This window comes from Phragmites australis, chromosome 1 (assembly GCF_958298935.1).
Source record: "Phragmites australis chromosome 1, lpPhrAust1.1, whole genome shotgun sequence".
NCBI classification, from domain to species: Eukaryota; Viridiplantae; Streptophyta; class Magnoliopsida; order Poales; family Poaceae; genus Phragmites; species Phragmites australis.
The window spans coordinates 53,362,551-53,431,709 of NC_084921.1; the positions used below are offsets into that span (position 1 = coordinate 53,362,551).

At 44.3% G+C, this 69,159-nt stretch overlaps 6 protein-coding genes and 1 long non-coding RNA gene across 8 annotated transcripts; 5 read left to right on the forward strand and 2 right to left on the reverse strand.

Annotated features, from left to right (window-relative positions):
• The first annotated feature begins 7,918 nt into the window (after nt 1–7,918).
• On the forward strand, nt 7,919–11,762 carry LOC133890910 (uncharacterized protein At4g15970-like). The gene is made up of 3 exons (XM_062331539.1): nt 7,919–8,124; nt 10,813–11,154; nt 11,242–11,762. The coding sequence occupies exons 1-3, from the start codon at nt 8,002–8,004 to the stop codon at nt 11,746–11,748; spliced, it is 972 nt and encodes a 323-aa protein (XP_062187523.1). The 5' UTR covers nt 7,919–8,001; the 3' UTR covers nt 11,749–11,762.
• Nucleotides 11,763–16,469: 4,707 nt separating this feature from the next.
• On the forward strand, nt 16,470–25,504 carry LOC133927452 (alpha-glucosidase 2-like). The gene is made up of 22 exons (XM_062373930.1): nt 16,470–16,945; nt 17,703–17,776; nt 18,142–18,393; nt 18,632–18,806; nt 18,944–19,030; nt 19,138–19,206; nt 19,875–19,971; nt 20,230–20,312; nt 20,708–20,815; nt 21,028–21,149; nt 21,280–21,387; nt 21,481–21,554; nt 22,014–22,139; nt 23,130–23,197; nt 23,358–23,507; nt 23,614–23,664; nt 24,007–24,063; nt 24,147–24,293; nt 24,388–24,479; nt 24,788–24,897; nt 24,974–25,037; nt 25,137–25,504. The coding sequence occupies exons 1-22, from the start codon at nt 16,580–16,582 to the stop codon at nt 25,288–25,290; spliced, it is 2,634 nt and encodes an 877-aa protein (XP_062229914.1). The 5' UTR covers nt 16,470–16,579; the 3' UTR covers nt 25,291–25,504.
• Nucleotides 25,505–36,428: 10,924 nt separating this feature from the next.
• Nucleotides 36,429–40,294, forward strand: LOC133927457 (probable arabinosyltransferase ARAD1). The gene is made up of 4 exons (XM_062373943.1): nt 36,429–37,034; nt 38,699–38,995; nt 39,170–39,265; nt 39,469–40,294. Exons 1-4 carry the CDS (start codon nt 36,543–36,545, stop codon nt 39,883–39,885), a joined length of 1,302 nt encoding a protein of 433 aa, XP_062229927.1. The 5' UTR covers nt 36,429–36,542; the 3' UTR covers nt 39,886–40,294.
• Nucleotides 40,295–43,202: 2,908 nt separating this feature from the next.
• Nucleotides 43,203–46,842, forward strand: LOC133927463 (exocyst complex component EXO70B1-like). Of its 2 annotated transcripts, XR_009911343.1 has the most exons (3): nt 43,203–45,324; nt 46,204–46,255; nt 46,331–46,842. XR_009911343.1 is itself a non-coding variant. In XM_062373957.1 (2 exons), the coding sequence occupies exon 1, from the start codon at nt 43,361–43,363 to the stop codon at nt 45,314–45,316; it is 1,956 nt and encodes a 651-aa protein (XP_062229941.1). In that variant the 5' UTR covers nt 43,203–43,360; the 3' UTR covers nt 45,317–45,324; nt 46,204–46,842. The 2 variants fall into 2 exon arrangements, 1 of the variants encoding a protein (XP_062229941.1); XM_062373957.1 differs by having other exon boundaries at nt 46,204–46,842.
• Nucleotides 46,843–47,385: 543 nt separating this feature from the next.
• LOC133927494 (uncharacterized) lies at nt 47,386–49,850 on the reverse strand. Its single transcript, XR_009911346.1, has 2 exons — nt 49,439–49,850; nt 47,386–48,271 (listed from the first exon to the last, which is right to left on the reverse strand). It is a non-coding gene; the product is annotated as an uncharacterized LOC133927494 (long non-coding RNA).
• A 258-nt stretch (nt 49,851–50,108) lies between these two features.
• LOC133927476 (SNF1-related protein kinase regulatory subunit gamma-1-like) lies at nt 50,109–52,488 on the reverse strand. The gene is made up of 5 exons (XM_062373972.1): nt 51,723–52,488; nt 51,470–51,634; nt 51,080–51,355; nt 50,838–50,998; nt 50,109–50,598 (listed from the first exon to the last, which is right to left on the reverse strand). Exons 1-5 carry the CDS (start codon nt 52,110–52,112, stop codon nt 50,319–50,321), a joined length of 1,272 nt encoding a protein of 423 aa, XP_062229956.1. The 5' UTR covers nt 52,113–52,488; the 3' UTR covers nt 50,109–50,318.
• A 729-nt stretch (nt 52,489–53,217) lies between these two features.
• Nucleotides 53,218–57,081, forward strand: LOC133927483 (probable mitochondrial import receptor subunit TOM20). The gene is made up of 6 exons (XM_062373978.1): nt 53,218–53,471; nt 53,589–53,667; nt 54,638–54,807; nt 55,055–55,102; nt 55,427–55,504; nt 56,713–57,081. The coding sequence occupies exons 1-6, from the start codon at nt 53,370–53,372 to the stop codon at nt 56,842–56,844; spliced, it is 609 nt and encodes a 202-aa protein (XP_062229962.1). The 5' UTR covers nt 53,218–53,369; the 3' UTR covers nt 56,845–57,081.
• Nucleotides 57,082–69,159: the final 12,078 nt, after the last annotated feature.

A 69,159-nucleotide genomic window follows, 5' to 3' on the forward strand; every position in this document is an offset into this window, starting at 1 on the left:
CTGTTCGGCAGGCAGGACGGAAGGCCGTGCGAGTCTTTCTTCAAAGACTCCGGCAGGGACGCGCGCACGTGATGAGGCCAGGCGAGAGAGCTCGTCGACCGGAGCATTGTCGCGGCGAGAGATATGCCGCAACTCGAGGCCGTCGAAGCGTCGCTCGAGCTTTCTGACTGCAGCCACGTACGCCGCCATTTGAGGATCCGTGCACTGGTACTCCTTGGACACCTGGTTGACGACCAGTTGGGAGTCCCCTTTGACCAGGAGGCGACGAATCCCGAGCCCCACCGCAGCTCGGAGGTCGGCGATGAGACCTTCATACTCCGCCATGTTGTTGGATGCGCGGAATTGCAACTGTACGACGTACCGGAGCTCTTCACCCGTTGGGGAGGTGAGAACCACTCCGGCCCCTGCGCCTTTCAGCGAGAGGGAGCCGTCGAAGTGCATGACCCAGTACCCGGGCGCGTCGTGCCCGGGATAGGCAGAAACCTCTTCTGGGACGACGCAGGGGACGGGCGTCCACTCCGCCAAGAAGTCGGAGAGTGCCTGGCTTTTAATTGCCTGGCGACTGACGAAGTGTAGGTCGAACTCCGCCAGCTCTACTGCCCATTTGACAACGCGCCCAGTGCCTTCCCGGTTCCGGAGAATGGGTCCCAGTGGATAAGTGGTAACCACCGAGACTTTGTGCGCGTGGAAGTAGTGGCGCAGCTTCCGGGAGGCGATGAGCACGGCATAGAGCAGCTTCTGAGCTTGGGGATACCTTGTCTTGGCCTCCCGGAGGACCTCGCTGACGAAGTACACCGGTCGCTGTACCCGGCGGGCCCGGATGGTGGCTCCACCCGGGGGGCTGCCACAGCCCCCAGGGTCGGCGGTATGGTCGGGGTTGGCCGAGCATTCGAGCTCGATTCCTTGGCTGGGAAGAGCAGTGTGCTCGGGCTCGACCCCTCGCTCCGGGGGAGCCACGAGGACAGGTGAGTGGTCGGGGGCCTCTGGGAGCTGGGACCCAGCACCCGGCCCCGAACACTCGTCTCGCTCCACCACCAATACTACGCTCACAACCTGAGGAGTGGCTGAAACGTAAAGCAGCAGGGGCTCACCTTGAGGAGGAGCCACCAACACGGGTGGCGAAGTAAGGTACTTCTTTAAGTCGCGGAAGGCCTGCTCGGCCTCCGGCGTCCAGTTAAAATGACCGGATTTTTTCAGAAGCTTGAAGAGGGGGAGCCCTCGTTCCCCGAGCTTGGAGATGAAGCGCCCGAGGGCGGCCATGCAGCCGGCGAGGCGCTGGACTTCCTTGAGTCGAACCGGGGGTCGCATCTGCTCGATGGCCCGGATCTTCTCCGGATTGACCTCGATTCCTCGGCCAGAGACCAAGAAACCAAGGAGCTTGCCCGCCGGGACCCCGAAGACACATTTCTCCGGGTTGAGCTTGAGGCGGGTAGAGCGGAGACTGTTGAAAGTCTCGGCAAGGTCCTCGAGCAGGGTGGCGCGATCTCGGGTTTTGACCACAAGATCGTCGATGTAGGCTTCGACGTTGCGGCCAACCTGCGAGTTAAGAGTGATACGAATGGCGCGCTGGAAGGATGATCCAGCGTTGCGCAGGCCGAAAGGCATTGACATGTAGCAATAAGTCCCCACTGGGGTAGTAAAAGCAGTTTTTTCCTCGTCCCCTACGGCCATGCGAATCTGGTGATACCCAGAGTTTGCATCTAGGAAGCACAAAAGATCACATCCCGCAGTTGAATCTACGATTTGATCAATGCGAGGTAAGGGGAAGGGATCTTTAGGACAAGCCTTGTTAAGGTCGGTGTAGTCCACGCACATGCGAAGCTTGCCGTTGGCCTTCGGGACGATGACTGGATTTGCGAGCCAGTCGGGGTGGAGGACTTCTCGGATGAATCCGGCGTCGAGGAGCTTGCGGACCTGCTCGCGGATAAACTCCTGGCGCTCTGGCGCCTGCCGCCGGACCTTCTGCTTCACCGGGCGGGCGTCCGGACGCACGGCCAAGTGATGCTCGATCACCTCCCTAGGGATCCCGGGCATGTCGGACGGTTGCCAGGCAAACACGTCCACGTTAGCACGGAGGAAGGCGACGAGCGCGCTTTCCTATTTGCTGCCCAGGTCGCTGCCGATTCGGACAACCTGGGTAGCGCCTTCGCCCACCTCGACCTCCTTCGTTGGAACAGAGGTGTCGGCGGCGAGTCGGGGTCTGGATGAAGGGGGTCCCGGGCCCCCTGAAGAGCCATCAACCTCGGCCTGTGCTGAGACCAGAGCCATGTATGATTGTTCGGCGCAGGAGACGGCGCCGCGGGAGTCGGCGACCACGGAGATAGAGCCTGCGGGGCCGGGCATCTTAACCGTAAGGTATGCGTAATGCACGGCCATCATGAACTTGGCAAGCGCCGGACGCCCGAGGATGGCGTTGTAGGGGAGAGGGAGCTTCGCAACATCGAAGAGGACGCACTCCGTGCGAAAGTTGTCCCGGCTCCCAAATGTGACAGACAACTCAACCTGCCCGAGGGGCAGGGAGTGCCCAGGAGTTACTCCACAGAAAGGGAGTGACGGCTTTAGGCGTCGGGAAGATACTTGCAGCTTCTCAAAAGCCTCCTTGGAAAGGAGGTTGAGGCCGGCACCACCGTCGATCAGCACTCTGCCGACCTTAACATTGCAGATAGTGGGAGACACAACCAGAGGTAGCCGTCCCACGGCTGCAGTGCTGACGGGGTGATCTGCCATGCTGAACGTGATCGGAGCATCCGACCACCTCAGGGGTCTTGTGGCCTCCTCGCTCGGGGTTGCCGAGCACACTTCGCGCCGCATGACCTTGATGCCACGGCGCGAGCAGGGTGTGTAAGCGCCCCCGTCGATGAAGGCAACCGCATGCTCGGGCTCCTGGAAGCCGAGCTCGGTGTTGTTGGGGACGACCTCGGCGTTGCCTCCTCCGTGGGACTCGTCGCGCTCCCTCTGGCGCTGCTCCACGAGTCCTTTGACCGTACGACACTCCGTGAGGTCGTGCCATCTGGTCAGGTGTATGGGACACCATTTACCTGGCTCGGGCCCCGCAGGAGCGGGGACCCTCGCTGGAATAGGAGCTCGGCCAGGGGCCGGGGCTCTTGCTGGAGCTGACGCCCTAGCCGGTGCCGGGGCCCTCGCGGGCACAGAGGCCCGAGGAGGAGCCCGAGCAGGGGCCCTGACGGGGCGCCGATCGGCACCCGGCTGACGCTCTTGCCGGCGATCGGGCTCTTGCGGCTCCCTGTGAGCGGAGACTTGGGCTGGCTCAACGGGAGCGGCCTCGCGCTTCCTTCTCTTTTTCTTTTCCCGCTTATCAGAGCGAGAAGAACTTGGCTGGTCGGAAACGGGGCGAGGAGCATGCCATGCCCTGGCCTCCGCAGCCTTGGCGCACTTATCGGCCAGTGCGAAAACCTCCGCAGGGGTCTCGATCTCGTGCGTACCTAGCTTCTCGAGCATTCGCTCATCACGGACGCCCTGCCGAAAAGCAACAATAACAGCATGGGGGGCCACTCACGGAATAGTGTTGCGAACCTGGCTGAAACACTGTATAAATCGCCGTAGCGTCTCCCCTTCCTGCTGTTGGACGGCGTGGAGGTCGCACTCCAGACCGGGACGTGCGAACGTGCCCTGAAAGTTGGCCACGAATTGGTGGCACAGGTCATCCCAGGAGCTGATAGATCCTGGGGGTAAGTTCATAAGCCAAGAGCGGGCGGAACCCCTCAAGGCAACATGAAAATAGTTTACCATCACCTTTTCGCTGCCTCCGGCCGCTTGGACGGCCGTCGTGTAGATCTGGAGGAACTCGACGGGGTCGATGGACCCGTCGTACTTCTCCGGCAGCTCGGGGCGGAACTTGGAAGGCCACCTCACCCGGCGGAGCTCGGTGGTGAAGGCACGGCAACCGGTGCCGTACCCCGCAGCACGAGCGGGGGTTCTTGGTGGCGAGAAGCGGCGAGCCGGGGATCCCCGGTGGTCATGGGCCGGGAGAGAGGAAGCCTGGTCCTCTGCCCCAACCCCCTGCCGGGTCTCCCGCTGACGTTCGAGAGTGACTCGAGCATCTTCGTGGCCCCTCCGCTCGTCAAGGTGCAAACGAAGGTCCCGGGCTCCGGACATGGCCAGGGGGACGGCACTCCGCCTGGAGACCCCTCGGCCCGTGCGGGTGTCGCCCGCTGAGGAGCCGGCTCTGGCGGCACCGTGCTGAGAAGTGGTGCGAGGACTTCCGGCCTGCACCTGGCGACGAGCAGTGCCGACCAAAGCGACGACGTCTTGCATCCACCGGCCTTCCGGAGTGTTTGGCGTGGCCTGAATGGGCGGGTGTCTGAGGAGAGCTTGTGCTGCAAGCAACGCGCTCCCTGGGCTGGCCTCACTGAAAGCGAGCCTGCACCGAGGCGGCACCCGACGTGGTCCAGAGGCAGACCTGGCGGCCGGGGTCCCGACCACCTGCTGGGGGTCGGAAAGTACGTTGGCAGCGGCGGCGGCGCTGATGGGCCCAGCGCCTTGATCCCCTTGGGCGGGAAAAGCCGCACGCGTGGATGGCGGCTGCCGCGGGTACGCAGCAGCGACGGGGCTTTCTTCGTGGGGCAGCGTTCCGTTACTGGAAGTGGAGCCGGAACGCTGGAGACGGTGCCCACCTACCATCTTTTCCTGTGGAGAAAAAAGTGAAACAAACAATCCAGGGATATTCCCCCCTACCTGGCGCGCCAGCTGTCGGAGAGTGAACTCCTGTCGCAGGGATCCCGAGAGACCCCTTTTTAGAGATTCGGCCGGGGGGATGATCCTGAAAAAACTTGTTTGGGAAATAAGCGGGAACGGAAATAAATGCGATGGCTGGCGGGAGACGATCACCCTAATGCAAGAAAAAGTGGGTACGCCGGGTTTTAGACAGGTTCGGGCCGCACGGAGGCGTAACACCCTACTCCTGTATGAACACTATATTTATCCTTGAAGAGAATTCTTCAAGGAGGTATCTGGTTCTAAGGGGAGAGCTGTTTACAAAGAGCTTGAGGCTCTTATGTTCTAGCTTAACTCGAGCTGGTTCGAGTGTCTGTCGATCTATCTTTGGCCTGGTTCGTCGGAGATTGTTGGTCGTCTGGTGGTCGAAGGCTTTTTCCTTTTTTTCTTTAGTGTTCTCCATCCTTTCCTTTTATAGGCGCGCCGACCTCAACATATCCTGAATGGGAAAGAGGGGACACGAATGCCAAGGTGCCACGGAGAAAGGCGTAATCATTTCATTTTGGCGAAGTGACAGGGGCGGTGGAGAAATGCGGCGCGCATTCGACCACCAGCCGCTGCGGAAGCCTCGGGGCGCCCTAAAAGGGGCCCACCGGTCAGCCTCAGAGGTGCCCAGTGCGCCCACCCTGTCTTGTTCTTCTGCCAGGGCAGGGTGGCAGGCGGAGTGCTTCGATTCTGGCAACGTTATCCCGAGGCACCTGGATAAAAACGGGACGGGACCCGTGCATTTAATGGACCCACGGCCCCCTGCTAGTGCATGGCAGGGTCTGACACTGGGGCGTGGGCAGCTGAGAATGTCAGGATGTCAGGATGTCAGACCGCGCGTGCCTATTAAATGCGGCATTGGGCCTTTGACTGGATGACACCCTGACGACGGGACCCTTCGGGTCGTTGAATGATCTTGCGCGAACCTTCGGGGCACCGAGTCCTCGGGGGCTGCCACGTGCAGCCCCGAACACTCTCTCCCGAGTACTGCGGTGGGACCTTCGGGGCACCGAGTCCTCGGGGGCTGCCACGTGCAGCCCCGAGCACTCTCTCCCGAGCACTTTGGTGGGGCCTTCGGGGCACTGGGTCCTCGGGGGCTGCCATGCGCAGCCCCGAGCACTCTCTCCCGAGCACTTCGGTGGGACCTTCGGGGCACCGAGTCCTCGGGGGCTGCCACGTGCAGCCCCGAGCACTCTCTCCCGAGCACTTTGGTGGGGCCTTCGGGGCACTGGGTCCTCGGGGGCTGCCACGTGCAGCCCCGAGCACTCTCTCCCGAGCACTTTGGTGGGACCTTCGGGGCACCGAGTCCTCGGGGGCTGCCACGTGCAGCCCCGAGCACTCTCTCCCGAGCACTTTGGTGGGACCTTCGGGGCACCGAGTCCTCGGGGGCTGCCACGTGCAGCCCCGAGCACTCTCTCCCGAGCACTTTGGTCTTAGTACTTGGACCCTGCAGATCATCGGGGAACTAGGGTGCTCGGGAACCAGAGGCGGCGGCCCCGAGCACCTTCTCCCGGGACTTAGCTTTTTCTTACCTCGCAGGGTGGTGACATGTGGTGGATAGCCGGCCTGGCCTCGGGACTTAGGGACCCCTGGTTCTGAATACACCGACACTCCCTCCACGACAAACTGGGTATCAATAGGTCATTGATCGAATACAAGTGAATAGAGATTTCTACAGTATGTTTCGTATGAATCGTCTTGTTTTTTATAACTTGCATTAAATATTAATTGGAAATTACAAACTAAAATCCACAAGAATGATGAGTTATGTTGAAGCTTTAAAAATGTTCTTGTGGATATGTGGTGGTCCTCGATCATTTATCCAAGTTGAGAACATATTTAAGCGATTAACTAAAATAATTAGTCAAAAATTTAATGAAGTCTTGGAATATCTCAACCTGTTAGTTGGGGACAATATAAAACCAAAATATGCACAATTTACAATAGTTGAAGCGCCATGGGTTATCCACGGTGCTTAAAACCATTATTATACCAGTCCCTGAATCAGTTGCTGGTAAATAAAAGTCTTACAACATATGTCATCGCAGTCATACAACACGAGGAGTGGTAAATATACGCCACCAATTAAACAGACAGTAGAGCACCAGACAACAGTGCAATAAAACATAGGCCCAAGATAATAGAGTACACAGCGGAGATAGCATGACAAACACGCCACTCCACAGGCAACTCGGGTGCGGACGTGACCAAGCCTACTCATCAGCCTCACCGTCTGCTGTGGTGAAGTCCGGGTCATCCTCTGAAAGCACAAGCAAGGGTGAGTACAAACATCTCCACATGGAGCCTACTACTCAAACAGCACTCCCCACGAAGCCTGTCACACGGACAGCGCTTCAACTCCCTAGGCATTCCCGAAGGAACCCTGATTTGCCCCAGCTCTAACCCCATCTCAGGTGTTTAACATTATTATCCAACACTGTTTTACCCAACCATAACCCACACAACACCAAGCACCACGTTTTACACCTTTGAAAAGCTAGTTGTGATTAAACATAAAGTAACCGTAAGGATTATCATTCCTAAGCATACTAGTACAAGGTAATCGCCTATGCATAAGTAAATCAGCTATGGCGAGATCCTATGTCTAACAAAGTCAAGCATACATGATATATACAATGCCTGGGTAAGCTACAATAGGTTTAACTAGATCAACAGTTTAAAATATGCCAACTAATATACTGCATGCACTATATCGGATAAAACGGCTGCTACGGGTCGTGTTGATAAAACTGGGTTCAATATGGTTAAAGGAAAAATAGATTGAGACTTTCCTTCGTTGAAGTCCTCAAGGGGGTCCTGCTCAAACTCCTGGGTTCCTGGCACCAGCTCCCCCTCCTCCTCCTCGACGAACTCTCCGGCAACTACTCGCGACATCAACAAAACAAACACACAATTAAATATAAATAAATTTGGAATAAATATGAAACTGGTATGAAAAGACAGATTTTGAATTTAGATGAATATTGGTGAAAGAATTGCCGAAATCGGAGTTGAAACGGAGGAGAAACGAGCTTCGGAAGATTTTATCGGAGGTTAATTCGGGAAAAAGAAAAAGAATATTCCTGGAATATTCCTTGGCTCAGCTCAGTTTTGGCTTGGCTCAGCACTTGGCTTGGCTCAGCTTGGTGTGGTGGCTTGGCTCACTAGATAAGGATGTGGCTTGCTTAGGATAAGAACGTGCTGTTCTTTTTGGATACAAACAGAGCTCGAGCTCGTTCTATTCGTGGAGAGGGAGACAGAGCAAGACAAAGAGAAAAAGAAATGGAGATGGGCAGTGGTGGCCGGTGGCATGCCGAGGTGGAAGAAACTCCGGTGACCGGCAAAATGAAGTGGGGATGGCCGGATCTATCCATGGTGGAGGGGATTCGCGAAGAAAGAGCCCATGTACGTGGGATTTCTCTCATGTGTGGCTTTGGGTGAGGGAGGGGAAGGAGGAAGATGGGGAGATGTTTACCGGATCGACGTGGGTGGCGAGCTGCGGGGAGTGGAGTGGCTCTGGCTGGCCTTTTATAGGCGGGGGAGGGAGAGAAGGGCGGAGGCAGTGGCCGGGATTCGTGGTGGAGTCACCGCCGTGGCGTGCGGCTTTGGTCGAGGTGGGTCCCGACATTAACGCGCGCCAGAGCTCGAGCTGTCCTCGCGCGCGTGCTGGCACAGTGAGCGAGGGAGGGAAGGACAGGCGAGGACGGTGGTCGGCGTACCTAAATGGCGGTCGTACGCGGCTTGGTCCGAGCGGAAGCTGTGCGTTCGTCGTCGGCTCTGTGCGCGGCGACCACGCAGAGAAGGAGGAGGGGGGGCAAGCTAGGCAAGGGCGGCACGGCAACTTGCCGATGGCAGCAGAGGTGGGGTCCACGGTGCACGTGGGAGCGGCAGCCCGGTGCAATGTGTGCGACGGTAGGAGGAAGAAGGAGGCGGGCTAGGAGAGAAAAGGAAAGGGAGTCGACCGGAAGAGAGAGAAAAAAGGGGAAAGGATTTGGAAATGCTTTTGAGATGGTTTTTGCAAAGTTTTATTTGAACAAAATTTGAAATTTTGATTTGGCTAAAACTGGGATGTTACAATAGTTCACCAACAGTTCACCCAAAGCTTCAAGATTCTCGTTTTTTACTCCACTTCAACAATTGTATTGGTACAATAGATGTCACACATGACACATATATATGTTGTTATGTCAGCAACTGAGATGATTTCCCGCAATGGTCGTCATGGATATCCAACATAGAGCGTGATGGCTATCTGTGACTTTGATATGATATTCACATTTGTTGTAGCTGGATGACGTGGTTCTGCACACAACTCTCGAGTATTCAATGATTATTTGAGCCGATATTCATATTATTTTTTCCATCCTCTTTAAGGTAAGGTCCATAGGTCCTATAAATAGATATATCACTTTTGTCATTGTCATATTGATATATTGTATCATATTATTTTTACATGTAGGAAAATTTTATCTTGTTGATTTTGGATATCCTAATTAAAAAAAGGTTTTCTAGCTCCCTATAAAGGTCAGATGTATCACATACCTAAGTTTCAAGGGGTGCATAGGCCAAGTGGGCTCAAAGAGATGTTCAATCATGCTCACTCCTCTCTTTGTAACATAATTAAATGTTCTTTTGGTGTGCTGAAAATGAAATAACGAGTCCTATTGCATATGCCAAAATTCCATCTTCAGTTTGGTTTGAGACCACCTTCAAATAAATTAAAAGCTTTCAACTCAGATTTAAAAAAAAATGAACTTCCAACTTAGATCTATTGTAAGTTTACACTATAATCCAGAATTTTAAATTCAAAACATAATAGAATAACCTTTCAATTTGATCACTAAGTTTTAAAAGCTTTCATTAAAACATCTAACCTAGGAGAGTCTGTTGCAACAGTTTTGTGCTTTGCCATTTACCTAGTACCTACTAGTACATTTCCATTGTCATGTTTATACATGGTTGTTGCTCACTATTTTCGGGTTCCACTGAACACAATCCTCATATTTATTTACCTTCTAGCCGGAACAATCAAATTTCAAGCCAAAAACCGAGCAAGCAATACAAAGCGAATCTAATCGGATAGAAGCAAACTCAACTTATTTAGTTTTTTACAGTTTTTATGTACAATCTAATTATTATTTTCTATTAAAATATAGTTATAATATTTAATAAAATATAATATTATTAAAGTAGTTTTAAAAACAAATCTACACATAGGATTCTTATATTTTCAAATTAAATATTCTAAAAACTATTGACGGTCAAAGTTTTAAAAGTTTGATTAGATCTTGATCAAAGTCACAAGTATTTATGACCGGATGTAGTATTTTTTTACCTAATTTTGGCAATCCTTTTTGGTCATATTGTGTTTTCTTATATTTCTATGCATCACCATGAATCCATTACTATAGTATTTTTGACGTTATTTCCATTTCACTCTGACAGTGTGAAGGAATATGCACGTATATCAACTCTTTTTATTTATTTATCTCAGAGGGTTGAATCCCAACATCTGGCTCTGCTAAACAGTTTTAGAGACTTCCCTTCGAGGATCTATTACCCAGTCCTATTTTTTGTGCCCCTCAATGTCTCAATGACATATGAATGGTTAGGTCCATTTTTAATTATCAGTGGGCAGAAAATCTAAAACAAAGAATTCGAATAAGAGATGAAGTCTGAAAATTAGGGTACTAAGGCTAGTTCTTAACACAGTTGAAACAGTAATTGCGTAGCGGAAAGAAGGAACCACATCATGGAGTATGAACAGCAAAAGACTTCTTTTTTCTAACGAAAGTTGCTCTGAGTAACAGTCCAATTTTATTCTACGTTCTGACGTGTCAAAATGCGAATCACATTTCGATGTCAGTTATGTTTTTTTTTTGGGTGAACAACTGTATTGTAGTTGTAAAGTACAAATCAAATCGGTATGCTCTGTAGTTGTCTGTGCCTGTGAAAGAAAAATGGGATGAAATTTATTTGAATTTTCACTTTCAACCATAGTTAGCACCTTAAAAGCATCCTTTTTAATTATGCGTGTGAAAAAATGGTGTGATTGATGAAGTGCCCCCCCCCCCCCCAAGTCCTAATTTGCAGATTTGGCTGCCCAAGGTCACCACCTACGACAGGACGTTGATCATCACGTCGATGAACGAAGCGTTCGCACGGCCCAACTCGCTGCTCGGCCTCTTCCGCGAGAGCTTCGGGTCCGGCGAGGGGATCGAGCACCTCCTGAACCACGTCTTCGTCGTCGCCGTCGACGCCAAGGCGTTCCTCCACTGCAAGGCCGTGCACCCGCACCGCTACCTCGTCGAGGTGAAGTCCATGAACCTGAGCTCCGCGAACAACTTCATGAGCCAGGCCTACGTGGAGCTTGTCTGGACGAAGCTCTCGCTCCAGCAGCGCGTCCTCGAGCTCGGCTACAACTTCCTCTTCACCGTACGCATCAAAGATCGATCATTCGAGTCCGAACGATTTGGCATCTGATCGAGCTGACGACTGCGCAACGGCTGATGAGATGTGCAGGACGTGGACATCGTGTGGCTCCGCAACCCGTTCCGGCACATCAGCGTGTTCGCGGACATGACGACGTCGAGCGACGTGTTCGGCGGCGACATCGACAGCCTCGACAACTGGCCCAACACCGGGTTCTACTACGTCAAGGCGACGAACCGGACCGTGGAGATGCTGCGGCGGTGGCGCGCGGGGCGGGCGCGGTTCCCGCCAAACCACGAGCAGCACATCTTCAACTACATCAAGCACGAGCTCGCCGCCGAGCTGGGGGCGCGCATCCAGTTCCTGGACACGGCGCGCTTCGGCGGCTTCTGCCAGCTCTTCCGCGGCGACATAGGCTCGGCATGGACGATGCACGCCAACTGCTGCGTCCGGCTCGGGAACAAGCTGCACGATCTAGGGGACGTGCTCGACCAGTGGAAGAACTACACTGGCCTAAGTCCGCAGGAGAAGAAGAGCCGGAAGTTTGAGTGGAGGGTTCCTGCCAAGTGCGGGACGCCGGACAAGGGGAACAGATGAATCCAAAAAAAAAAGTGAAAGGAAGTAAAATTTTAAAGACACGATCTCATAGAAAGATCTACTTTTATGTACATCACGTCTCATTTCTTTCTTTTAGTTACATGTGACGGCTGTTGGATCAGAAAAAGACGATATAAATCATGATCTTACAAGGATCTTTCGATGAAGAGTCTGATAGAATTTCCTTTCCACAAACCATCCCTCCCTCGTACTATTTCGCAGCTCTGAGATTCATACTCGAATCTGGCACGGATCTCACAGCCAATTCGACTACAGGCATTCCCTTGTGCAAGTGGAAAAACCACTATATTCCGTAACATAGTTAGCAATACTATCGCTGTATATTACTAGGACATTCTTTGCTAGTATTTGGAATGCTAACGCTGTCGCGCTATGGATTAATAAATAAACGGAAAATCGATTAAAACTACAAGCTGTAGTGTAGCTCTTACACCTCAAGGCTCGAACGGATAGACGATGTGCACGGTGTGCAATTTTTGTAAGGAAGGATCGGAGACTGTGGCAGGCGCATAGGTCCAAGTTAGTGGCTAAGTGTGAAAAGTAGGATAGTCTGCGCAAAATTCGATAGTTTGGCTTAACTTCGATTTTACCTCCACTACTTAAATATTTGTAACGTTTCTTCTATCGTGTGCGTTCTGCCCCCTTTGGTCATGCATGTTCCGTCCCAACTCCCACTCTAACTCCCACCCCAATGTTTCGCCCCTACCCCGCAGGCTACACACCGTGTGGAGCCTAACCGTCCTCCCATCCACAACTGCACTCCTATCAAACCCAACCAAATTACACCCAATTTAATCGACAATTAAGTCGATTAAAACAAAAGTAATTCCGACAGTCCAGATATATGCTCAACAAAATCTAAAATCATAATATATACCGTTTACAATATAGTTTCATCACAAGATATGAACAGAATGTAAAAGTTTTAATTTTTATTATAGACCTATTCTAAGTTCTAATTTCTAATTAGATCGGAGTTTTTAAACGCAATAGAAAAATATTAATAAAATAAAAAAAAACCAGTGACACCTTTGCCCATAAGGCACATCAGGGCTAGCTCAGACATTCGATCTATACTCCTAGCCATCTCCAATATCAATGGGATAAAAGTATTCATAAACTAGTTCTTCACTACCTGCATCAATTTAAGAGCAACACCTTGAGTACAAAGATACCCATAAGACTTATACAATATGAGTATATAGTATCCCGACCTAAAGATAATGTATTGAGTAAATAGCAAAGAATAGCCACAAAATTAAGTTGACTCAACGAAAAATACTTTAACCAATGTAACGACGTAAACAACTAGCATTGACTAATAGTAGACATAAACTTCAATAAAGTAAACTTGATTATCTCAATTGAGTAACATCACATGCTTCTACCGGAAGCCCATATACTTTCCATTTCCTTTTTTTCTAAACTGATCGAAACTCTAAGATGTTTCCCGATGAGCTTAAGCATGCTCATGATCGAGAGCGTGGCAATTTAAATTATTCTTACACTCTGCAGGTGGTACCAAAATGACTTATGTCAATCTTTTTGGACCCCAAGATAATATTTCTTATACCCGAAAATACTCGCTTACATATGCGCCTATGACACCAATGATGGACATGGTCACCCGTCGAATTACAAGGCCCATGACCCAACAAACGGTGATGTAACACTCGGCAGAAACAATAGCAAATTGGAGCATCGACCTGGAGGCCTTCCTGGATGGATTTGGATACAGGGCTTGATTCATGGGAAAGGTATTTGAATAAGCTTTCCATCAAGTACTCATATGCCTTCATCGGACTCTGGATGAAGGAATTATGATCTTCCAAGCGTAGTGCTATCAGGCTGTCTCCGAGCTAAATTTTTGGTATGCACAGCCTTGTACTCCAAGTTTGGTGTTGGGCCTATTGCATCCATATCTAACATGGTGTAGAGGATGATATTGAGGTTGTAGAAGACACCCTCTTCATGTATGCATCGTCCTCACCATGATTCCTAAGCACAAGTGAATTGCTAGCATTAGGTATCAACAAATTCTCATTAAATTCATTATTCAAACTTAGAAATGAGCTCACATAAATATTTTTATGTGTCGTGGTTGTATGCACGATATACATGGTCACATCAAACAAGGTTATCATGAGCAAGTCCCAACCATGCTCCGCCTCCCCGTCACCTTGCATCTCCTCATATTTTTTCTTCGCGTCATATGGTCGCAAGGCAAGTGTCAGCACGACATACGATAATCAGCTTATCTTACCGTTAGATTGACATGTGAAAGTACGGAAAGTGTTTAAACCAACAGACATCATATGCGGTGCTTAAACGATACAATCGGTCTATGGCACCTGGGTCTTCTCTCCCGAACTGTCTCTAGCACATGCTTACATCTCGTCTCAATTTTTTTAACTCACCATCCTAACTTATCATTCCTTTGTAATTGTAGTTGAAATTCCTGTAACTCGTGAACAACGATGACATCCATCTCTCGACTTCTACCGAGGACTTATGCAAGACTAAACAATTACTATATCACTTTTAAGTTGGATCATGTTATGTAAATAGCCAGGTTATAAGGATCAAGATTAACAACTTTATCAAAGTAGATATGATACAACAAATAGAATCTACTTGATTCCCGTCATCGACTCCTTGTCACATGCATCTACGATATATAGCAAAATTTAACAGGTTGACCAACTATTCACCAAAACACGAGAGAGATATGATAGATGCTTGTCTATACTTTCTGCACAATACTCATAAAACTTCACTTGTTCGTTTGTAATTTTTCAACCACACGACACTCTGAAGCGTCAGTTTCTAAATAAAGTGACAGTGCATCACAATGTGTATGATAAATGAAAGAGGCTCCATAGTGTATGACAACAGTGGAAATGCAATGCTTCACGGCATGAGTTTAAATCATTAAGGATTTCCTTAAATCTGGATTATCGTTAATCATTTAATATTTTTCCTGGATTAATAAAGCTTAGCTCAAAGCTTATACCAAAATAGAAAATTAATTTATACTTAATATGAGTGTCATTATTTTTAATGAATAGGTCATCAATTAATAAGATTTACAAAATTGGTTTCATTAATTTTGGACTTACCAATAATTAATTATGAATTAATGAGGTTAAAAACATTTCATTAATTAAAGAATCTCAGTACATATTTCATGCCTCCTATCATTTTTAAAATGAAAGGAATTCTCATACAAATCTAACAAAATTGGTTTCATAATCTTTGGAGCAATATTCAATTTTATATGCATTTTACAAGTTTTCAGCCAATTTAACAATGGAAGAATAATTCGATTCCACAAATTTCGAATTAACTGAATTAAGCAAACATATAAATTGCCAAAATTCCTTTTTTCACCTGAGGGCTTCCAGCCATAGCCATGAAAGCGGGCCGTGTGTTTGACTCCGGTCAAAATAGCCTAAGGCCATGGCTGCCCTGTGCAAAGCCGATCGGCCGGCTCAGCTAGGGGCGGCCACATCGGCTCGGCTGAGGGTGCCTAAAGTGATAGCGCGATGCGGGGAACCCAATTGGGTGGAGCTTGAGCAGCGGGCCTGGTTGGAACAGGGCCCGTGACGACGCGCCGAGGTGGCATCAGGTTACGCGGGCGGTCGCACTGGCGACATGCCAAGCACAAAAAGACACACGTAGAAGGAAGAATAGGGTTCGGGAAAACTCACCTTCATTTTGGTTGGGCCGGAGATGCTCATATAATTGAAACCATCTCATATAATCAATAATTATAAACAACCATTTCCAACATACCATTTCATATCACAATTTCTCAAATTCGGAACTCTACGACCGATGTAAATGAAAGAAGCATGTTTATGACCGAGAGCATGATAATTTGAATTATTTTTACACCATGCATGTAGTACTTCTTTACCTACATGACTCAAGGAACATTCAACTCATGTGTCCACACAGGCCCACGTAAGGGGTACTCGTGTCAACCTTTCCCAATAAATCTCAACCGTTTGATCACACGTTGATAGGTGCGAGAGTCATCCAGAACTACTCTCAGAGCAAACTGGATACTCCTACAAACTTATTATATCCACGATACTATTAACTTGCACGTCAAAAAACTACAGTTACAAAAGTATTCAGCTTATCGCTCCCATATACGACATATAATAAATACAAAGTGTTAAAACCAACTACATCGTTAGACTCATGAATAACGTCTTAAAAAATATTAGATATTAAAGAGATTATTAAATACTTAGCGATGAGCTCGATTTTACAGCACGACAACTCGTAGGTTGTATATAGAATGGCAAAGAGAGACCCACAGAATTGCAGGACTAGGCCCATCCTGCATATTCCAACACAACCACGACCGCGCTATTCACAATTGAAACCACTGCGTGTAAACAAAAGATTCATAGTCTCTTTTATACTATCATTTATTTTTTTTCCTTTCTCTCTATGCTACATGCTATAATGGGGATGACAGTAATGCCACAACTTAAAAAAACTAATTTTTTATCTATTGTGTATCACTCGCGTTAGCTTCGTTACGATAGAAATAGCACTTAGAGGATGAAGAAACTAAATTAGTGACATTAAAAAGATTATAATTTTTTCAGTTGCAAATAAAGAATTTTGTTAACATGAAAAGACATAAGTGGAATTATCTCTAAAACAAAATATGCAAACGCTTCAGAGAGGCGGAAAACTAGAAAGAACCAAACCCCTCTCCAGTCTCACGGAGTGACGACTCCACGGAGTCACGGTCCATTGCAGAAACGGAGAGATCGCCGAGAGTCTTCCGATGACCGGCGCCGGCAGCAGCAGCCGGCGTCCGGCCGCAGCAGCCAGGAGCCGCGGGAGGCCCTCCGCCTCGGAGCCGGAGCCGGAGCCGGATGCGCGCCGAGTCTCCGCCGCCGCGGCCGCGGCCGCGGCCGCAGCAGCGCGGCGCCGTGGCCGCGGCGACCATGGGCCCCTGCGGCTCATGGACGTGAGCCCCCGAACCCTCACGGTCATAGGGATTGCTTCCGTCGCGCTCGCCACCGTCGCCTTCGTGGCGTACACAGGCGGGTGGTGGGCGGAGGTGGATGGGGAGGGCGCGGCGACGCTGCGCACGGTCATGCGCTCCGTCACGCCGCTGCCGGCGCCTAGGATGATGGATCTGCCACAGGTCATGGCCATTATTTTGTCCCGCTATTTTTGTTGAGCTTTCTATATTCGGTAACTAGAACCTGAGGGCTGGAATTATACTAGGGCTAACCAAACAGGGGAAGCACGCCACTCTAGTTTGGGAACCTCTAGTGAATTTGGGATTTGTTCAGGATTGCTTTATGCATTAACCGTAAAGTAGAGGTAACGGCTGGTTAAGCATACTGTGAGATTCATGAACTAACCAAACTATAAATTGTGTGTAATAGTGTTCATAAATGGACTTATCTTAAAGTGCACTAGTAAATGTTGCCATTGATCAACAAGGCTAATCAAATTTGTTGGGAGTCTTGTTTTAGGGCAGGCCAGAGGGTCTTGGCAACCTAATGCTGCATTGGATAAATTGTACAATATATTTTCGAAGTGCATATGCATTTTACTAATTTTCTAGGCGCACACTTGATTTACTCTCCATCTAGTTGTTGTTCTGGATGATGTGTATTTGAAAGTCTCTCATTTCTTTCATGCATTTGAGTTTTGGTAATAAACAGGTTAGCTTTCTGATGGTTCATGTTTAACTGGTTGCAGTTCCAAAGCAATCATAAGGAAATCTTGTATTGGGGTACTTACAGACCAAATGTGTATCTTGGAATTTTTACTCTCCAACTAGTAGTTGTTCTGGATGATGTGTATTTGAAAGGCTCTTATCTCTTACATGCCTTTGAGTTTTGGTAGTAAACATGTTAGCTTTCTGATGGTTCATGTTTAACTGGTTGCAGTTCCAAAGCAATCATAAGGAAAGCTTGTATTGGGGTACTTACAGACCAAATGTGTATCTTGGAATTCGTGCAAGGTGCTAAACTTTTGCAACACCTCCCTATTGTCCTTTATAACATGTTAATGGAAATTATTCTCTTCCTGTAGTTCTCTAGGACTTGCAAGGACTACGTTTGAAAGTTCATGTTCGTATTATCATTAATTTTGATGATGTTACCTTACTCATGAAAATTAGAGATATTTAGGAGTTCTCCCCTTCTACTTGTCTATCTGTGCCTTCATGTGGAGTTAATCTTTTAGTGATTACTGTACTGGACATTATAGAATAGTGCAGCTTGCTGTTTTTTACTAGTTGAAACTTCAAAGTAATGTCTCTATGCAATGAAAATTTTGTAGAACCAAACATTTGAGAATTTCATGCTAATACTACTTCTATTTCAGAACTCCTCTGTCTCTAATTGCTGGATTGATGTGGATTGGCTTGAAAAATGGACAGTATTTTCTTCGTCATGTTTGCCAAGATTCTGATGAGCTTAGCACATATGGGTGGACAGCTCACAATGGTAGGGATTATGGACGCCAAGTGTTGGTTGATCATGGCTTACTCTTGACTACTAGTTTTCTGAAAGAGAAAGGAGAGGGCAGTGGTTATGGTGGAGACTGGGCTGTTCGATTGGATGCTAATAATGAGAGGTAAGCGTACATTCATTATATGCAAATTGAAAAAGAGCATTTCATTTAACTGAAAAGATATAAAAACTTTCCTATTTTTAAACATGTTAAACACGAGATGGAAAGAATGATAATTCTGACTGAGTTGATTTTTCACTGCCAAATCCCAATTCAGCAGAAATCTGTCATTACTTACTTCCGACACTGCAAAATTATCAAACCAAAAGAAATTCATTCCATGTTTTCACACTTTATATAGGTCAAGTTTAAGTGAAGCTGAAGAAAACACCACACATCTGTTTTTCTACATTGCCGATGAAACTGGAAAGTCGATCACTATGGGCCCACATGAGCCTTCTTCAAGAGGCCCTGTTCTTTTGGCATCTGGATCGCATGAGGAAATTGGTGATTGGGAAGTCTACCTGAGATCTGAGGTATTAATATTCTTGATAGTTTTTCACCTTGTTAATCCTCGTTGGCTTTTCACTATTACCTTCTGTTGGAATATGACAATGCAATTCTATTCGGCTAACTTTTATATGGATATGTATGTAACTCTGTTTTCTTACAGGACAATTTGGAAATTCACCGAGCTGGATTCAAATCAATTAGCATGCATAATCTGAGTGACCTAGTACAGCAAGCCATTGCGACTAATGTATGTCTAAACTCTCACCGTTTACCTTATTATTGGGGAAAAATCAAAATCTATGTATGTCATGAAGCTACGCTTCCATTTAGCTACTTATGTGGACTTCTTTCTAGGCAATGCAAAGTGGTGGCCTTAACCTGCCAGACATGACTGAATATTCTTCAAATATAATGATCTATCAGGTAACTGGAAGAAGACAAAGGAATTTATTACAATATAATTTTCACCCGCATGAATGTGTGAAGCATCATATTTCCATTGACGATCTTCTTACCACCTTTCCAGTAAAAAGATTAATGATGTGCAAAATGTGTGTGTTTCCTTACTACAATGTTTGGACACAGGTGTTACCTGTCATAACTTTGATTCCTAGTGCATCATATTTCAGTTAAAAGCATTAACATAATGCAGTATAATAGCGAAATATATCAGCGCATTAGCTATACACACTGCTATGTAATACTGATATGTATGAATTTAGCACCATGGAGGATAGCAAAATATATTAACACCATTACTATATTTGGTATTACTAACACCTTTAGTTTTAATTTTTCATTCTCTTTTTTGTTGGGTCTTGTTGGGTTTCATCTCTAGCCTACTGCCTACCCCAACTTGCTTGGGACTAAAAGGCTTTATTGTATGAATTTAGCACCATGGTGGATGTAACAAAGGTTCTTTTTAGTGAACTAGTTTACATAATTTGGTGATTTCCATTATATAAGTTATGTAAACAAATGTTAGTGGTATGCTCTGTAAACACTTCTGATCCATGTTTGCATTGGTCTAGACCTTATGTCTTCGCTTCTTATGGGGAATTATGATTTATATTTTACTTTTGTCTTCGCAGGTTTCCATAATGTCTCCTGCCAAAGTAGACATAGTATTCTTGTCAGGGGCTGCCTCAAAAAATCCAATGATAGAAGAGCGCATTAGCAAGCTAACAGGTGATTCTGCTGCATAGTGCATACTGCATATAGTACATGTGATAATTTTATTCTATTTGCCGTGGGATTCAAAGTCGCCATCCATATTCTTTATTCATCGATCATTTTGAACAAATCTGCTTGGGCTCTTGACTTCTTCAGCATCCTTGCATAAGTTTCCTGATCTGTTTTACCTACATCTGGTCCTTTTGATGAACCTGAAATTCAAGAATGTTGGAAGCATAATATATTCATCATGTTTGTCACTAATGATGTCAGGTCCCATGCTGAGCGCCCGTCTTGAATCAAAAGAAAAGGATTTTGAAGAGAGATACGATCAAACCTTTAATCTAAATAATAAGGTGCGCTCTGTTGGATGAGCATTTTGTTTTCCTTTCCACAATCTTTTGTTTTTGCGGTGTATGCAGTTGTTTTCTTCTCATTGTATTACTATGTCCTACGATTTACATTTCTTTAATTTCCTAATTCAAATGTGTTTTCCAAAGGGATGCCACTCATACCCTACTGACTCCTGTATTTGTTTTGTGTATATATGGGTATGCACGACAGTGTCATTCATTTTATCAGTGTTTGTGCGCTTCACTTTACAGTTGAAAGACATTTCAAAAGTTAATTGATTTTTGCTATGAGATACACAATATTGTAGACAATTGGTAAAGCTTGGCTAAAGATTTTGTGCTGGACATATGTTGATGTTTTTTTTTTTTTTTTTTTTTTTTTTTTGGCTTTGATTCAGATTGATTCCAGAGAGTTATCTGTTGGTAGAGCTGCCTTGTCAAATCTTCTTGGAGGTATTGGCTATTTCTATGGACAGTCAAAAATTGCGCTTCCAGAAGGTTTTACAGTAAGTTTTAGAGCTTCACCTGATATCAATTTCATTTTCCTTATATGTTGTGATCTGCTCTAGTTCTAAGAAATTGCCATCTCAGGATAGTTTTAGTTTCATATTGGTAATGTGTTAGTTTTATATTGTTTTGCAGTATTTTGCATCTGAATCCTAGGTGATTACAAGTCATAGACAAACAAAACTTAATGCTTGAAATGTTTCTCTGCCAGCAAAAAAATGGGGATAAATATATTCCATATTGGCCTGCTGCGCTATATACAGCTGTGCCCAGCCGCTCATTCTTTCCGAGGGGGTTTCTGTGGGATGAGGGCTTCCATCAATTAGTCATTTGGTAATTATTCCATCATCTCACTGTTAAATGAAGGTTTTGTGCTACTCCAGTTCATTATCAGCAAGTATGTTGTTCTGTGCTGGTATTATTGCCTTTTGCTCTAATGAACATCCTTGGTGATGATGTACAGCCGTTGGGATGTGCATATATCCATGGATATCATTGGCCACTGGTTAGATCTACTTAATTCAGATGGATGGATTCCTCGGGAGCAAATCTTAGGAGCTGAAGCTTTAAGGTGATTTTCGCTACAAGCTATGTACTATGAGCAAAAGCAGTGATAAGTTTAGTGTGACACTTCTTATATCTTCCAACTTTTGGCATCATGCAGTAAAGTTCCTGAGGAGTTCGTTCTGCAGTACCCTTCCAATGGAAACCCTCCAACTTTATTTCTTGCACTACGTGGTTAGACATTGCTTCTTTCTTGCTCTTCATGTTGATGATGTGTTCATTGAATCGGTGTTGAGATCTCTAAATACTTTGTTTTTCTCGGACCTTTAGTGTAACTTTGCATGCTTTGCGTGCTTTCAAATGAGAAGTGTTGAAGCATAATGCAGAAAATCAATTTACAAACCGAAGTTCTCTATCCCTTTTTCTCCAATATACAAATGCCATAATAGTATGAAAAAGGGCATAGAAAATAGCGCTCACACAACAAAAGACCTGTCTTGAGAATCTTGCAAATTATGTTAGTCTGTGCTGTTTTGGTGCATGTTTATCAAATTATAAACATAAGTAACCAAGTATTTTGTTCACACTGGTCAAGCACCAAAAGTCTGTTAAACATATTGAGGTCTGTGATCAAGTCCTTACAACCGTTTGATTGGTGATATATTCCCATATGTTTTTTTTTTTTTGTCACAGATTTGGCAAGCGGGATACATGCAAAACAGTTTTCAGCTGAGGAAGCTGAAAAGATCTCCACTTTCCTTGAAAGGGCTTATATACGGTTGAATTCTTGGTTCCAGTGGTTCAACAGTACACAATCAGGTGAACTTTCTTGTTCCATTTTCATTTTCTGTACCCTGCTGACTAGTGTGTGGATCACATTTAAATGTTACTTTAGAGCTATTGCCATGATCATTTTCTGAAAACACACAAACACGCTGAACCTACAAGCTGTCATATGGTTACAGAAATAGTTGTTGAATGAGGGCCACTATGCTCAGTTGACTATTATCAGGATCTAGCTATGGTTGTATGATTCCAATAAAATCAGAAGAAGATATACAATCGAGCCATGGAAGCCTTCATTGGGTGCTATTAATTTTAGGGAATATTTGGATTGAGGAATTTTACTTTCAGTTACTGCTGGCTTCAGTTCACTAATTGAAGTCATCATAATTTCTAGTAAGACATAAACCTCAGCTTGATTAGAAATATAAACTATTAACACAGCTGACAAAATCTTTTCTGAGTGGTCAGCTAGACTTCCTGTTGTCCTTGAGAGACAAATCAGATTTTCAGAAGTGATATCTGATTCCTCCATGTTTTTTTGTACTCTCACCTCAAGGTGGTAAAAAAAAAGGGTCCTCAACTAGACTTTTTTTAAGTGTGGTCCTCAACTTGTTCAGTAGCTGTTACATCACAAATCCACTGTTGCAATGAGAAAGAAATGTGACTCAACTGTCTGAGTCTTAAGAGCTTGAAATACTTATGTACCTTCTGGTCCAACTAAAGGATCTGATCTACTTGTTTGAAGATAGAAACCATGCACATCGGTAGGGCACACTTCGTGTGTTTTGGTGATTCACAAAGAGATAAACATCATCTTAGTGTCATGTGGCATCACTTTGTGCACTAGAGCTTTCTGCAAACTAGTGTAAGCTGTAAGATATGAGATATCTGTTTTATAAAATTGAAGCAAAAGTTATTCCCTTGTTACGTCAATGGACCATGGATATACATTCGTTCCATTATATGATTCTACTTGTCATACCGTTTCCCACCTTTGGCTTATTTATCCTAAATTGTTCATAGGTAAATACGATGGCACCTTCTATTGGCATGGAAGAGACAATATGGCAACAAGGGAGTTGAATCCAAAGGTTTTTGAATAATTCTTTTTTGCTTGCTCCAATACTGATCAATTGGTCAAAATCTTGTGTCATTTAGCCCTTGTCATGCCAGACTAGAGTTTTCTTCACTTATCTTCTATAAACCATTGCAATCGTATGATAAGGCCTAATATTCACAAGTACTTTACAGACTTTGACATCTGGGTTGGATGACTATCCTCGCGCATCGCACCCTAATGATGAAGAACGCCATGTTGACCTTCGGTGCTGGATGCTTCTAGCTACAAACTGCATGCGCTCAATTGCAGAGTTTCTCAAAATGGATAGTGCCCTTGAGAAGGTAGTTCAGTATGGATGTAGGAACATGACTTGCTAATTCCAAGTTGCTTCGTCTCAACCATTGACTCTGGCTCCTTTATTGAAAAACGTTTGTTGAACTTCTGCAGGATTACTATAAGATGTCAAATCAACTTTCAGATTTTGGGACACTTAACAAGGTATTGTGCTGTCAATTCCGACAATTTCGTATCATACTGGGAATTTTTTTTTTAGATCTGTCAAGTCTTTGGGCCCTGTCTTGGCTCCACCCTAAACCTGAATCTTCTCTCCCTTTGAGAGTGGACTTCTCAATAATTTCCTCCATATATATTCTTCTACAAAATTTTACATTTATCAAGTAATTCCGTCGCAAAGCATGGGTTTTATTCTAGTTCATATAACCGGTCATGTTCGGAGCCCTGTTCTGCTTCCTCCTATGATACAATATTGGTTTAGTTCCAGAACTTAACCGATGATTATTGCTTGTTATATTCAGTTATGTAATATCGACATTTTTACAGTTGCACTTGGATGACAAAATCGGTGCTTATTTCGACTATGGTAACCATACTGAAAAGGTTAGTGCTGTGCTTCCTCTGTGCTTTGGCACTTTGTTTGCCAGTCACTATTCTCAATTTTGCTTGTGAGATTGCTTTTGTAGGTTCGATTGAGATGGTATGATGTCAAAGATAAGGATGCTATGAGACGAGAACTCTTGCGAGAAACAGTACAGCCCCCTCAGCTGCAATTAGTACCTCATGTTGGTTATGTCAGCCTCTTCCCATTCATGATGGGGGCCATTCCACCTGTATGCTCTTTACTTTCGTCTGTTTCTTTTGTTACTTCAGTATTTTTTTCTGATGCTCATTCTAAAGTAATAATCACCTTTTGACTCTGCTCAGGAATCGTGGGTTCTTGAGAAGCAGCTCGATCTAATATCTAATAGCTCTATATTGTGGACAGATTATGGCCTTCGGTCACTTTCTAGAACGAGGTATAAATGGTCATTATTTATTCTTCTTTTATGTAGAAGTCTGAGTAGGTTGCATGCATCTCCCTCAACAACTTAAGTTTGGGATCTCTGGAGCATATATGCAAATCAATTTAATTTTACCACTGGTAAGATTGCTATTGCTACCCTATCCTATCCACACCCTAGGCTTCAATGTGGCTAGAATCGTCAAACTGCCCGCATGTCCCCAACACCTTAGTATTGTAGCTTTGGGTGAGAAGTTTAATATAACTTAATTAGTTGGTCATTCAACTACTGGGGTCTGAATTATATGTTGATACATGGTCCAGTTCAATATATATGAAGCGTAATACGGAGCATGATCCGCCATATTGGAGAGGTGCCATTTGGATAAACATGAACTACATGATTCTTTCAGCACTACATCACTATGCGCATGGTAAGCTCTTGACTTGACTAGTTTACGCCCTTTGCAAACTTTTCTGTTAGCGTGATAAAACTGTGCTTTCATGTAGAGGATGGTCCATACAAGGACAGGTCAGGAGAACTGTATGGCAAGCTAAGATCAAATCTTATCCGGTATTTTCATTTTCTTCTTCTATTGAAGCCAAGTGAATTAGCTGAACTGCAGCTTCTCTAATAGATTGGTGATGCTACTTGCCCGCTTGACATTTACAGGAATATCGTGCAGAATTACCATGAAACTGGGTTCTTCTGGGAAAACTATGACCAGAAGAACAAAGGAAAGGGTAAGGGTGCACGGTCGTTTACTGGATGGACTTCACTTATTGTTCTGATCATGGGAGAGTCCTACCCAACATTGCATAGGTGATATATAGCTCCCTAGCAGCCACATAAAAGATAGCAATGCCAATTGGAATGGAAAGGCTGGCCATTATTTAGCTCGATTTGAACCAAAATGGTGGGAGATCTTGATTCGTAGCATTGCTGCCTTAATCATGGATTTTTTGACAATAACTCCTGGTTACTCCATTCAGCATATGTTTTGGCGATAATGATCATCCCGTTCTCTGTGATACTGTTAATTAGTTCCTCGAGTAAATTCTTTTTTTTTTTGTTGGAGGGGGAGGCTTTCGTTAAAACCCCTACGGGAAGCATGAGCATATAGAGGCTAGATACAATGAAACGCTGTTAAGTTGCACTCTACTTGCTAGTTGCTATCGAGCGTCTGATGAAAGGTAAGCTGCTACTGCGCTTGTCATGCCTGGCGATTTGCGCAATACGATTAATGATTCCTGACTAGTGGCTAAACATGCTGGCCCAATGAATAATTCTTTATCTTTTTTTCCCCAATGAATAATTCGGATAACTACCATACGCTGGTGGTATATCTGATCATCGTCAGCCTTGCATCGATTCGCTAGAGATTTAGTAGTACGACACAATGCGTTATCGCGGCCCCTGTGTGTGTACTTTGCTTGCTACGTCTGCAAGCATCATCTATCTCCTGTCTGCAAGCAAAGTTAGCCTGAAGTACCCTGAAGACAACATGTGTCTGTACTCCTGAACTTTAATCATCGTGACGAGCACCAACCAGATCTAGGGCTAATGTTTGCTCCCCCTGATCACTGGGAGCCCTTTCGTTTTTCAGGACGAAACCACCGGGCAGGTTTACTGCCTTTGGAATGTAAAGGCGTCGTGCTACTCAAATCGTCAAGACTGTTCCTGAAGGTCGTAGTCCCGCTGGAGAATCTCTTGCATTCAATCCACAAAATCGCCGGTTCTTGCCATGGCAGATCGCTGCAATTATTTTCTTCTCGCCATTATGCAGACCCGTATTCACTCTAAATGAACGTGCCGTCCAAACTTTTGCAGATAAATCTTTCTCCAGAAAATACCCTTTTCTTCCCATCAAAGTGATTTCCTAGAGAAAGAGAACATAGCTAAATAGAAATGGGTTAGAAAAGCAAGGAGACAGGTAAGGCCTCTCCCCGTGCTGGTTTAGACATTATTAGGGGCGTGTTTGTTTGTCCTTATCAAAACATCTTAGCTTTGTCTGTGTATATATTTCTACGGAGAAGGTTATTTGTTTGTCTATATATATTGTTCATTTCTATATCTGCAGATGCAATTATATGATTAGAGCAGACCTGATAGATATGTGCGAATCGAACTACTCTATAGAGTCTGGTTCAGTGGATGTATTGCATCTGTTACAATGCTACAATAGGCTCACTCGTTAGTCTTAGATGCAGGATCACTATATCTACCCATATAAATAATCAAACACTTTCATATGATCATTGCATCCGTACATGCAGCGTAGCTTTATGAAAACCCATGCAGACAACCAAAACACCCCAGGTGTCCACCTCAAGCCCAAAAGTTCTCTTTTAATTTCTCCTACCGATTCGTGTCTGACTTTGAAATTTTGTACAATGTTTCTTCATCACAATATCACCCACCGCTATGATTTTTGTCAAGTTTCATTGCCACGATTTGTTTGAGAAACCAGGGAAAAAATGAGGGCAGGGGGTGGACGGTATTTGAAAACCAACCACCCCTGGTGGCTGCTGTACGTCAGATTTGTATCGTGCGACCGATATTAGTAACTCACAGACGCTTGGAAGATGAGGACTCTCTTCCCCGTTTGTCGCCGGATTCGTATATCGGAAAACCAGCCAGTTAGTAGCCAGTTACCGGCATCACGGTCCAGAAAACGAAAGCTGATTAGTGTAGAATCCAATGTGATCAATGCCAACTGCTTGCAGTTACTTGTACCCGTTGATGAACGGACGTGCATTCGGAAGGGTTATCTCCCAAATGGACATCCCCTCATCTTGTATATATATCTCAATTAACAATGAAAGAAATAGTTCTAATTTGTGTTTGTCTACTATCACACACTTGAATCTCCACTGAGTGATCAACGAATAAGCACTAGAGGCACGAAAGCCTCCATCACAGGTGAGAAATGGCAAGGATGAACATATCTTCGATTGCCGCTGTTCTTCTTTGTGTCCTATGCCAGGCAGGCTATCGTCGCCATGGTCTTCGTCGGAATGATGGTTAGTGTCGCCACCACACTCTTATGGATCGCAACCACCGTGGCCACCGCTCCCACAGATGTGGTGGCCGTGACGCGCGCATGCCTCACTGTCCTCTGGTGGTGAGGCACCACGCTGGCCCAAGCCACCCACCTCCAACCCTGACTGCGCTCGGTGACGATGCCCCTTCATGCGCACAATTCCATGCCTACTGTCCCGTGGACGGCTTTGCGTTGTTCACGTACACGCCGACGTGAAAGTGCATCTAGACCCTCTAAGTGGGTTTTGGCTTATTGATGACAAAACGATTAAGGAACTAATATGTTTATCGAAGCTATGAACAGGTCTTAGTCTCAATTGTGAAGATTCATGATGATTGATGCCCCTCGAAAAGAAAAGAGAAGCAATGTGCAGTACTCAATAGGATTTAAATTGTTCTATCTTTGAAATTGAGTCTAGGTTAGCCATACTATTAAGAGGGTTGCATTTGTTAGCTTTCATGGTGTCTCAATGCTCAAAATAATCTTTTAAAATCAATAATTGAGAGACACATTCACCCACGGATATTGAGAAATATTGGCAGAGTATACTGAGTCCGGAGTCTCCGGTGTTCACCGGATACTCCAGTCCTCAGTGTTTAGGCCTGAGTCTCCGAGAAAGACTCCGCCAGAAGAGCCTCGGTTCCGAATATTTTTTAATTATCCGGAGTCTTCGGTGTTCACCGGATACTCCGGTAGTTGGTGAATTTTTGGCCGGAGTCTCCGAGGGAAACTCCGCCAGGGGTGGCTTGGTTAAGCATTTATTTTGATAGAAAAAGGTCGGAGTCTCCGGTGTTCACCGGATACTCCGGTAGGAGAATATTTTTGACCGGAGTCTCTGAGAGAGACTTCGCCAAGGGTCGCTCGGTTAGCATTTATTTTTAAAAAACCGGAGTCTCCGGTGTTCACCGGATACTCCGGTACCTGGAGAGGCCGGAGAGTCCGGCAAGTCTCTGGACTTTCTCTCTGTGGTAACTAAGTCTGGGCCGGAGACTCCGAACAGTTCAACAGAACCGTAACGGCTAGTTCTGACACCGTTCTGACGCCGTTTTGGATTTCAGGCCGGAGACTCCGGTGTTCACCGGATACTCCGGGGTAGGTATGCCAGAACAGTAACGACTAGTTTTTGAGGGTGAGCTATATATACCCCACACCCCTAGCATTTATGACTTGCTGTTGCTGCTGAGCTCCACTTTCACATAGCTTCCCAAGAGCATTTAAAAGCCCTCCAAACATCTCTAGTGCCTAGTTTGCGTCAAAAATTGAGAGATTGTGTTTGGGGTTAAGTTGAGTCAATTGAGCATTGAGTTCATCATCGAGCATACATTCTGATCATTTCTCTTGGAGCCTTGTGCTCCTAGACGTCAGGCGTCGCCCGTAGAGCACCCAATCATTGTGGAGTGCCACGGAAAGTTTGTAATCGACATCGACTTGAGTAAGGAAACTCTAGCTTTATAATTAGTTTTTGTGATCATCTTGCTAGTATCTCCTGTTGTTTAAGCATTGTGCTGATATTAGAACTAGTGTCACCTTGTTATACCTTAGTTGTACTTGTTTAACTTCAGTTGTTCTCGAGTTCCTGTATAAACCGGACAATCTGGACTAGACTGGATACTCCGGACAGACCGAAGTATCCAACCTTCACCGGAGTATCCGGCATCTATGTAATCCGCTGTTTAGTTTTGATTTTCAGAAAAGCCTATTCACCCCCCCCCCCCTCTAGGCAACTTTAAGTACATTCACGACGACCCACTCGGCTTCCCCGCCACCAATAGAGGTTGACATCCACATCGACGCCGAATCGATGCTCCCTTCCTCGACACTTGCGTCGATCGCTCTGATGGTGCCTGGACAGAGACGTCCTGGCCTACTTGCCACCACAGTGGTGCGCTACATTAGTAGTGGTGCACCCGCTCCTACGCGAGTCCCACCGGCGACCTGAGAAGTCACACTGACGCTCTCAGTTAACCTAGGCGTCTCGTCGTGGGTTACCGCCCTTCATCAACGACTGGATCCACCTCAGGCGGCTCTTTTCCTCCACATGGTATAGGCCCCATCCTCACCACTCCTGCAGGCAAAGGAACCTCAATGACACCCTCTACTCCGGCTAGTCGTGTCCTCCATCGCTTCAAGACCGCGGTGGCGAACCGCCAGCCCGACCTTCGTCGGGATCTTGGACCCCGCCGTCCTCGGGCTTTCGCTTCGGGGCCCACATTGATAGCGACATAGGCGACTCGACCTCCTCCTCTGACGAGGCAGAGTACACCCCACGCTAAATGGAGAGGCGATGCGACGGCGCGACAACGGAGCAGAGGAGGTGGTGCGGCGGCATGGTGGGCGGAGTCGGGTGAAACCCTAACCGTCGAGTTGCGCCACCCTTATACGCCACATGTCCTCCCCTCCTCCAGGCCGGCTGAAAGGCCGCGTAGCCCCAGGCCCATGCTGCGGCCTGCCTCCCTCCCCGCACTCAGCCGCACGGGCTGAAAGGCCACCTAGGCTTCGACCCAGGTTGCTTGGCCCCCATGTGCTAGCACCAGCTACAGAGGCCATATGCCATTTTGCAAAAAAAAAAAACCCCTGGGTTTCTCACAATTTGCAAGATGATCCTATTACTAGTACTATGTATTAAGTATTTTTCATGTTTAGACCCTTGATGTTTACTATAATTACATTTAGTATTGTTTACTGTTATAATTTAACATTTCATACCTTATTTTTCTAGAATATTGTGCACTGTTCAATCTGTTTGTTTCATGTAATCCCTATAACATGCAATTATGTTTACGACCACTTTCATTTTGCAATTGAGATTCATTTTCTTGCAAGATTATACATTAATTCACCTTAATTAAGTTTGAGGAGCTCTTACGCCAAAATATGCTCAATTCAAGCATAATTACAATGCAAAATCAAATTAAGTGATTACCTCAATGTAATATTTATGAAACACAAGGTAATGAAGATATAGATCTACTGCAAATTTACACATTATCCACCATTACTGTGAGGTCTATATTTTGTCATCTTGACAAAATGACTACCTTCAAAGTGTTCTTCTAAATATTCTATTTAGCTTAAAACAAGGTAATAGGAACATATGCATCTACTAACAAATATTAGATTATGCCTCCTACTACTATGAGATCTACACCACATTTTGTGATTATCTTCAATGTGTTAGCTACATAATTTGAGGTCTACACTATGTAATTAGAGTCTCAACTTGATTTTACATATTTTGCATCATTATTACAACAATACCATGATGATTTTTAATTTACCAATAGTAAATTAATAAAATCTATGGTTTAAATCCATGTAGGTCAAGATGACCAACAAAGCGTTCGATATACTTGCATTTGATGGTCACAACTACCTGGCATGGGCAATGAACGTCAAGGTCACAACTACCCGGAATGGTAGCTGCACTCCAACCTCCCTAAGAGGGAGATCCACCGCTCACAAATCAAGTTAAATATGATGCATTATACATAATAAGGCATCATATCCATCCAAATCTTAAATCTAAGTATCTAATGGAAGAAAATTCAAGCATATTGTGGCTAGCTCTCAAAACAAGGTATGAACAACAAAATGCAGTCATTTTGCATGATGCAAGTCATGAATGGACACATCTCTGACTCTAGGAGTTCAAATCCGTCGAAGATTACAATCATGCTGTTCATAAAATATGTTCCAAGTTGCGTTTTTGCAAAAAGAGCCTACTAAAGTGGAAAATATTCTGAAAACTTTATCTACTATACTTCTCGCTGATAGAATCTTATAGCAACAATATCGTCTAAGAGAATACCAAGTTTATTCTGACTTGATACATATCTTACTTCAGGCCGAAAAATACGATAAACTCCTTCTTATGAATCATCATCAATATCCAATAGGCGCTGCTCCTTTACCTGAAATATATTCTAATGTCTAGAATAACAATAAGTTCGATGACACTTTCTAGAAGCCAACCGACAAACTTTAAAGGTAAACATAGACACAACAAGAAGCAGAAGCCATGTGCATCGAAAAAGATGATGGCATTTCTAAACCCAATTTGACAAATCTAATGTTTGTCGCAAATGTGGCTGCTACAAGCACACTACTAAGAAATGTCAAACCCCGAGACATTTAATTGATCTCTCCTTACAATCCGTGGGATGTAATTGACCTGCTCAAGGATAAAGATTTGAAGCACACTTTAATCTTCAAACTGACACCGCCAAGGAGGCTAGTTGTTCACAACAAATTATACAAGAACCAAGTAACAACCAGATTCTTCAGCAACCAGAAGATCCGATGAGCACAGAAAATATGATCATCGAATTTGCTTCACATGACATGTTTGGAGACCTTATTTAGTCTTCCAATTCCAAAGATACTATGTTATCTACGTCTATTAGTTGTTATAATAGTAAGTTGTCATCATTATGTATTGTATGCCACAATATTGTATTAGCACTTATGATACTAAATAAAGTTTGTATGTATTATATATATCTGATAAATAATTTCATATTAAATTCTTCAATTCTATATATAGATTTCTACGGGAGTTAATCCGATGGAGGAGGAAATGTGCCTTGTGGACAGTTGCACCATAAATTCAACTCTTACTAAGAGACAAGAAAATATTTTGATAATCGCTGGACGCGATGCAATGATTGTTAGCTCAAGTCGTACCTTAATTACTCTCCCTATGGGTATGCAGGTTATAGTCGATGATGCTTTATTGTATCATGATTCAACTCGTATCTTACTAAGTTATAGAGATATTCATCAGAATGATTTCCATATTGAAACCCATGACGACAACAAAGAGGAATGTCTCCTCTTAATGAAAAATAACGGATATGGCAAATAAGTACTTGAAAAAATTCCCTCTTTTATCGTCTGGATTGCACTACACATACATTAAACCTATAGCAAATGCTGCGTACAAGGTAATTTTTCAGAATGTCAATGCATTCCAAACTTGGCATGATTGCCTTGGTCATCCCGACATAGGGATGATGCAAAAAATTATCAGCAATTCCATTGATCATGATTCAAGTGATGCTAAATTTCCTTAATCTTCGGATTTTATGTGCACTGCATGTGACATAGGAAAGCTAATTGTAAGGCCATCTTACCTTAAAATTCAAGCAAAACCACTCAAATTCCTTAAACACATTCAAGGCGATATATGTGGTCTTATCCAACCATCAACTGGACCATTCAGTTATTTCATGGTTCTAATAAATGTATCTATACGATGGTCTCACATGTGTATCTTGTCCATACAAAATCATGCATTTGCCAAAATAATAGCTCAAATTATTAAATTACAAGCACATTATCCTGAACGTCGAATTTAATCAATTCGAATGGATAATGTTGCAGAATTCTTCTCACATGCCTTCAATGACTATTGTATGGCTCTACAAATTCATGTTCAACAATCTGTCCTATATGTCCATACTCAAAATAGTTTGGCGGAATCCCTTATCAAAAGAATTAAGCTCATTCCACGACCCTTATTACAGAATTGTAACTTACCAACTTCATGTTGAGGTCATGCAGTTTTACACGCTGCTGACTTAATTCAATTACGACCTACTGCATATTATACTACTTTCCCTCTACAATTAGTACATAAAAATCTACCAAGTATTTCCCATCTGTGTAAATTCGTTTGCACTATATACGTACCGATCTCACCACTACAACTTACATCTATGGGCCCACACAGGAAATTAGAGATCTACGTGGGGTATCAATCTTTGTCGATCATTAAATACGTCGAGCCCATATTCATGGCCTGGTTTGCTAACTGTATATTCAATGAGGACCATTTTCTAGTATTAGAGGGAGATTTGAAGTACCAAAAAGAATACCATGAAATCAATTGGAATGTCTAAGGAATTTTCGCCTCAGATCTACGTACTCAAGAATCTGAACTTCAAGTTCAGAAAATCATCTATTTGTAACACATTGCAAATAACCTGCCAGACACATTTACTAACTATAAAGGTATCACCAAATCTTACAATCCTGCCGAAAATATGCCCAAAAGAGTGGAGGTACCAATAAAAATCACTTAACTCCCAGTTCAAAATAAAAGGTGAAGAAGTACGACCACAAAGGAGGATACAACTTCTTGCAAGCACCAAAGAAAACAGAGGAAGAAACCCTTTGAAACAGTATATGCAAGTCAACCTCAAGTTGATATACACCCAGTGGATGAGCAACATCCATAACCCAGGTCAATAGCGCACTCAATTAATGATGTTGGGAAATTGGAATACCTCGACTCAATTATTTTGGAAAATCACGAACAATCACCAAGGGTATAAGAGATTTCCACCAACTATCTAGATTCTAAAGAATCATATGACCGAAAGATTACAATTGTCGAAACATACTTCTCCACTAAAATTGCAAACAACCTCCAAAATGATCTAGATCCCAAGACCATGACAGAGTGTAAAAAACGCTTGGACTGGACTAAATGAAAGGATGCAATCTAAGCAAAGATAGCTCCACTCACAAAAATAGAGGTATTCACAAAAGTAATACCTACACATCCAAATGCCTTCCCCGTGGGATTCAGATGGGTTTTCGTCCGAAAATAGAATGAGAACAACGAGGTGGTGAGATATAAAGCAAGACTTGTAGCACAAGGGTTCACGTAGAGACCCAACATTGATTTCAATGAAACCTATTCTCCGGTCATGAGTGAACTCATATTTCGATATCTTATCTCATTAGCAGTACAAAATCATCCATCTATGCAGTTGATGGATGTAGTGACAACATATTTATATGGGTCACTTGATTTGGACATATACATGAAGGTTTCCGATGGAATCCAAATTCCAAATCCAAACGCAAATCACAACATATACTGTGTAAAGCTTAATAAGTCACTATATGGCTTAAAGCAGTCGGGATGTGGTACAATTGATTTAGTGAGTTCCTTCTGCAAAAAGGCTACTCCAACCATGATGATTGTTCATGCGTGTTCCTCAAGAAATTCTCAATAGGATTTTGTATTATCTTTGTGTATATTAATGACCTAAATATCATTGGCAATGCACAGGATATTGATGAAGCACGTGATCATCTAAAGACGGAATTCTAGATGAAGGATTTGAGTAAAACCAAATTTTACTTGGGTCTATAACCTGAGCACCTTCCCTCGGAAATTATGGTACATCAAGCTGCCTATATCTAGAAAATGTTGGAATATGGATATATCCATCTAAAACCCCTATGGTTGTTCGATCTCTAGAGATGGAGAAAGATCCATTTAGACCATAGGAAGATGGAGAAAAGATATTGGGACCCAAAGTTCCATATCTTAGTGTTATTGGAGCGCTTATGTATCTTGCAAATTGCATCAGGCCTAATATCATATTTGTAGTGAACTTACTAACTAGTCATATCACTGCTCTAACTAAACGTCATTGAACATGAGTCAAGAATATCTTTCGATATCTTCAAGGCACCAAAGATCTTGATCTATTCTTTCAATTTCAAAGAAATCAATATTCAAATATGATTGGATACACTGATGCTGGTTACTTATTAGATCCTCACAACATCATATCAGTCAGGCTTCGTGTTCCTATATAGGGACTTTTTATGAAAATGGAAGTCTTCTAAACAAACTCTAGTGGCTATATCCACCGATTATTCTGAAATAATTGCATTATATAAGACATCACGTGAATGCGTGTGGCTTCGTATAATGATAAAACACATACAATAGTCATATTGTATTTGTTCCATTGAATCACCTACTATTATCTATGAAGATAATACTGTTTGTGTTGCTTAGATGCAAATATGTTACATAAAGAATAATATTACTAAGCATATTACTAAATTATTTTATCATCATGAGTTACAATAAAATAGGGAGATGAACATTTTGTAAATTAAATCTTGTAATAATCTCACAGATTTGTTCACAAAGTCCTTACCGACTTCAATATTTCAAAATGTTTATGGCATTGGTATGTGACGAATTCAAGATTTGCAAGAATCAGGGGAGTCCCCTCTGAATTTAAGCTGTTCATACATTATATTGTACTATTTTCCCTTTATAAGTTTTACTTATAAAATTTCTCATAAAAGATTTTTAATGGGACAATATCTAAATAAGATCATATGTTATACCTCTTATTTTACCTACCGGAGTTTTTAAAGGTATAAAAGATATATCTATTATTCTCTAAACTCGTTTATTAGTTTTTCCTTTTACAAGATTTTTTCATATGAATTTGCAAAAAGACAATAATCAATATACGTTGTATCATTTTTTTTATTTTTTATTAGGTTTTAAAAGTGTTTTAATAATATATCACTATTCGTCTTTTCATATTTTTCCATAAGATTTTTAAGAAATTCTCAAGATGATATATATATGAACTTATATTGATCAAAGGGAGGTGTTAGAATCCAATATAGTTAACGTGAACTGCTTGCAGTTACTTGTGCCCGTTGATGAACGGTCGTCCATTCGAAATGATTGTCTTCCAAATAGACATTGCTTCATCTTGTATATATATCTTAATTATCAATAAAAAATTATTCGAATATGTATTTGTCTACCATTGCTCTTTGCAATCTCATCGTTCTCACCAATTAAGGCCACGTCCAACAGCTTCTCTTCGCGGGCGAGATTCTTGTCATGAAGGGGTTCTCGTTTCTTCTAGCATTTTAACGGTTTCTTTTTACGGTTTCCTTCACGATAAGATTCTCAGGATCATTCTCTTCAGGACGGAATTCTCTCTCCTTTCCCTTTATAATTTCTCTTAAAAGAAAGTTATTGAAGATGAGAAAAAATAAAAAAAAAATAAGAACAGGAAAGAGAATTAGGAAGGAAAAGAAATGAAAGGAATACGATGGGGCTGATCTTAGGACACGCGCGCATACGTACCATCTCAACCACCGCCCAGAACCGTTCATCAGTTTTAACTGTGTTCCCATCTCGACCACCGCGAGCAGCAGCCCAGCCGGCCAACCACCGACCCTGCGGCAGCGGCTGCATGGGGCCGCCGAGCAGCCGCGCGATGGCGTTGGGCGCAGCCTTCCTGCTGCTCCTCGTCGCGCTCCCCTCCGCCTTCCTCTACCTCACCTCCTCCGCCGCCCCCGCCGCCTCCCGCAGCGCCCTCCTCAACCTTAAGCCCTTCTCCGCCAAGTGCCCGCCGGCCCCGCCCCTCCGCGTCTTCATGTACGACCTGCCCCCGCGATTCCACGTCGCCATGATGAGCGCGGGCGCCGACCCGTCCCCCAATGCGGCGACGGGGTTTTCCGCGTGGCCGCCTTCGACGGGCGGGATCAGGCGGCAACACAGCGTGGAGTACTGGATGATGGCGTCGCTGCAGGACGGGTTGGGAGCAGAAGGGAGGGAGGCGGTCAGAGTGCGGGATCCAGACGCGGCAGAGGCCTTCTTCGTGCCCTTCTTCTCCTCGCTCAGCTTCAACGTGCACGGCCGCAACATGACCGATCCCGAGACCGAGGCCGACCGCCTCCTTCAGGTGCCGAAAATCTCAGACCATTTTTTTCCTTGTTATATTCTGCTGATAATTCTGCTCCGCCATGTGACCTATGATGATAAGCTCGGCTCAGATCGAAACAGCAGCTCTGTACAAAATTCCCTGTGTTGTCTCGTATGTGTGTTTCAGAAAATCGTTTGGCTATTTATTGGACGGAACGAAGCAGCCAAAATTACCCAGTGAAAGCTGTACTAATAGTAAGACACGCACTAGAACATGCAAAACAATATGATTTTTTTAAAGAGCTATTAAACACAAACAGGGACACCAAAGATAACCCGTAGAGGAAGAAGCTGTCGGCCTTTGGACAATTCTCTCACTAGTTGGTGTTCTGTTACCATCAATCGTGCTATCAATAAACAGAGGTCTTTCCCCAAATTATGATAGGCCAGACGGATGTTTCCTACTTTCCTTTGCTCGATAATATAATGTGGCATTTTTTATGTTACTGCAGTGATGTACTGTTTAACTCACTAAAATGTCTTCACAATTTGAGTTAGTTCTAGACTGTGAGACTTAGTTACTGCGATTTGTTTCGTATGTGCATTACGGATATGTGATTGGTAGGCCTTGACCATATTCGAAGGATGTTTTGCAGAACTGAAATCAATATACCATATGAGTTGGTGTATATTACCTATTGTCTGCTATGGTCGCCAATATGTGCTCATTTGGTTAGATCTGTCAGGAGTAATTCTTAATTGGATATGGTATGATGCTTCCTATATATGTTAAAGGCCAAAGGATGTTTCTTCTTGTGGGCAGCACAGGCCTGAAGATAGCTTCATGTGCACAAGATTTGTGCATAACTAGTAAGTAGCAACGCCAGCAGACTCAATAGTTTGGAATAGGCCAGATTGGTTTTATGGAGAGTTCATGAGGATGATAAGACATAACGGCAGTGGTTACAAGTTCCATGGCGATGTGGCTGATACAGGTGCTACCACTGTTTGAGATTTCTAAGAACGGTGCACTGCACAAGCCGTGGCCCATGGCCCAGTGGTGGCTCCTTTTGAGGTCTTTGGTATTGAATCTAGTGCTTGAGGCAAAGAACATTTCTATTGCAAGAAGAAACTGGTGCTTTCTTGTCACTTATTTGTTATTTCACCACGCCATTCTGTAAAGTTTGCTTAGCCAACACAAAATAGATTTTTGTATAAATGCAGAACATTCACTTGTCCAAACTCCAAAGTCTTGCATCATGCAAGGTGTGTATGAGAAAAAAAAAAATCAAATAACAAAAATAGTCCGCAACTCTATTGCAAGAAGAAACTGGTGCTTTCTTGTCACTTATTTGTTATTTCACCATGCCATTCTGTAAAGTTTGCTTAGCCAACACAAAATAGATTTTTGTATAAATGCAGAACATTCACTTGTCCAAACTCCAAAGTCTTGCATCATGCAAGGTGTGTATGAAAAAAAAAATCAAATAACAAAAATAGTCCGAAACTCCTCTGATACCTTGTGATTGAGCTGATTAAGGGTGGTGGCCTGCAAGGCAAGTGAATCACTTGTATGCAGTATTCTGCCTTGTTCATTTTAACGTTATAAGAAAAATAAGTTCATGTAAAATAAGAATATTGTTTTTATCTATCTTGATATTATTCCCCTGTTTTTTTTCCGATAATGATATTATTCCCTTGTAGGTTGAACTTATGGACATTCTATGGAAGTCTAAATATTGGCAACGATCCGCGGGCCGTGACCATGTGATTCCCATGCATCACCCCAACGCTTTCAGATTCCTACGAGATATGGTGAATGCATCTATTCTTATAGTTGCAGACTTTGGAAGATACACAAAGGAGTTGGCTTCCTTGAGGAAAGATGTTGTAGCACCATATGTGCATGTTGTGGATTCCTTCCTTGATGATGATCTACCTGATCCATTTGAGGCTCGTCCTACACTCCTTTTCTTTCGAGGGCGTACAGTCAGGAAAGATGTATGGAATTGATTTATGATAGTAGTAACTACTTCTGCCCCTTCTCCTTGATCCATCCTAATTTTCTGATTTAGTTCACTGTTTCCCCCTAGTGGAACTTGTCTTGACATAATAACAACTTAGTTTTAGAGCCTCAAGAATATTACATTTATGGTATTCAATTTGTTTTTTCAGGAAGGGAAGATCCGGGCAAAACTCGCGAAAATATTAAAAGGCAAGGATGATGTGCGCTTTGAGAATAGCTTTGCGACGGGCAGTGGCATTAAAACAGTAATGCATCTTTCTCATTTTTTACCTTTCTTTACTTAGCTATCTAGTCTTAAATGGATTTTCCCGGCACCCTACTAGTGTCTTTTGAACATACTGTGTCTTTTGTTTATGGTTTTACTATGTCGAGGCAATCTTAAAATCTTTTTTTATTGAGGCTTCTTGATAAGAGAACATGACATTTCAAAATGGTTTCATCCTGACAGTCTACAGAAGGTATGCGGTCATCAAAGTTTTGTCTCCATCCTGCCGGGGACACTCCTTCCTCATGCCGCCTATTTGATGCCATTGTCAGTCATTGTGTTCCTGTGATTGTCAGCACTCGGATTGAGCTCCCTTTTGAAGATGAGATTGATTACAGTGAATTCTCGCTTTTCTTCTCAGTTGAAGAAGCTGTAAAGCCTGATTACTTGCTCAACCAGCTCAGACAGATCCCTAAAAAGAAGTGGATTGAGATGTGGTCGAAGCTAAAACATGTATCTCATCACTTTGAATTCCAGTATCCCCCCAGGAAGGGTGATGCCACGAACATGATATGGAGGCAGGTGAGGCACAAACTCCCTGCAGTTAATCTTGCCATTCACAGGAATAGGAGACTAAAGATTCCAGATTGGTGGGGATGATAATTGGTGAATAGTGTACAGATTATCATATCGACTGCTAAACTTGGAGTTCTTCAGTGCGTGATGAAGACATGAAGTCATGCTGGTCATTCCTTGTGCACCAGGTGCTCATCTCAAGATCCACGGATCTGAGTCCACAACAGTTTGCTGACGGACACGACACTATCACCCTTTTTTGGTTCATTTTGTGACACACTAACAAAATTTTCCCCCTGATGTTACAAAATAGTGGGAACAAATAAACTTTTAGTAATATTACAGAGAAACCGTACCTGACAAAGAGCATTTGTATCTCCTTAAAGAAAAGGCAGCAGTATTTGTTCTAGCGTATTAAAAGTTGCAACATATTCATGGTAGATACCGTTCCTGTTGACTTCAATAATGGAGGTTTTTAATCTGCTTATTATCATCTTACTGTTTTTCGCTTTGGGTTGGGAACTTGTGAACTCTGATGGAACCTTCTTTGGTTTGTTGAGATCCCGCATTCTTCATTAAGGGTTGCGTTTAGTTGGAGAACGAGATTAGATGGGATAGAATCATCTATGTTTTTCTAGATGAGATGATCTAATTTTCTGTTTAATTGTGATAGATGGGATAAGTCAGTTTTCTATTTGGTTAGATGGATGAGATTGATTGTGATGATTTTTTGGTGAACACCCCAATTTGTGCATATTCATATTTATTTGCATTCCATAAATGTTTGAATGAATTTGTTTGAATTCAAATTGAATTAAAAAGAGAATATCATATGCAATAAAAAAATGCATATAAATGGAGCATTGTAAAAGAACTTACTTTTCACCAAATAACGTAGGGTTGAAAAAAATTATTATGCCGTATGAGAGGAATATTACTGATTTTTTTTAGATTTTTGAGAATTTCTTTAAGGCCTTAAAAATTGCTAGATTTTCTAGGAGTAGTCCTCTTTGAATATTTTTATTTTGAAATCTGTAAGAGATATTAAGATGAATCCTTCTAAAATAGATTCATCATGAATTATATAAACTACAGAAAAAGTTTGGTCGTTTTTTAACCACGGCAACGTCACTGTCTAAATAGAGAAAAATGAAAAGAAATATTTGAAAATGGGTGGTACTATTCATCTGACCCGACTGTCGTCCGCTACAGGGTGAGTGTGAGGAGTCACGAAAGCAGACGAGCTCTTCCGGGTCCAGATCTTTTTGCGGGATGAGCTCGTCCAGAATCTTAATGGAGTATTGATGATTCTGTTCGCACTCGCCTGTGAACCAAACAGTTGGCACATAAAAAAACTGGGACCAGGCAATCCCATCCGGCACTCGTCCGTAAACCAAACGGAACCTAGGCAAACTCATGCCTTGTGAACCTGACTTTCTGGTTTTATTAGTTTAGAATGTGGAAAATTTTTGCTGATAAATTCGGGTGAAAGAAACGTTTCTTCCAAGGCACAATGGGAGCATCTTTGTTAACCTGTTTCTATAAGATTGACTTGGTAGCCATGCCTGATACAAGTATACTTTTTGCTTCAAGTCGCAATTCGAACTTTTCCCACCTAATCTGCATTTGAGCACTTGAGTTGCACACAAGAGGCATCGGTACCTTGCATGTGATGCCGACCACGCCTTCACACACAGTTCACACAGAAGCTCCTTTTAAGTTCCTTTCGTCCTGGTTCCATGTCTTTTTTATAAAAAAAAGAAGATAATCAATAGCCAAAGCAGGAGTTGAGAACCATGACATGTATGAAACTATGAATTGTCTCCTAAAACTTTGGACTCTGCCAAACCAAGTGCTAAAATTTAATTGGAGAACTAAAGCTGATTCCAACAAAGCGCTGACCATTGCTTGAATTGATGGCCAGGTTGACCATCACGAAGAGCCAGGTACCACGTACCAGATCATTTGACAAGCCCAAGATGAGAGCAATGCTGCTGAGGTGAAGTAGCTCATGTGAACAAAAGGTGCATACATGACATTAGCATGGCACTGCCAGGTATTAGAGGTGATGCAGTCAGTGGAAAAAACAAACAAATCAACACAGCAAAGCAAGCATTTGTTTTTGTCAATGCTTGCTTGCAAGTAAGCAGTGGTTTGTTGGCACTTTGATCTGGGAGAATATAATGCGATGAACCATCCAAAGGACAAGCAAACAATACGAGCACGAGGGAACCGGTTCCTCTGTGAACAATACCTTAGACTTTGCCACCGCCATCCATTAGATTGAAAATGAACTTACACTGCTACAGTATACATGCGTGTTTCCCGGGACAGCAAAATCAGCGCAGTTCTCGTAAACAGTGTTCATGCTACAGTGATTTGCTGCACTGTAATGTCCATGCTCTCACCAATTACTGTTCATCTTCGACTTTACTTAGCAAAGATAGACGGACCGGTTCTGCAAGAGGCCATGTGCCTGCCTGAGAAAACTTTGATTTAGCGCAAACAAAGCTAATGATATTAGTTGGCTAAGTGTTGTACATTCGTAGCCTTCCGTTGCAAGTTGCGCTAAACCAAAAATGGCCAAGCAAGGGAGAAGTGATAATCTCCAACCCGCACAGATTGCTGAGAGGCATTCGCAATACTGAACTGAGCTGGGTATTACTGATGGCGTGGCAATCTTGAGTTCAACCTTGAGAGAAAAAGAGATACTCCTTTGATTTCAAAATCAAATGTAAGTCGTTTTTTTATTTCTCCAAATCTTTTCAAAATGTAGGTATCATACAACTTGGAGACAATTATTTTCTGTTTTCTTCCTTCATTACTATCGCTAAGCAAAATATTGCAATTATTCATCTTTTCTCTTTGCTCTGAAGCGGTCGGTGCTGTGATATACTAGAGTATCACAGCTCCGGTGCTATCATAAATTAACAGGATATTTGGTAGACCAGTTGATTTATGTAGTATTTGGAGTTTATATAATAAAAATATATGATTTAAATATTTTTTTTTCAAACTAAAAGTAATATGACTTAATCAAATACTATCAATCTTTTCACAGCTTTAACTAAAAAAATTAGGGCTAAAAATGATCAGCTCTAAAAATTCTTCGAGCTGAAGCTCTGATAAACATTGTTAAGAGACGATCTAGCCCTAAAACGAAAGCAAAAGATCCTAATTTAAAAACTAATTCTCACGATCTATAGATCAAATTATACTTACGAAATTTCACAACTCACGATCTTAAGAGAAAAAGCTTCTCCATGTGATTAAAATTATGATAATACGCATGGAAAACAAACAGGGCTGCAGAGCTGGAGGCCTGGAGCCGCTCTGCTGTGGACTGCGGTGGATGAGATGAGATTAAAATCAGACGATGATCGGGCAGTGGACATGAAAACCACCCGACGACCGATTCAAAACCGCCCAGCCCAGCTCAGCTCAGCACGGCTCCATTTCGCTTCCCCTTCCCTTCCTCGGTTCATCTTCCCCTTTCGTCGCCCCCGATAGAACAACGCGACTCCTCGTCTCATCCCATCCCATCCCATCCGAGGTGAGCATGGCGGCGGTGCCGCCGGACGGCCAGGAGAAGGTGATGGCGGCGGCGCAGCACATCGTCAAGTCGCTCGCCAACTCCAAGAACGCCGCCGACGACATGATCCGCATCCTCTCGGGATTCGACAACCGCCTCTCCCTCATGTCTGACCTCTTCCCTCCTCCCCCTGGCGCCGCCGCGGATTCCATCCTAGAGGCGGAGGAGGGGACCTCCCAGGGAGAGGGGGACGAGCCCGACCCCGACCCCGACGACGCCGCCCGGGACGAGGAGTGGGACGCGGCGGTGGAGGTGATCGAGCGGTGGGAGTCACCGGGGGCCGGGGACAAGCTGCTGTTCGACTCGCGGGAGGACGCCGACGAGTACCTCGCCGCGGCCGCCTGCCTCCTGGGCGCGCACGGCCCGCGCGCCGAGGCGACGCTGCAGGCCGCGATGGCGCGGCTCGAGGAGGAGTTCCGACACCTGCTGATCCGCGGGGCGTCGCCGTTCGCTGCCGAGGACCTGCAGGCCTCGCTCCTCCGCCGCCTCTCGCTCACGGTGCCGTCCTTCAACTCCTACGCCGTAGACCTAGATTGCCCCTCCTTCGCCAGCCACGCCGGCGAGGGAGACGATTCAGGAGGCAGGAATTCGGTCTCCGATGACGAGATCTCGCCTTATCTGATCGCTCCGGACACCGTCAGCGCCCTTAGGGACATTGCGGACGTCATGCTGCGCGCGGGCTACGCGCCGGAGCTGTGCCAGGTCTACAGCGAGGTGCGCCGCGACACGCTCATGGAGTGCCTCGCCGTGCTCGGGGTCGACAAGATGAGCCTGGAGGAGGTACAACGCGTGGAGTGGGGCGTACTGGACGGCAAGATGAAAAAGTGGATCCAGGCGCTCAAGGTCGTCGTCCGGGGCCTTCTTGCTGAGGAGCGCCGCATCTGTAGCCAGATCCTTGTGGCTGACACGAACGCTGAGGGGGAGTGCTTCACTGAGGCGGCCAAAGGGTGCATCCTGCAGATGCTTAACTTTGGTGATGCTATTGCAATTGGGAAGAGATCGCCCGAGAAGCTTTTCCGCATACTGGGAATGTACGAAGCGCTAGCTGAGGTGCTGCCAGAGCTGGAGGGCTTGTTCTCAGGTGAGGCGAGGGATTTCATCAAGGAAGAGGCTGAGGGCATACTCGTGCGGCTTGGGGGTGCAGTGTGTGGCACGATTGCAGAGCTTTCCAATGCCATACAGGGAGAGACTTCTCGGAGACCGCTGCCAGGTGGGGAGATACACCCCCTCACCCGTTATGTTATGAACTATGTCCGGTTGCTTGCAGACTACAATGCCTCACTGAATCACCTTCTTGAACATTGGGACACTGATCTAGAAAACGGGGGTGACAATGCGAACATGACTCCATTGGGGTACTGTATGCTCATGCTAATCACACATCTACAGGGCAAGATTGAAGAGAAATCGAAGCTGTACGAGGATGAGGCACTGCAGAACATATTTTTGATGAACAATCTATTGTACATTGTGCAGAAGGTGAAGGATTCAGAGCTGAAGACCTTACTTGGGGATAACTGGATCCGTAAGCGCCGTGGTCAGATAAGGCAATACTCAACAGGGTATCTCCGGTCGTCATGGACTAGAGTGTTAGCTTGCCTGAGAGATGATGGGTTGCCACAAACAATGGGTTCATCGAGTGCACTCAAGGCTGCACTGAAGGATAGATTCAAGAACTTCAACTTGGCCTTTGAGGAGCTGTACAGAACACAAACAGCATGGAGAGTTGTGGATCCTCAGTTAAGAGAAGAGTTGAAGATTTCCATCTCAGAGAAGGTTCTTCCAGCATACCGTTCATTTGTTGGGAGATTCCGGGGCCAACTAGAGGGAGGAAGGAGTTCTGCAAGGTATATAAAGTACAACCCTGAGGATTTGGAGAACCAAGTCTCAGATTTCTTTGAAGGGAGAAGGCCAAATGCTTGATGGTCAAGGTGAGTGCTAACTGCCAGATTGTGTTCCCATAGAGAGGTCAATTAGATTTTTAGAAGGCTGTGCAATCTGTCCTTTTTTGTTTGTTTTGTTGGATAGGCAAGAACATGATGGTACCTTGCACTTCAATTTTGTGAGTATATGATGCTACAAGTATTGAAAATCCCAACTGTTTAGATGTTTACAGAAATCGTATCTTCAAATTACCATGCTAAGCATGAAACCACAGCGATCAGTTATATATTTTCAGTAGTTTTCTAGTTTAGTAAGCAATATTAGTTATAGATTCTTGAATAATTTCTAGTGTTTGTACTTAACTGAGTGACGGCCTGAGAGATTCTGGTACCTCAGCTGATTATGGTTTGCAATGCCTCTTAATCTGCAACTTTGAATGATCCAAAAATGCTCCTAAAGAACTTAAGGCTTAAGCCAGCAATATTAATTCCCTCTAGCCCTTTCTTCCGATTGCCTTACTTCCAGAAGGGCACATATTTCTTCTAAACCCTGCACTATTCATTGAAGACATCATGTTCATTTAGAACCACAGTTTAGCCTCTGTGATGTCCTTTCGCATGTTAATTTCTTGAGAACATTATGTTAATTGAGAACCACAGTTTACCCTCTAAACCCTGCACAAACATCATGCTAATTCTAATTGTCTTTCGCGTGCTAGTTTTTTCTCTAGCGAATATTAGCATGCTATATTGTCATTCATAGATGGATTTTGATCATGATAATAAAAATTGCAAAGTTTATGAAGGACAAAAATTCTTCCAAAATTTATCACTTATCAGTTATCACAATCAATTCTAGTCATGTTGTAGCAGAGAAACTTCAATGAGCCTGACCAAGAAGCTCATCTGAACCTTTTTTATGTTCAGGGATGTTCATTTCAATGATGCTACCTACAAGTCGCATCCAAATTTTGATGATGTTAGTTCCAAGTCCCTTCCAAAATTCATTGGCACTACTGTACAGTGAACTTGACCTTCCAACATCCTTTTGAAAGTCTGGAGGTGCAATTTCTGAACTGACAGAAATGGTGTGAACTGCATAGCAACCTGAATCGAATACATAGCTTTTCATCCCTGATCCTGTCAATCCTGTCAAGGTGAGTGGTGACGACATTGAGGTTTGCACATGGAATTTATGACAACTGCATCTGTCACGAGCTGTTTAATTGCAATTCTTACATTTCGCCCTTCTTTTGTTGATTGTAACATCTCATGACTCCTGTTTGTCTTCAAAAGGGTGTTGGTGCTTGGCATTTTTATGTACAGTTATACCAGCAGTTATGTTCACATTTACCTCGCTGCAACCTTTTCTTATGTTCAGTATAGTCTGTTGCAACCTTTTGTTATATTCACTTATTCATCATAAACATATATATAGTTACTTGTCTTATGTTCAGTATAGTCTGTTGCAACCTTTTGTTTATCCAACTCGGTTCCATTTATTATTTTACTATCTGATGAATGATGTTGGGACCTTTCCTTTTATTGCATAGTTTGCTACTTATATGTCTTTTGGATCAACTTTTCTATAGATGACCGATGTTGCATGCTATGGTCCTGCAGACCACTAACCACATACAGAAAATTTGTGATGTCTAAGGAAATAGCTGACAGAATGTCGAGAAGAGTTACTTTTCTGTTCATATATTTGCCTAATGTGTAGATACATGGTAACTGCGTGTGGTTAGGGAGAGGTTGAAAACCCTTTCAGTTATTCTACTGATGTATAAAATCTCACTTAAATTCAAGGGGCTGTTTGGTTTGTGGTGCTAGGTGGCCAAACCAAAATTGGGGACATGTCAAATCTTGGGCAATGCCGTTTGGTTTATAACCAGCCTAAAGTGCCAAATGTTGGAAAGGTGCCTAGGCTATTGTTTGGTTTGGAGCCAAATAGATAGACAAAATTGGGCTTGCTTGTTTTTGTGCTGTTTGGTTTCACGTCAATTTTGGATCAGGTTACTCTACCAATGTATAGGTGAGAATACCTCCGAATACCTCCTCTCACAGGATCCATTGCATTAGCACTTCGCATGTATTAACATCCAATGATACAAAATCACCATTAATTCACCATTTAAGTGTAGCATCCAGTGTTACAAAATAAGTACAGCCGTCAGGTCACCATGAACAAGTAGCATACAGTGTTACAAAATAAGGACAACATCAGTCCACCATTGTCCACTTAAAAGTAGCATTGCTACAGCTCAACACAAAATAACCTTTAGTGTCATCCTACCATCAGGAGACCCTAACCATAAGGGGTTACCACAACTACATAAGCTAAGCTTATCATCATAACTTAGTGATATCTGATAAGGTGTCCAGTCATCACCTGCATCATACATTACTTACAAAATGCCATCAACACATGCATCTTCAAAGAGAGCCAAAACCGCCCCTGTCAGCGCCACCCCCATATTTGTAGTCCAAAAATTCAATGACCCAAGTTTGGAAAGTAGCATCACCTGCAAAGGTAAGGTAACTGCGGAAGTTGTCCTGATCTTTCCTCGCAAGATCGGCGCCAATCTCCAACTTGTCCTTAGCTGTGATGGTAAGGTCTTCTATGCGCTTCCAAGTTCGGCACGAGGGTCCAATTGTTCAATATTTTGGACAGGTGCAGCAGCAGTAGGGTTAGAAGATGCAAAAGAGTCAGCAAGCCTCACAATACTAACTGAAACCTCATCATTTGTTATTTTGTTGCGGCTTGCCTTGTCCTTGATGGCTTCTTGGCTGGTGATTTGACACGCTTGCACTTCAAGTTCGTTAGTCCACCATACATCCATACATCCCTACTAACTAGTTGCCTATACTTCACACACCTGTGTCTATCCCTACCATCTCTGTTTCTCCACCACAGGACTAACATAAGAACAACAACTAGTGCCTTTTGCCTCCACATGCAGTAATTAAGATATTGCTGTCGCTTGATGTCCATCTGTACGTATATGACATGCATAAGTTCAAATGCACATAAAGAAAAATGAAATGTGATAACATTTGCTAAGTAAATAAAATATAGAACTAAACAGAGAATTAGGAGGACAAATAAATCCAACTGGGGAATAAACAGGTCCGTCTTTACCATCCATGGACTACTTATCCACTTGAAAAATTTGCACACAAATGATATTCTATAATTGTCTTATCCAGAACTAAAAAAAATTCTCTATTGCCTTGCGTACAGAATAGTCCTACCTCCATGTTCTAGTGGCTTAGGGGTGGAGGCATACCTCGCAAAAAGGGCGAAGTTTTAAGTCAAAACCATCTCAGACACCTTACCCATTCTTGCAAACAAGGATCACAAACATCTACCTCACTCTCCGTTTCACTAAACTAACCAAAAGTAGCTAGAATACGCATTCACCCGATGAATTCACTAAAGTTGACACTAGAGCAAAATCCATTAAATCATAATTTGTATGTTTATCAATAAACCCCCTTACAAATTAAACCAAACAGCTAAAAACTACCAAGTGGCCCTATAGTTTTGAAGCAGGAGACAACTTTAGTTAGGAGCCTCTTTTCCTTCTGCCCAGCAGCTACCCCTAACAATTTACTTGACAACGAAAATGTGTCGATAAAACCAAATTCAGCACTATTTATAGTACACCGCATAGTAATGCTCACTTACTAACAAGAAAGACTACTACTCACTTAAGTCATAAATACTTGTTACTTATTATTTTTTTTCATAGTTTTTGATGTGTAACTTTAAATATTATTTTTTATTAGAATATAATTATAATATCTAATGAAAATATAATATTATAAAAATATTTTTCAAGACAAATCTATACATGTGATTTTTATGTTTTTAAATTAAATATTTTAAAAGCTATTGACAATTAAAATTTTAAAAACTTGACCAGATTTTAATCAAATGATAAGTATTTACGATAGAATGAAGTAAACTAGACACCACCTTTCATCTCACCACCGACAAAATCAACAAAGGAATATTCCATATCGACACAAAGAAGTAATTAATTACAGCTAAATCGCCACCTCCCACCTCTCCAAGTACGAATAAACAACAAAATAAAACGCAAATCCACCGCGCAGAAGACAGATGCAGAGGGATCGGGACCAGGACGTCACTCACTCCCGCGGTCGACGAGGAGGAAGATGGGCAGCGCGCCAGGCTTGCCGCGGAACGGATGCTTCCCGCCCTCGAAGGCGTCGGCGTGGTCCTCGGAGGCTTGGGCGGCTGCTTCCTTCTGCACATGCTGTGGCGATGAGATTGGGGGGAGATGCGGCTGCTCTTGAGGAGGAAAGGGAAAGGATGCTGCTGTAGGAGAACAAAGGAGAGGAAGCCTACCTGAGTCCTTTTTTATACGCGGTGACCACATTGCAGTGGATTTGGCCGGCCAAAAAACAGGGCTGCCATTTCGCGCAACAATTGGCTTGGGCAGGAATAGGGCAGGCCAAAATTTTGGGGCAGAGCCAAATGCAGGCCTATTTACATGGGCAAGGCCAAAATTTGGCTTGGCACTCAGGGCCTGCAACCAAACAGCCCCTCAAACTATGTTAAGAGTAATAACTAAGAAATTATGACAAATGATGAATCAAAGGAAAAGGAGGAAAAAGGTACTTTTCACATCAAGATTCTGAACATATCACATGGATATTGTCACCAATTCGGTGGAACTTTGAAAACCCTTTGGGTTTAGGCACTCAATCGACATGGCCGTTAAATAGTCCTAGGAACATGTTAAATAGTAATCTGGAGATAAGTGAACCTGCCATGGCTAAATTCCAGGCATCGAACTCGGTCAACTTAAACATGAGCATAGCATCATTGTTGCACACGTGGAAACATTATTATAAGCTATCTATATAGAAATGATACAAACAACCCCTCAAACAGATGAGCTTACTAAAAACTTAAGAACACTAGATGTGGGAAGGAAAATTATCAAGTTCTACAGACAAAGAATTAATAGAGAGCATGATAAGAAGAATTCCTGATTTGACTAAAATTTTCAGACCCTGCTGTTCTGTGGTAGAGGGATAACACCATTGAAGAAGTCCCCAAAATAGCCAGGTGGCTCGTACACCAGCTTGGCGATTATATCTCTGAGGGTGATCAATCCATCCAGGTTCCCTTCCTCATCGATCACATAGATCCTCTGCCTCTTTTCTGCATCCAGCTTCAAGATTATGTCCTTGACAGTGTCCCTTCTCTTGCATGTTATGATGATCATTTGCCTTTCGCCGGAGCTCTGCCTTGCATTTGCGATGAATTCTTGTGCTGTTAGCGTCCTGCAAGTAGCAAACTGTTAAGTAGAGAGGCTTCTGTATTGAATTCTATGGTTGGTTTGCAGCTATGATCTGGTTTCCAGATGCTTTTTTCCTGTACATGGTCCAAGCTCTTATATTAGCATCTGGACTCTCATGTATGATTTTTATCTCCGTGATGTCAAGATTGGAGAATTGTGAGCTAGTAAAACTTATATCCTGAATGATATTTCTGAAATTGATGGAAACCCCTGGAATCTGACCTGTAGTCTCTGTTTGTCTCTGATGTTGTAAGGAGATGCTTGACATCCTTGATCATTATGCTGCCTATTGCCTTGCCAGTTTCATCCACCACTGGTATGCCCCCAACCCCTCTTCTCCTCATCAGCCGGAAGGCCTTGAGAGCGGGCTCGTCCTCGCGGACCTGCCAATTTCATCTCCTGGATCATCACGGGGAAGGAGAAGATGGTTTTTCGCAATCAGAAAATGGGATCAGAATTCAGACCTTGACGATCTTGCTGAGCCTCATGATGGGCAGGCCGATCTCGGAGAGCGTCTTGGTGCCCCACTCCTCGAACCAGTGGAGGCCAACGCACTCGGAGAGCATGTGCACGACGGCAGCCTGCGTGATGATGTTGCTGATGGTGCCTTCGCCGATGTCCACCACCGGCAGGCTCTTCATCCGGTACTTGGACAGCAGCAGCAGCATCGTCAGGAAGGTGTCGGAGCTCTGCAGCGCCAGGAATGGCGCCCACCGGAACGACCCGGAGATGTCCTGCACCTGCCACATCGATCAAAGGAGCGAAGGACATGACCATTTGTCTCACTGGCATGCCAAAAAAATTGACAGAGAGTGATCAGAGTTGATCAGGGCGGGCACTGCAAGATCGATCACCTTCGTTTTGTTGAACAGGTCTGAAGAAGGCAGGGCGCCGAAGACTTCAGCTATAGCTCCTTCTGGCTCCCGCACGGTGGCCGCGGCAGCACCTTCCAGGGTGACGGTCCCCAGCTTCGCCGCCAGCTCGTCGGCGCCGACATCAGCTTTCGCTGCGGCTTCAGACTGAGGAAGGGAAACGACCGGAGTCAGTGTTTCCTCATGCAGTGCACACGTAGGTCACTAGAAGCAGAACCGAGCAGAGGTCAGGAACCTGGTGGAGCAGCCAGACGGCGATGCCGGCGAACTCGACGATGCCGATGTACCGGTCGATCCAGCTGGCGTCCTCTGGCGCGTCGACGTTCCTGACGGGCGCGCTGATGATCCTGTTCCTGGAGAGGATGTCGACGGCCTCGGCGAGCGTGGCGTCGGAGGGGATCTCCACCAGCTGGGAGCCGGCGAAGGTGTGCGGGAAGGAGGCGACAGGGATGCTGTCGAAGCAGCTGTTGAGCTTGTCACTGCGGCTGAGCTGCGGCTGGACGTCGAGGCTGTCCCAGATGTCCTCCACGCGCATGCCGATCTCCGCCTCGGGGCTCCACGACCGCGCGCTCCCGAGGGGGGTCGCCTCCTCGCGCTGATCCTCCCGCGTCCGCACCGCCTGCATCGCTCTGCCCTTTTACCTTTCCTTTCCTTCTCTACCACAGTTCCTTCTTGGCTTTTTTTTCCCCTTTCATGTGCTCATCCGTGTCCATTTCATGCCATCGCCCTATTTTGGTCGTTTGGAACCGAGAATTGAGGCGCCAGCGGATCTCAGGTTTGTCCTTCGTTCGTTCGTCCCATCGGTTTCGCGGATTAACGAGAGGCCGGCAGGTGGTTTGCAGCCCGGTAGTTGAGCTCAGTACTCTACCAGAATAGGGCCGGGCAACGGGGTGAGCCGGGTCAGGTCTCCTTGGATTTTACATTCGGTGAGGACAGGGTGGGGACTGGGCTAGATTTTTGCCCACGGGGTCGTAGATCGAGGCCTCGATTGTGGGTTGAGTCAGGAGCGGGGCTAGATGCTCACCTGTGGACTCTTAGTGGGTGCCTGAAGAGTTCGCGTCCATAGCCTCCCAGCGACTAGTCGGTCGTCGCCCGCTGTCGCTTGTTCGTGCTCGCCTTCCACCTCTAGGTCATTCCTTGCCCGCTGTTAATCACCCCGCGTCCGTCACCTCCCCCGTGCCCACTTCCCACTGCCACTCGCTCACCCCACGTCTGCTTTCTAGCCGCCGCCCACGTCACACCCACCTCCTGGCTGCCATCGATGCCAGTGCGCCCGTCTTTCTGCCTTGGCTCTTGCCCTCGCACTCCCAGGTCCTAGTGCGGGTTTTAGATCCCCATCGTGTTTGGGGTCGGGACATTTTCGCACCTATTAAGTAAATTGGAGTCGGGTCAGTTTTTTTATTCAGATTTTGGATCAGATGCACTTTTGCTGGACCCGACCTCGACCCGCTCCATTGCTAGGTCTATACGAGAGGCAACATGCATGCATGCAGCCGGATTTAGCTTACAAAAAAGAAAATAAAAGAGAGAACGAGCACCAGGATCCGATCCCGAATCCTGGTCTTTTGCGCTAACATTGGAGCCCATCCCAACTGGGTGCAATTCCCGCGTTTCGGCCGCTGTGCTGGGCCGTGAGATATTTTCCTCTCCAACCCCTTTCGCAAGTCATGACTACCACTATCCTCCTCGTTGACATGTGGACTCGTGTGGCCTCGGCCTACTGCGGCCGGCCTGCTCCTCCTCTCCTTTCCCCTACAACTAGTACGCCACGTCCCCCACCTGCCCTCCGGCCCTCCCCAAATCTAAGTGAGCGAGAAAGGCCCTAAAACCCTAACCTTCACGAATCCGATCCCGCCGCCCGAGAGCGGAAGCCGCCGCCGCCATGGACATGGGAGCGATGAGCGACCCGGAGAGGATGTTCTTCTTCGAGCTGGCATGCAAGAACGCCGAGGTCGCCTACGGCCAGAACCCCCTCGACGCCGACGTACGCTGCATCTCTCTCTCTCTCTCTCTCCTCCTGCTCGCTTTCCGCCGCCTGGTTCCCACTCTCTCTATACGATCCGATCTGATCTAATCTGGTGGTGTTGGCGTGTGCGCGCAGAACCTGACGCGGTGGGGCGGCGCGCTGCTGGAGCTGTCGCAGGTGCGGAACGGCCCTGAGAGCCTCAAGTGCCTCGAAGGTATGTCATCATATTTCGATTATTTCTCTATTCTATATTAGGTGATTTAGATCCACTCTTTGTTGTCAAAATCGATTGTTTCTATGTGTAGTCCAATTTAATGAGTTTAGGGTCTCAGTATGTGATTTATGAAAGCATTGCAAATCGTGGCTTTGCTAATCGCTGCAGTATTTGGGTTGTTCCTTCACACTAGCAACCGCTAAAAACAAAACCCGAATGTCTAGAGGATTGCCACCTGTTCAATTGTGTAGTGCTGTTCACGACATTTAGGAAATTTGTGCTGGGTGTGATTCGTTCTGTGCTGGGTTCGGAAGACAGCTGTGCCGGTGGTAGATGGGTAAACAGACTGGCTTGGCAAGTGAGTTTATGCGGTTCTTGTTGCTTTTTCTGCCAAATTAGTGCAAGCTAAGCATGAGTTTCAACTGCCTACTCTTGCAGTTTCCTTTTGAGATATTCACCAATGTTTCAAGAGAGTTTGTTAGAAACCTACCAATTAGATATTTAAGCATTTACTGGATGGTAATTTGTGTTGGGCACATTGCAATATCATTGCAGGTCTTCGCTGCCAAAATCCAGTTGCACTTTTGAATAATCAGTTGATACGAATGAAATGTGCAATTAAGATGAGATTTCCCCCCCCCCCCTATGTAATCAACTTGGTACTGGTTGCTTGCTTCCAGATTTCTTTTGGTTGCTCTTTCTAATGGCGGGAGTGTCATGGCTCTATTTATATTTGAACATTGTAATTAGGACATAGTCATATGCAGGGTGCAAAACATTGGACTTTCGGGTTGTTCAATTGAAATGGTACCATTAAAATTTCACTATTTGAAAGAGTTCATGTATCTCATAATGGTGTGTGTGCATGACTGGGAGTTTAGCTTGTGCTTATGTGTGTAGGTTTCTGCATTGTGGTAGATGTTACTGCATAGTGATCAAAGTGGTACTAATCCAATGAATCTTGTTACAGATGCAGAATCCAAGCTGGAGGAAGCACTGAAAATTGATCCCAACAAGGCTGATGCACTCTGGTGCTTGGGAAACGCTCAGACCTCTCATGGATTCTTCACTCCAGATACTGTTAAGGCAAATGAGTTCTTTGTAAAGGCAACCGAGTGTTTCGAGAAAGCTGTTGATGTGGTATGTGTAGGCTGCTGGTGTGCTGCCCCTCATTTAGTTGCATTTTCATTTTGCCATTATGTAGGCTGACTTGCAGGCCTGTGCTCATGTGGCCTGAGCACCACAAGCACTCAGGTCGACATGTAAGCTTCTGGAATAATGTTCGTGAAAGAAGTGTTGCCTTTTACCAAGCAAACTTTTGTTTCTGCTGTTATCTCTTGTGTGCTTTGGTTAGCAGAAAACTAATATGCAGTCCTGCTGGTTGTAGGAACCTGCAAATGAGCTGTACAGGAAGTCTTTGGACTTGTCATCTAAGGTGTGTTCTGTTCTCCTGTTCGTATTCTGCAGACTTGTTAAGCATAATGCATCCATGCAACTATTCCCATAGGTTAAACTAAGCTATTTATCTTATTAACTACTTGATTTGAGTTTGAATCAGGAATCAGGAGTCCTTTTTTAACCTATTACATTTAATTGTTATACTTGTTAGCTGTTGCAACTTGCTATGCTAAAAATAGAATTTAGACAGCTTTAGCTCTGAATCCTTTTTTGACAGCAACTTTTGTTATCGTACTTGTATTAGTGGTTTGCTATTGCGCTTTTGTAAGATCCTTGTAACATTTGCTTCCAATTATCTCAGGCACCTGAACTGCATTTGGAGATCCATAGGCAAATGGCTTCTCAGGCGACACAAGCATCCTCGGCCGCAAATCCAAGGGTATTTTGTCTAATTTTGAAGAACTACTTACACTTGTCAAATTCACTAGGCTGTTTCTAATTGTTATTAAAATTCGTTTGTTATACACTTCTCATCGCAGATTTACTTTTTTACTAGCATTTTTGCTGGATAGTTATCAGCTATGTAGAACCCATACGGATATGTGTATCGGTATCGGGCCGATACGGATACGCGGATACGCCATTTTTCCCAAAAACTCGATATGCGGATACGTTTTACTATTTTTTAAAAAATAATTAATATGGTGCATATAATAATAGCAGGAAACATCAAATTAGAGAAAATATGTTGTGCAACTAATTTTGCATTGCAACTACTATTTTTTCACATTCATGACTAGTCCACATAAATTTACGAGCAAATGCATCACATGTTTATAATAAGAAAAAAAGAATAGAAAAGAAAAAAGAAAAAAAGATTAGATGTGTTGGGCTGCTATTTTTCAGCCCATCCAGGCACAACAACTGGCTCATCCCTTGCCCTAACTAACACCCCCCACCCCACTCCCGAGCCCTCACACCTCTAATCCCTGCCTCTACTTCCAGCCGCCACCGCCTCACACTCCTGTCGTCGCTCCCGCCTCCACCTCCTCTCCCCAGCAGCCGCCTCCACCTCCGCCACCTCGCCCCCGCCGTCGCCGCTCCTGCCTCCGCCTCCTCACCCTAGCTGCCCCCCCCCCTGGCCCTCGCCGCCGCCTCAGCCTCTCCCCGTTGCCGCTGCCTCCTTTCCCCCCTCCGTCGCTGCCATCTCCTCCTCTCCCCAAGGCTTGGGTTGGGCCGTATCGGAGATGTATTGACCAAGTATCCCGCCCATATCTGATTTTTTTTTCTTTTTTTTCCCGATATGCGATTGATACGTATCCTAGCCGTATCGGAGCTATGTCCATATGAGATACTGTATCCGATACACTCGATTAGGGGTGTATCGGTGTTTTGTAGGTTATCAGAACACAAATGTTGGCAGTTGGCAGCTGCTTTCAAGTGTACGAGCTCTTCATAGAGCCACCGTTTGAAATTCTAGTTCTTAATTTTGTGTCTTCATGTTCTATCATGATATGCCATTTGTCATAACTCTTAAGAACTATTAATCAAGTTTGATTTTTTTTTTCAGTGTAATGATTTCATATGCCATACGGTTTGTCGCATTCCTTACCCTTCTGTCTAAGCTGACAACATTATGTTTTGCAGCAATCAAGGAAGAAAAAGAAGGATAGTGACTTCTGGTATGATTTTTTCGGATGGGTGATTCTTGGTGCTGGCATTTTTGCTTGGGTTGGACTGGCCAAAGCTAATGCCCCTCCACCGCCACCGAGGTTTTAACTGGATCCACTGCGGACGATACCTTACAAATGGCATGCCTATGTCCAGTGCCTCAGACGTGAATCTTGCTAGGAGTTTGTTTATGTATGGAGAGGAAATGGTGTTTCTTCGTGCCTGTTTTCCTTTGCAGCCTTGATGAGGTTTATCATCGATGTACGCTGCTGGATAATTTTCTACTTGTTTACCTTACTATTGTTTTGAGGCTGAAACCCTATGTTTCGATATATTTTTGCTCAACCCCGGTGTTCACATGATTTTGGATATTCTCCAATGGTAGTACACATAAAGCGGCATCATATTTTAGCAATGAAACAAATAAATGTAAACAATGTGTTTTGACATACAGCAAATCCCATCACAAGAAGCCATGCCACCTGTCTGCCTGGTGCTGTGGCACGCCGGGGATTTTTTTTTCGTTTGAAGTCGACAGTCACCATCCTCTCTTTTGAAGCTTCGATTATTGGGTTGTGGTGACAGACCCAGCTGTAACGCGCGTAGTCCTGCCATCTTTCCTGCGTACCCAAAAAGAAAAAACTTTTGTTAAGCCAGAGATGCAGGTGGGTCTTCATTGTTGTGGTGGTCGTCTCCATGTATTCCGTGGCACGACTCGTAATCCGTGATGCAGCTGTTCTGTTAAAAGAACCAGTCCCGGTGTGCACAACTCGGATCAGCGCCATTTTAAGATTGGGACTGACCATGGCCGGCTACTGCTGGTCTGGAATTCCGGATGCTTTGCAGAAGTGATCGTTTTCAGACGAACTGGTGTGCAGTCACCGAACGAATCGGCCGTTTCCCTGTCAGTCACCCAACCGTTGACGCGGCAGGTATCCCAGGAGAACATGCAACGGGACGCAGTTTTCCCGTCGTCGCCGTGTGGCCCCCCGAGCTGTGAATGTGATTGCTAGCATCCCATCTTCACGTCACGTACACAACGCAACGCCGGGCGGGCGTTCCTGGCAAATCACGAAAAGCTCCCCCCTGGCCCATGAATCATGGGAGTGTCACGCTGCTGGTGCAGTAGCTGCAGGTACCGGCCGGTCTCCTAGAACCTAGCCCATGTCCTCTCGAGGACAAAAACGCCTTCAAGGAGGGCGTGTCGCGGCTCGGGGTGGTAGGGATGGATGGACAGACGGAGCGACGATGCTTCCTCCTCACGCTTTGCTTATTGCGGGGAGGATCGGAGGAGCAGCGCGGCACCGGCACCGGCAGCTACAGCGCGGCCGGGCCATGGCGCGCATGGGCATGGGGCCTCTTCTCCGTGCCATGCCGTGCCGTGCCGTGCCGTGCGGTGTGTGCAATGCATGCATGCATGGCCGTTGGCCATGCCTCATCACCACGCCGTGTCGGAGATCATATCAGAGTGTGTTGCAAGCAGCAACCGCTCACGTGAGGACCGCGATCCTCCTAGGCATTCTCAGTATCGCAAAATCGGTGTTTGTAGTCCACGAAAGCAATCAAAGACTTTGCAATCTTATCCTTCTTCATTCTCGTATTCGAATCGGATGGTTCGTGTCGTCGAAACTGTTGCCGTCCGTCTGTACTCAAGGTTGACGGAGCATGGATTCCATCATTTCACCATACCAAACCATACCGCATTATTTGGATACACTGTAATGGGATCCAGAGGTTCCTTGTGTCTGACGTAAGGCTTGGCACATTCACGCTACAGATCTCTCGCACTGCCGTTCCTGGGACTGTGAGCGTGAGCGACACTTGATTTCTCTGTGTTGACCTGACCCACGAGTCAAAAATGTACTAATCACCAAGCTACTATGACGACAGAGCTCCTAGACCTACGAGACCGGAACAATGTCTGCAGCAGCAGAGTGTACCAGCATGAACCCCAATTCAAACATGATTGGTGGCGGTCACTGCCTTTGCGCACTGCACCCACACCAGGATCCCTGTAGCTTGCTTGCAATGCATACCACAAAACTACACACGCAGACAAGACGGCAGTTGTCCTGCACCAATCAAATCCAGCAAACAGTAATTTTCCCTTGTGACCATGGCAACACCAGCCCTGCATAGTTTCTTGCATCTCGCATGCCTGCCTGGCCCCCAAGGCAGCGGTAGTGTGCCATTAGCTGTTGATCTCATCGACAGTGGAGTGCAATGCCAACGGCACTTCCAAATCTGCAGCGCATGTGACCTATCATCATTTTCATGAGATGTGAAGCTATCAGGGCTGCATGTGTCGCATGTGAGACCAGATCATGATCTGCTCTCACTCATTTGCTGCGTTTTTTCTTTCTTGAACTTGTAGGTGAGCAGTTTAAGGCGTGCATGCTGGTGGCCTGAGCAACATGGGGCGCCTTGCTCCCTTGCTTCACTTTGTGCATCTTCTTTTCTTCCTTGCTTTGGCCGCGATAGCAAGGAAGCTGATTAATTGGACAGCAACAGGTAGATGTGCTTGACTTGAGAGTTTTGGTTTAATCCGGGCCCCTTCCTAGGACTACACTACACTTGTTAGGTCTGGTGGTGCAAGACCCAGCCAACCCTCGCCACTTTTGGACTTGATGCGTGTCCTCTGCCTCACATGCCCGGTACAATAAATAGCGTTGGTAGCTTAAGCAATTTTGGACTGCTTAGCGGGGTATAAATGTTACCGATAGATAGTAGTAAAAAAATAGTGGATTGAAATTTAGCAGCCGCTATAACACTTCTCAACTTGTTATAGCGCTTATAAGACTGCTTTAGCGGCTGCTATTTAATCATGGTAGCGATTCATTTCTAGCGCATTATTTATTTAAACTTTAGTTTTTAAAGTTTGTCATATTACTTATTGTATATACAAGCTATGCTTCTAAACTCTAAGTTCTAATTGACTAGTCTGTTTTGCATGATTTTTTATGAATGAAGAAAGTTATAATACATACACTATTACACAAAAATTTAAGTGTTAGCTTGCTCGTATGCAGAGAGTGCCTGCCCCGAGGTTTTTTTTTTTTAGTATTAGTGCGTAGCTGCGCCAAAAAGGAAAAAACTTTTTAGCTTTTCAGTTGTAGTACTTGCATGAGCTTTAGGGGAAGAGAAAGAAAAATGTGATTTGCAATCTCAAACCACTTATTTGTTGGTTTGATTAATGATTTTGATGAGCTTTTTGTTGCTATCTGAAAGCCAAGCCAGGTTGTTGTAGGCCTTGTCTGGGAATGCTTGGGTTTCAATTTAAAACCAGCTCAAGTGTAGGCAACGTCAGATCAGGTTGATTCTTAAGGCACAGCTTAGGTTCATTTCATTCTGAAAAGTCATACCACTACAGAACACACTCCACCTATTTCCATGGCGAGCAACACACTCCAGGAGAGATAATCAATCCCTCTCTGACAAAGCCATTGAGAATAAATTCAGGAATGAGGACGTTTTTCTACCCAAAAAAATCATGTGCAATTTCCGCCTTTCAAGTATATAACAATCGGTTTAGAATTTCAAAGCTGGGTGACTGCATTTTGTGGGGCAATCAAAAGCGAAATGCTAGGGACCAACCGAGAAGTAGACCACAAGTAGCATTGTCAGGTTTCAGACACTGAAAGTTAAGCAGGCAGCTAATCTGCTGCGATTTCGTGCGCTCTAATCCAATCCACCTCTGGCATGAGCAGTGAGCTAGCGAGCAGGGCAGGCACAGGCAGGCTTGGTCCTTCAGTTCTTGTAGTTTCGAGGCGATCGTGTCGTCCATGCCGTGCCCTCGAGGTGAGGCCCCACGCATTTATGCGCGCGGTGTGGTCAGGCATCACCAACAATTTGTTTCCTTCTCATTTTTTTTTATAGTTCGCATTCTTTTTATTTTTTTTATCTTCAATAGATTCTCTTTAAAATAATTTGTAAAGAAAATAAGAGAATCATAGAATAAAAAATAATCTTAAAAAATCATTTATAAAAAAAACCTGAAAGAGAAACGAAAATCCATTCATCCGAAAATATAACTCAACCTCAAGCAACTGAGCAAGCTAGCAAGCAAACAAACAAGTCAGTGGTGTGGTTAAAGGCGTTGCAGGCTTTTGGGCACACCTACTCCCTACCTTTTCTTTGAGGAAAAACCTGCTCCTACTAATAACTGGTACAAGCCCAAACAGGCAATTGATGTGGTTCGGTAGGCAGCGCAGCAGCGGTGGTAGAGGTGATTAGTAAAGTGCTCACCTGGAGTACACTGAGAGAGAGACTCAAGCACCTTCGGTAATTTTTCATTGAATACAGTAACTGCTTATCTTTTGAGAGGGAAAAAAGAGATCCCCCTTGATACATAAATGTGTTAGGGCCCTTCAATTTCCTCTATAATTTTTCACTGTGTCCTGCGTCCGCCACCTAAACATAAAATAAAAGAAGAGGAAGAAGATCATTACCAGAGGTATTGACACCCAAACATAAAATAAAAGCGATGTGAGTAGCAGCAGTCAGGTATACTATTCGCTCACATGATGAAGTGTCGCAATGCAGAGGTACGGGAGCAGCACAATGCAATGCAGCCATGGATATGGTCCCTGATAAAGACCAAGATTTGCATTAAACTCTGCACGTCACGCTGCTTTCATCAAACCATCCTTCCTCAGGCTTGATGGATTGATTAGAGGGAACCCTCGCCTCACTCTAAAAATAAGAAGCAATACAAATACAGATTCTAATCATCAACACCTTGAAGCTTCTCCGATTACCGTCGCCAAGCTGGATTGAAGGAGCCGACGTTAATACTTCCACAACCGACGAGATAGGCCCATTGAAGGTCATTAATTTTTTTTTAGCCACCACAAGCAGCGCAACGCGCGATGAGAATGATAAACGAACCGGACAACCTGTCAGACGGAGAAGGATGCACCTTCCCCTTTTGGAGGAAGTAAAAGCAACAACACCACCGAGAGTCAACACGGCATGAACCGTAGACCGTTAGGCTTGGGCATTCGGTTTTTACAGGTTTTTTGGTTTAGTTTTTTCAGTGTTTGAATAATTCAGTTTTCAGAAAATGCTGAAAACTATTGGAAAACTGCCTAGTTCGGTGCCGATTTTATCAATTTCGGTTTTCACCGAATTGTCGTTCGTGTCACCCATGCCTGGAAGGCCCGTGCACGACCACGCCCCGCTTACGCTGAAAACTATTGGAAAACCTATGCCTAGAAGGCCTCGGTGTTGTCTCCTACCTCGACATCGTGAGGCCTCTGCTCCCGCCATGAGCCACCGTGCCCGGTGGATTCCTGTACCTCTACATCCTCTCATCCCTCCACCGCTGCCCCTCACTCCAAGCCCACGCGCATGTCCTCCTCCTCCTCGGCCTCCCACTCCCCACCCCCCCCCCCGCCTCCGCCTGCACCTCTGTGCCGGCTAGAGGCTGGAGGCAGGGTTGATGGGGACATGGGGTGGACGGGTGATCTTCACAAGTTCACGGGTGGGGGAAGCCGTGGGGGCACTAGGGTGGGCCTGGACCACTGAGGGAGTGGTGACTGGATGGGCTCGATGTCTTCGGTGTTTCAGTTTTTGACACCTAAAACCGAACCGATCACCATATATATACCGAATAACATATAAATAGGAACCGAATCGATCATCCGCCACTGAAAAACCAACAATTTTAATGGTTCAGTTTCGGTTCAGTTCAGTTCTTCGGATTTGGTGTATTTTTGCCCAGGCCTACAGACCGTGACGTCTCATTCGGATCTGCCCCCAGTTTCAAATGCTACCTGTGGCGCCCTTTTTCACAGCAATTAGTTCTAATAAGCAATGGTCCTGCTGATCTGAGCTCCAAACGGAGTAAACGCCCGCTCACACCTTTATAGCTAGAGCCCTTGTGACTTAGACAACACGCTGCTTGTTCAATGTTCGGGGTTCATCTCCTTTCGGGAAATGGATCGATCTGCAGCATGTTCACTGGACGACAAACCACGAGCTACAAACGTCCTGTTCCCTAATCGGCGATCAGCATGTTTCGGTGATACATACATGCATATATACATGCAGGCGATTGATGTCAACCTATATTGCGCACTCGCATGATTTTACAACTAAATCAATTATACATATTTGTAGGCGCTTACGCGATAAGAGTGCAGCCAGAACTGGTGTACAAGCTACAGCTCCACACAAGTGCACAACCGTACCCCAGGAGAACACAAACCTTAGAGAATCAAGCATATGTTTTCTTCTCCATGTTATACTTGTCTTGGCTGCATTCTAGTCATGCCGCAACAGCAATGGATCTTTGTGGCTCCATGAGTCAGCAGTGGTCCTCTTACGAGCACAACATGTGGCCACTTGAGATAGTGGCTCACGACTTGTGAAAGCAGCTTAGCCTAAGGCTTGATCCACACGCTTGCACGTGCGACGACCTGAGGAGAGCAAGCCGAAGCACCAGCAGTAGCACCACTACGAAACGGCTGCTGCTAGTGGTAAGCAGCAGCAGCCGGCACAACTCCACTTGGCAGAGGAGAGAATGCCCTACCTATGCTAGTGAGCTTGAAATCCGGATAAAGAGAGAAGGATACATATACACATGGTGCAATACCTTTCTTTGCCTTATCTCTTTGCTGCATCCAAGAATATATATGTGTGTGTATATATATACTTTTCTTTTGGCCTTTTGTTCTACCCATTATGTCATGTTGGAATGGAATGGAATCTGAAAATGACCTATTTTTTTTAAGAACATTTGATCCTTTCATATCTTTCCCAAGCTTCTTCCTTTTTGCCCGTTTTTCTTTTGTTTCAAACAAAGGGGAGTGGGAAAGAGAGAATGTGAGCAGATAGCTAGGATCCGATGGTGGGCATGTGTGTATGGGGGTGGTGATGCTTTCTTGGCCTCTTTTCAGCCTTGGATTCCTTGTACTGCTCCCACTGGTATATGTCCCTTTACCCCCTTTCCTATTGCCTCTATATATTTTTGTTTACCTTTCTTTTTTGTTGTGATACTAGATTGTCCTTGCAAATCAAACAATACGCTGCATTAACTTGCTAGTGGGTTCGCTCATATATTATAATAAAAAAGGGAAGAAAAAAAAAACAGCACCACCGTAGTTGCTAGCAGCGCTAGCTAGTGGTAGCAGTTCTTTTGTATCTCTACTACATTAACACGAACTCTCGTAGATTCAGTGTTCCATTAGAAGTTTAAAACTCATGCCATGGCACGCGCTCTCTTAGATTAGGGAGCGGATTCAGAGTGCTTAAGGTCCTGTCTGTTTTAGATAGTAAAAATTAGATTGTGGTCATAATATATAAGCTAAAATAAACAGTTGGATTGCAATCATAATCTATAAACGAAAATAAATAGCTGAATTGTTACAATCCAACTCTTAGATGGTAATAATTCAACAATTCATCTTTCACCAATTTTTACAATATACAATTTAGCTTTTTTACAATTCAATTTTTACAATCTAATTTTTTACGATTCACAATCTAAAAAATTAAAATCTCAGTTATTAACAATTTAATTCTACTTCATATGCATCATCTAAGTCTAAACATATACACACTATCCGGTTTTAATTATATTGAAGTGTGCACGAGTCAGCTCTGGCTTGGCCCCTCCACATGAGTACATGACTTTCCCCGTCTGGTCCCTGATGATTACCGGTGTATGGCTGGTTCTTTTCTCTCCGCTCCTTTTGGCCGGGTTTAGGAAGTCAGTGCTCAACTTAACCGCGACGCAAAGGCTACAAGGTGAAGCGGAATGAGGTTAATCCAGACACTTTACATGGCTGGAGCAGGTGAAGAAAAAAAAAAGGGTCGTCGTCAAAGCGACCAACGCGTATCACGCCTCTCGTGCTGCTTCGCTTGGACTTTGCCGGGCAGAGTAAAAGAACAGCTGCACACATGTGTGCACGTCTTCTCTTTCATATATAGTGTGTTATTTCTTTTCGAAAAATCAAGTTAAAATATATATTTTGTTTTATTTGTGATGAGTGATTGATAAGTATGTTATTTTAGTTTGATAATTTTTAAATTATATGGGTATGTATATATATTGTAATGATATTTATGATTAATCAAAGTTATAGAAAAAATAGAGTTGACATGTTTATCTAAGTAAAAAAATTGTACATGTTGAATGATTCAGTGATAAAAATTCTGTATATATCAGATGTATCAATGTTCTGATAAGATGTACATATCTATTCATCTACTCTAATCGATATTTTGATCCTATATTTTTTTCTAACTGCTTTCTTGTGAATCCGTGATGTCTCGGAGCGCACGAGTAGACTTGTGGCCTAGCTCTTCTTCGCGTCATTGCTCGTGCATAACCATGCTCTTTTCGTGTGCTTTTCGTTAACCCAGGGCTCCAATGAGAAACGAACTCAGTGGCCCGGCCATTTTCGTCTCCGATCATGAAAAGCTCGAGGCGCTAATCCAGCGCGTTAAGCTTGTGTGATGATTTGGCCGCGCGCGTGATAGTCCTGAAAAGAAAAGGAAAAAAAAAATGGGACCATGTTCGTGATGTGACGAGATTAGATCTGCAAAATCTCGAAAACCTTGGCTTTTCTGGGTGTTGGTAAATCGTAATGAACGGTCCATGTTGCCAAACACGCCTCCGACCAGTGCGCTCAATAATGTTTTTGACCATTATCCGATGCTTTAGATCCTCCTCCGAACCGGCAAGAGGTGTTTAGCTCGGTCAGGTGATTAAATTGCTCTAGGAATATTCAGAATCTGATCAAAACCTGAACCAAATCCTTGCGGTTTCAAATCAAATTCAAAACCCTTGTCCAAACGTACCATCAAATGCACCAACAGTACCATGTCTCGTCACTCCAGTCCTGGACCAAGATCGCCCTCGTAAATAAAACACCGTCGGTTGTTGAACAAACAAGCAACGCCTTCTTCTTCCCTGCCGATCCATCCATCCATCAACCCATCCATCCGAGCACAGCAAATAAACTCCATGTCGGGCGGGGCAAGGCACGGCGATGGATGGCATCTGCTCATCTGCATCTCCATGCTGCTGCTGCTGCAACCAGCAGCCAGTACTTGCACTGGTATTGTACAGTTGCCGACACCGCACGCATTGGATTCCCAGACTATAGTTGCAGTGTGCTAGATCGATCGAGTCAGATCAGTCAGAGAAGGTACCTGTAAATGCTCAGCGCAGGCATTTCAAACAGAGCGAAAAGAGAAGATCGAAAGGAGAGGAGGATAGAAAGAAAGGGAAATGAGCAGTGGCATACCATCTTCTCAGCTTTATTCCGGAGCATGTATTATCTAAAAATATCCCGGAGAATGTACTGCTGCTTGTTCTTGGCCCCATCTTTTTAGCTTTGTCAACGTTGCAATGGCATTGAACGAATGATCAAACTACGGATTAGTAGCGTATTCACTGTTTCTTTTAAATGGAAAAGATTTGCAGAAATGGAAGGTTTGATTGCCCCCCCCCCCCTCCATTTGTCCCTTTCACTTCGGTTTTGCAGTTCAGGTCCAGCTTAGACTCGTCTTGGTGGTAGCACGTGGCAACAACTGTTCAAGGTTGCAAGTGGTAGCTACCCTACATGAAAGCCCTTGGTCAAATGTCTCAACATGTTGTGCAGAATCATCTGTCCACTGTTTGCTGGCTGCTCCTCCCTGCTGCTTTTCCAATTGCTTGTTCTCATATCATATGGCAGATGATGACTGATCCGGTACTGCAAAACCATTGACATGGATCGAGCGATGGAGTCTAGGAAGAATAACAATAATACGAAGCTATGATCTCATTTACATTGCTTACAAGAAATGGACACTATCAGAATTGAACAGATAAGGTGCAGTCTTCGGAAAAGGTATATTATACATCTTTTTGCGATAACATATTTACATTGGTCAATGGAGAATTTGTGCATGAACAACTCTTTCGTACACTTCATCTAAGAAGAAACCTTGTCTATGCATGTACTCCTAAAAAAAAGCTTTGATAGCTCAAGGTGTTGCAAAGAAAACAAAAATACGGCCGGGCTGTTCATATGATGATATGATAGCAGCAATTACTGCAAAACTACACGGCAACCGGCGCACACACTTCTCAACAGATGCTGTCCCTTGTTAGGCATTGACCAGCGGAACAAAATTATGGAGCATCAGGTGTTAACTAATCTGTCCCTTCAGGGCTCTTGACTCGAAGCTGCATCGTGATTAAATAAAAAAACCACAGTATCAATTAAGCTAGGGTATCGATTAGGTTCGCTTGACAAACTGGAGATTACTATATTTTCCCATGCATGGGCACAAATTTATTTTAGCGAATGCAAAGTGCATGGACATAAAAAAATATTGGAACTCAATCCGATCCGATACACTATATTTCGTAAGTCTAAGATCACTCCCAATGATCCACCTTAGCTTATCTTTTAAACAATAAATGGTCATGTCATATAAGATTTTAATGATGTGATAAAGAATTAAAGAAAAGAGAGAAAGTTAGTGTCTTTCACAAGACATAAGCTAAATACAAAATCCAACATAATAAATAAGTTAAGAAATGCATTAAGCTGGTCAATGTCCATGTTCATGTGTTCCATTAAACAAAATAAATAAATGTGAACTAATAGAAAAATAGATGTGACGCATTTTATAAGATGCGGAAGAAACTTTGTAATTGAGAGAATTTCTATACTAATGTTCTTGTGAGGTGAAACAGGATAGACATGCTCTAAAACATTTTGTATTGAGAGTGGTCCAACACATGCTCGTACTCCTATAAAGACGTATTTTTTAGCTCGATATTTAAAATTAGATTTTGATTAAAGTCTTCTTACTTAGATATATCATTTATAGGTACAAAATTTATATAGTGTGAAATCATTTTAAATTATGAATCTAGTTGTATAATTTTTATAAACTAAATATTTTTATAATTTGATTATTAATCAAAATACATAAAGTTTAATTTTTCTAAAAAGCACATTTACTATTTTTGAACTGTTGAAGTACTAAATAAGAGATAGAATTACTGGGAAATACACCAAGTAAATTCATATCGATACCATGAGCCGTCAACGCACATCTGAGCGACCGATCGCATGAAAGCATGATTCGCACACTTCCTCGAAACTTAAAAATAGCACAAGTAGCGCACTGGCCCCCACGAAAACAACCAAAGGCTCAATCATATTCGATTTTCTGACCATATAACCACCATATTCCAATTCGCGCGCACGATATCCGAACTCTTTGTTCTTCTGGCTGTAAATGAGTTTTATAAGTGGGTTGTAAGAGTATTCTAGAACATCTCAACCATATTTTTTTAATTTTGTTTCTTTTCTAATTTTTCTTCTCGTTCTCTTTTCCCTTTATTTTTTCTAATCTCTAACAACTTTTTTTTGAAAGTATTCGTGAAGTTAAAAGAAAGAGAATATTATCATAGAGAGAATGAATTTGAAAATCTCTTCGTTACGAGAATTGTAAAGAGAAGCTGTTAGAGCACTGAATGAAATAAAAAAATTTTATGAAGTGATTCTCGTCCGCGAAGGGACTTAGGCTAAATCTCAAATTTTCTTTGAACAGTATAATCATCGTCTTCTAAACGCTGCCGACGCAGAGGAGAGGAGGGGTTGGTCACACACAGCTAGCGACGCTGTTGGCATCCGATTCCATCATTCCAATGTTGCTTTGCTCGATCTGCCTGCTCTTAATTGCTTGGGTCTCAGCAATGCATGCATGCCCACGCCTGAAACGACGAAACCTGGAGACAGGCTAAGGGAGAAGACGGCTTTCACCAGCTGCTAGGCTAGGTTTGGATCCCGTCAGATCAGCCCGGCCGGCTTTCACCAGCTCGGACTAAACTATGTCATGTGGGTGATGCCTTTGTTGGTTTGTGCTGTGCCGAGTCCGCGATCCTGTTCTCTTCCGACGCAGGTGGATCCACGTCTGCAGAGCACTCGGCGGCCGCAGATGTCACGTCGGCGGAGCACCACCCGTCCACGGCTGCCGATCGACCGCGTCGCGTGGTCTTCATCTCTAGCGTTTCGGACCGGGCGAAGCGTTGTCGGCGACGTGCCTTTCTTTCTCCGCACCGACTTCCTGCTATTTTCGCTCCTCTCCCTCTCGTGTCTGCAGGTGGATATCAAATCATACTGTTCCTGAGAGCATGGGGCAGCAAGGTAGTACGTAATGTAGCCGTCCTGCAGATCCTGTTTGGAACATACCTCCTACGTACACCGGTAGGTTTCGCGAAATACCAAATGCAACCCAACTGAAACTTCTTACACCTTGCTATACAGCAGTCTTGAGTGTTCTATTACATTGCGACTTTATAAAGCAACTTTTATCTAGAATTTTATACGAGAAACTTCTGAAGAAGCATTTTACATGTTTAAGCCAGCCATGTATAGCCAGGAGGACGTATGTGTCATACGCTCGTATATC

Excerpts from the sequence above, each read along its gene's own strand:
- LOC133927452 (XM_062373930.1), top strand. The coding sequence starts at position 16,580 with ATGACCGGCGCCGGCAGCAGCAGCCGGCGTCCGGCCGCAGCAGCCAGG. Across the intron at positions 18,394-18,631 it reads TTGGATGCTAATAATGAGAG|GTCAAGTTTAAGTGAAGCTG; the intron begins GTAAGCGTACAT and ends CACTTTATATAG. Across the intron at positions 25,038-25,136 it reads CTAAGATCAAATCTTATCCG|GAATATCGTGCAGAATTACC; the intron begins GTATTTTCATTT and ends TGACATTTACAG.
- LOC133927457 (XM_062373943.1), top strand. The coding sequence starts at position 36,543 with ATGGGGCCGCCGAGCAGCCGCGCGATGGCGTTGGGCGCAGCCTTCCTG. Across the intron at positions 38,996-39,169 it reads GGCGTACAGTCAGGAAAGAT|GAAGGGAAGATCCGGGCAAA; the intron begins GTATGGAATTGA and ends TTGTTTTTTCAG. Across the intron at positions 39,266-39,468 it reads CGGGCAGTGGCATTAAAACA|TCTACAGAAGGTATGCGGTC; the intron begins GTAATGCATCTT and ends TCATCCTGACAG.
- LOC133927483 (XM_062373978.1), top strand. The coding sequence starts at position 53,370 with ATGGACATGGGAGCGATGAGCGACCCGGAGAGGATGTTCTTCTTCGAG. Across the intron at positions 53,472-53,588 it reads AGAACCCCCTCGACGCCGAC|AACCTGACGCGGTGGGGCGG; the intron begins GTACGCTGCATC and ends GTGTGCGCGCAG. Across the intron at positions 55,103-55,426 it reads CTTTGGACTTGTCATCTAAG|GCACCTGAACTGCATTTGGA; the intron begins GTGTGTTCTGTT and ends CAATTATCTCAG.
- LOC133927476 (XM_062373972.1), bottom strand. The coding sequence starts at position 52,112 with ATGCAGGCGGTGCGGACGCGGGAGGATCAGCGCGAGGAGGCGACCCCC. Across the intron at positions 50,999-51,079 it reads GGCTCAGCAAGATCGTCAAG|GTCCGCGAGGACGAGCCCGC; the intron begins GTCTGAATTCTG and ends TGAAATTGGCAG. Across the intron at positions 50,599-50,837 it reads GAGACAAACAGAGACTACAG|GACGCTAACAGCACAAGAAT; the intron begins GTCAGATTCCAG and ends TGCTACTTGCAG.
- LOC133890910 (XM_062331539.1), top strand. The coding sequence starts at position 8,002 with ATGGAGATGGGCAGTGGTGGCCGGTGGCATGCCGAGGTGGAAGAAACT. Across the intron at positions 8,125-10,812 it reads TTCGCGAAGAAAGAGCCCAT|ATTTGGCTGCCCAAGGTCAC; the intron begins GTACGTGGGATT and ends CCTAATTTGCAG. Across the intron at positions 11,155-11,241 it reads GCTACAACTTCCTCTTCACC|GACGTGGACATCGTGTGGCT; the intron begins GTACGCATCAAA and ends TGAGATGTGCAG.
- LOC133927463 (XM_062373957.1), top strand. The coding sequence starts at position 43,361 with ATGGCGGCGGTGCCGCCGGACGGCCAGGAGAAGGTGATGGCGGCGGCG.